The sequence below is a fragment of the Malania oleifera genome, chromosome 7, assembly GCF_029873635.1.
Source record: "Malania oleifera isolate guangnan ecotype guangnan chromosome 7, ASM2987363v1, whole genome shotgun sequence".
Classification (NCBI taxonomy): Eukaryota; Viridiplantae; Streptophyta; class Magnoliopsida; order Santalales; family Ximeniaceae; genus Malania; species Malania oleifera.
Genome location: NC_080423.1, coordinates 5,617,373 through 5,689,461, shown reverse-complemented (window position 1 = coordinate 5,689,461; position 72,089 = coordinate 5,617,373). Strand labels below are relative to the sequence as shown.

General features: G+C 35.2%; 2 protein-coding genes across 2 annotated transcripts; one reads left to right on the top strand and one right to left on the bottom strand.

Moving 5' to 3' along the window:
- Window positions 1–16,839: 16,839 nt before the first annotated feature.
- LOC131159571 (uncharacterized) lies at window positions 16,840–49,666 on the top strand. The gene is made up of 14 exons (XM_058114589.1): window positions 16,840–17,237; window positions 19,101–19,186; window positions 21,596–21,760; window positions 25,660–25,873; window positions 26,916–27,002; window positions 27,094–27,233; window positions 36,215–36,295; window positions 38,672–38,736; window positions 39,290–39,468; window positions 42,682–42,812; window positions 42,901–42,988; window positions 46,171–46,384; window positions 46,805–46,911; window positions 48,723–49,666. Exons 1-14 carry the CDS (start codon window positions 17,070–17,072, stop codon window positions 49,224–49,226), a joined length of 2,229 nt encoding a protein of 742 aa, XP_057970572.1. The 5' UTR covers window positions 16,840–17,069; the 3' UTR covers window positions 49,227–49,666.
- Window positions 49,667–52,940: 3,274 nt separating this feature from the next.
- On the bottom strand, window positions 52,941–53,396 carry LOC131160079 (uncharacterized). The gene has a single exon (XM_058115400.1). The coding sequence runs from the start codon at window positions 53,394–53,396 to the stop codon at window positions 52,941–52,943; it is 456 nt and encodes a 151-aa protein (XP_057971383.1).
- Between the last annotated feature and the right edge of the window lie 18,693 nt (window positions 53,397–72,089).

The window sequence follows — 72,089 nt, the reverse complement described above, 5'->3', positions numbered from 1 at the left end:
ATTTTTGTATCATAAGATATGTTCAATATAATAGTTCATACAAAGATACTAGCCAGACAATATGTATATTTCAATGAGCAGGTTTCCTCAATCATATGATGCTCCAGTAATATATATGTTTGGTTTGTAAAAGATATTCAATCTTTGTATTCAGCAAAGGATATGTGAGTTGAATATTGCACAAAAATTTTATCACACAAACAAATATCTCTTCAAATGTTTTTCAAGATAAAAACACAATAGATATTTGAAAATAATTTTGAAAAGATTTTGCAAACAAAATACTATACGATCTTCTCAGGATATTGCAATGAAGGTGCAAGTTTAGAAGATCTAACAAAGTCTTCTTAGGATAGACTTATCAACAAAGTCCCCTAAGAATCCTTGGGTTTTGCTCTCAAATAAAGTCGTGTCAAACAAATAAAACAAGGAGAGCAAACTCTTCCAAACACACACTCAATCTACTTACAAATGATGTAGGCACTAATAGAATGTAAGCATGAGTGAATGAAGCTAAAAAATGAGTAGTATAGGCTTTTGGATTTTCAGAGAATTCTCCCTTAATCAAAGTAGCAAAAAATCATTTTTAATTTTCTCAAATATATATAGGCATGGGAGAAAATATGACCGTTGGGAACCAATTGGGTATTATTAGGAAAGTTTAATGATGTTTAAAGCATTTTAACCCTGTTTAAAAAATATTTAATTGCGGTTAAAATCAGGGCAATCTGAAGGTCCGGTCGACCAGAATAGGTTCGGTCGACCAAGTCTCATATGGTTCGGTCGACCAGGAGACTTTTGAACTGAGGGCTTGGTCGACCAGGAGAGGGCGATTTCTTAATTTTTTGAGGTTCGGTCGACCAGACCATTTTGAACTAGCTGGTTCGGTCGACCAGACCGTTGAGATTTCTCCGGAGGACCCTTGGTCGACCAGGTAGTTGTAGTAAAAAAGAGTTGGTTGACCAGATGGTCAAACTTTTGATCCAGGGAGGTTTCGGTTGACCAGGGCTTTTTGAACTACCTGATTCGGTCGACCAGGTGGTCAAAATGTTGACCATAGAGGGTTTCAGTCAATCGAGGCTTTTTGAACTATTCTAGTTCAATTGACCAGGGCCTTGGTCAATCAGTTGACTCAGGGAGGTTTCGGTCGACCAGGCCAAAATGAACTGACTATGCTGGTCGACCAAAAGTGCACCATGTGTGCATTTCGGTCAAATCTTGAAGCATACAAACCCTAATGAAGTGTCTAACAAACATATGTGTAAATGTGTGTGTCTTAGGGTCACTTAAGGTCCAATTTAAAGACACCGAAAAAGTCTGGTGTCGGTCGACCTTGGAAAATCCTAAAGTCTTTCTAAGGTCATTTCTCATTTACGTTTTGTTTGAGCTTACGTAATAAATCATACATGTGATGTGTGTGAGCTTAATACAAAGCAGAATCCTACTTACTATTACAGAAAAATTGCACTACAAAAATATTACAATCAAGAGCATGGATTTGTCTCCAAACTTTGAGCTTTCATGTGCCATTAATGATCTACTAAAATGGACCTACACATGAACTAGATATTCATCAAATACAAGAGTATTTGTCATTATCAAAATCAGGCGTGACCTATAAGGTCAACAATAGGTTTTTGAGTAATCCAGGCATGTAGCATTAGAAGGCGGAAAAACGCGTGATGTGTTATTTGAGAAGAACAAAAGACTATATACTCACGTATCGGAGATCAGACAGTTTAGAAGTCATAAGGTTCTTTAACTCAGATTTTGTGGGATGCCAGGATAGCAAACGCTCCACCTCAGGCAACATATTTATGTTGGCTAGAGGAGCTGTTTCATGGAAGTCTGCTAAGCAAACTCTCATAGCTCCTTCAACCATGGTTGCGGAGTTCATTGCTTGTTATAAGGCGTCCAACCACGGGATATGGTTACAAAACTTTGTCACAGGACTGTGTGTGATAGATAACATTGACAGACCATTAAAGACTTACTGTGATAATAACTCGGTCATGCTTTAATCCAATAACAAAGGGAGCTCAACGAAATCAAAGTTTATCAACATCAAGTTTTTAGTTGTTAAGGAGAAAGCTTAGAATAGACAAATTTCTATATAACATATAGGAATAGAATCTATGTTGGCTGACCATACCACGGGCTTAACGCCTAAGGCCTTTCATGAGCACACTGCTCATATGGCTCTTATCTTTGATAATATCTTGGTTTAGTGGGAGTCATTTTTCATGTTCTATATGTCTTACTTTGGGCATTCGATTATTTAGTTTTTTTTTTCTGCACAATAAAGTTTGATGGTTTATTGTTGACCTTATAGGTCACTCTCGGTTTTGATTATGACAAATACTCATTGTATCTAATGGGTGTTTGAGGTTTTGTGCAGGAACTAAGATCAAGATGGGCACAAAGCAAGTAAAACCTGAAGGCCAATTTATATTCAGTGTTGTAATACGTATTTCATTTACATATTGGTTTGTAATTGTAATTAGGGCTCTGGTTTGTAATAAGCTCACACACATCACACGCACGATAATATGTAAGCCTAAACAAACCATAAATGACAAATGACCTTAAAAAGACCTTAGGGTTTTCCCTTTGGTCGACCTCGGTCAATCGAAATCGGACTTTTTTGGTGTCTTTAATTGGACCCCAAGTGACCTTAGGACACTCACCTTTACACTTGCATGTATTAGGCACTTGAATAGGGTTTATGTGATGCATAACAGGACTGAAATGCACATATTGTGCACTTTCGGTCTATCGGCCAAGGCAGTTCATTTTTCCCTGGTCGACCGAAACAAGCCTGGGTCAACAGTTGACGAAGGCCCTAGTCAACTGAATCAGGTAGTTCAAAAAGTCCCAGTCAACTAAAACCCCCTAGGGTCAAATGTTTTACCATTTGGTCGACCGAGACAAAAATTAACTCCAACTACCTAGTCGACCGAGGGTCCTCGGGAAAAATCCCAATGGTCTAGTCAACCGAACTAGCCAGTTCAAAATGGCCTGGTCGACTGAACCTCAGAGAAATGGGAAATCTCCCACCTTCGGTCGAACGAGCCCTTAGTTCAAAATCCTCCTAGTCGACCGAACCATATGAGATATGGTCGACCGAAACCTTTCTGGTCGACTGGACCTCTCTGGTTGCCCTGATTTTTACTGCAGTTAAATATTTTTAAACAGGGTTAAAATATTTGAAAGGTCATTAAACTTTCCCGATAATTCCTAATAGGTCCCTAACAGTCATATTTCTTCCCATGTCTATATATATGTGATCATTTGTGAAAATTACATAGTAATGAGCTACCTTGATTAGGGAGAATTCTCTGATAATCCAAAAACATATACTACTCATTTTTTAGCCTCATTCACTCATGCTTACCTTCTATCAGTGCCTACATCATTTGTAAGTGGATTGAGTGTTTGTTTCCATAGGTTTGCTCTCCTTGCCTTGATTGATTGACTTGATTTTCTTGAGAGCTAAACCCAAGCATTTTTAGTGGACTTTATTAATAAGTCTCTCCTAAAAAGACTTTTATTTGATCTTCTGAGGTTGTATATTCATTGCAATATCTTAAGAAGATCGTATAGTATTTTGGTTGCAAATCTTTTCATAATCACTTTCAAATATTTATTGTGCTTTTATCTTGAAAAATATTTGAAGAGATATTTGTTTATGTGATAGTGATCTTTATTGCAATATTCACTCACTCATATATTATTTGCTGAATACAAAGATTACATATCTTTTGCAAACCAAACATTTACATCATTTGATACTTACATACTTAAGACATCCTACTGATTGAAATACTTGAGACTCAACATCTCTGTGTGAACTTATTTGGTAAACATCTTGTGATACAAAGATTGCTTAAGTGATACTCTCACGCACTTATTACACACATAGTAAACACATATATCTGAGAGTTAAGATACTAGATCACATTGAGCTTACATATTAAATCATTTTGTGGTGTATGTAATTGCGCATATTCGGGTACATATCTGCTTACACGAAAGCACAATCACTGTACCATTTGATTGTAATACACATCTGTTGTATTTTCAGGCATGGGCTTGAAGAGGGAGACTAGCATTGGAATAGTCCCGGATTGGGTTAAACCCGGTTAGGAAAGTTAGGTGCGCCATCCTGTTAAGGCGTGTAGGTTGTAGTCAGCCCCGCTAAGGTCAACCTGTGCTAATTGATCTGGTTGTAATCAGTGTCGTTCCACCCTTAAGTGTGCTATTAGTGGAATCCTCCGGCTTGCGAGCTAGAGGCGAGGACGTAGGCATAGTTGGTCGAACTCTGATAACATATCGTGTGTTTATTTATATTTCTGCACTTTATATTTACCACACGTGTATGTTATTATGTGGATGATGCGCTTGATTTAAATTTCTGTATATTATATTTATCGCCATATTTGGAACTTCATAGAAAGACCCTAAATTGTAATATTCTGCTAACATCTAGTTCAACCTAGGAGAAAAGTTTAAAATTCCAATTCACCCCCCCTTTTGGGAATACACCAATTCTAACAATTGGTATCAGAGTCTCGTTGCACTTGACTTAAATGTTTTTTGCAAAAAGATTGCAATGACTCACATTGGTGTATCCTCATTCAATTAAGGACAGTCACTTTCCAGTCCTCCAGTATTTTCTGGTGTCGACTACACCACGTGGATAGTTAGAATGACCATTTTTTTAAAATCTATGGATTTGAGGGTCTGGCTTGTGACTGCTAAAGGAAGATGTGCACAAATAAATGAGAATGATTTTAATATGATTAGTTCTAATGCCATGGACATATTATATCTTGCGTTAGATTCTGATATCTTTGTTGAGTTTGTGGCATGTCAGACTACACCGGAAATCTGGGATGAACTAGAAAAGAAGTATGGAGAATCCCAGGAAAAAGAGATAGTAACCCCTCCAAATGCTCCAAGCTTAAATGATCATGAGGAGGTAAATCATGAGCTAGAGATCATCGAAGAGGTATATGATTCTCACTCCAGCTAGTTTAATGGCAATTGTGATGAATGTTGTGATGGGTCATATACTGAATCATCTGTTGATAATACTGTAAATGGTTCATATGATGTTTACTATGAAAAATCTTGTGATGAATCATCTGTTTGCTCATGTGATATTTACTGTGATGATTCTCATGCAAAATCATGTGCTATTTCAAATGCTAAATCATCTGAGAATATTTGTGATAATCCTGTTGAACATGCATACAATGATTCGTATGAAAACTATTGTGTTAATTCTTTTGATGAATCATGTGTTGATTTGAATATTAAAAGCATGTTATCACATGAGAAACTAGAAAAGACTTTATTTAAAATGCACAAGTTTCTAGTTAGAATTTCCAAGCATAAAATACTTTTGAAGAGTGAGAACAAAAGAATAGCAAAACAATTTAAGGGGTTGGAAAGTTTTCATGCTATTCTTGAAAAGAAAAATATTGAGAAGATATTAAAAATTGCATGCTTGGATGAAGAAATAGACGATTATTCTAGACTTATACCCAAAGCTAAAAATGATAAGAATAATCATAATAAACCCTCTAGAACTAAAAGGAAAACTCATTTCAACAAGGGTTCATATTATAAGTCCCACAGTCATACGTCATCAAATCAAAATAAAACAAGTAAGCAAAATCCGTCACATGCTTATAAATTTTGCTTAACTTGTAAAATGAAAGAGCGTATCCAACTTAGAAATGCTAGAAGTATGGACAAAGAAATGATGTGGGTTATTATGAAAGCAAACCCCGTAGGAATTAAGGAAAAATGGATTCAAATAGAAAATGTACTCTTGTTATTTTTCCTTTGTTCCTAGGCTTAGGTTTATGGGGTTGTGATGACTGTAGGTTTGGGAAGTGATTTTTTTTTTAAATGAAAATCTCAAAGGTTAAGCAGTAGTTGTCCATTGCACAAAATTGAGTTTTAAGGTTCCATCTTATATCTTATATTACCATACCGTAAACTCACTTTTGAACATGAAAAGCCTAAATCGAAATCAAGTCATCACTCTAGGCTTAAAGCACCATTAATCATAAATGACTAATGTACATTGTGTGCTTCTCATAGTTATAACCAGATTAGAAGTATTCTCCAGGGAGTTGATCATTTTGAGTTTAAATTGCAAATCCTTTAATTATGATTCATCTCATCATAGGGAGTCCTTACCAAACCACGATCATACTTGGTGAGGTTTCACTCATTTCTTGGTTCGAATCCTTGCTCTTCTATGTCATCATCTCTGAAGGATACTCTCCAATCACCAAAGAGCATAGTTTAAGAAAAGTCTCATACTCCTTAGTGCTCGGTGCCAAAATAGGTCAATAAGTCAAATTCTTGGGACACACCTCATTTGAGCAATATCTCTTCACCTAGAATTCCTAAGAATCATATTTATGTTGCAATATATCAAATCTGGACCTTAGGGAGAACTTTGGATCAAAATTAGGTAAAATCAGGAAAAGCCACTATGCTCGTTCGATCAAGCATTGCTGGTGTAAAGTCCCCCGGTCGACCGAACCATTTTGAATTTGACCCTCGTGGTCGATCAAAACTCAGTGGCCACATTTCCACGGTCAACCAAAACTTTCGGTTTACCCCTGATTGACCAAACATGGTTACAATACACCCCTTCGGTCGACCGACCATCCTAGTTCATCTTCTCCTCTGTCGACCGAACAGGGTCGGTGCCTTGGGAAGTTCAAGCATCGGTTGACCATATCTACTTCTGGTTGACCGAACTGCGGTATATATATATGATTTCTTCATTTGCAGCTCACTTGCACGAATTTCTTGAGAGATCTTTCACCCCTTCCTTGTATTTCCAAGCATCAAGCCTCACATCCTTACCGCTATGGCACATATTGAAGCCCACGACATTGCACACGCCGAGGATGAGTTTTTTCTTTCAGAGAGGTGCAAAGTTAGATACACACGGGAGTTTCGTTCTAAGGAGGCGATATTAGGTAAGATCCTTGATTTGGACTTCATGAATCAATACTTTAGCAACGTATTAGATATGTTCGAGTATCAGGGGTGGAAAACATTAATTTCCTACCAGCTTAGGGGTCATTACCCAACCTATGTTAGGATGTTTTACACCAATTTGGGTAACGATGAAAACGGGTACTTCTCCCGTGTATTAAGGACAGATGTGCGTTTTGACACCCAGTATATCTCAGATGTCCTCGATATTGACTGTCGAGACTTCGAGTGCCCCGATGTGGTAAATTCCTAGATCATCGAACATAAATTCACAATCGCCACATTTGCAAACCTGACCCTAGCTAACCTTGGCACTGCTATCCAGAACCATCCTCCACAGTCCACAGTACAGACAGTTTACTTTAGAGGCTAAGGTTGTGCACCACTTGATCACGTATAACGTCCTGCCCAAGGCAAGGTCTAGAGTGCACGTGTCGTTCTTGGATTGTTTTATCATGTGGTGCCTGTTTGCTTGAAAGAAATTTGATCTGCCCAATCTGATAATCAGATGGATGATGGCCAAAACAATTGGCCACTGTATTATTATGCCATATGGGAGTATCCTAAACAAGCTATTTAGGAATATTGGAGTCACGCGCTCAAATGTGGCTTCATTGAAGAGGAGACGACCTACGGATATCTTCTCTAGCGTGACCCTGAGACTGATGGGGTACGAGCTTGTTGGGAACATCTGGCCACCATCTAAGGGAGCTACAACACAGGTAGAGGCCCCACAGGAGCCACCACAGCCTCCGCAACCATCAAATTTGGATCTTATGGTTGAAATCACTAGTTTGTCTGACTCATTTGGACAGTTTCGAGGATCAGTCCAGTCAGACTTGCAGAACCTGACATCATCATCCAGTGCACTTCGGGAGGAGTTCCAGCAGTTCTCCATTTCTACTGCCAGTCGCTTTACAGATTTGGAGCGGTTTATGACTATCAGCTTCGGTGAGCTGAATGACCGTATTTAGGAGATGCAGGATGAGAGGGACAGGATGACCATGGACTTAGATTTTGATGCCGCCGACAATGGTGATGGAGGAGAGTTCTAGACTCCGGAGTTGTCTGCAAATCAGATCGCGTGGCTTTGATTCTTTCTATTTTATCTTATTTCATCTTATATGTACTAAATAAAAACAGCTTCTTTTATTTTGTATTCTCATGATACTATGATTTACTATCCTATTTAATTATGATATATATCAGTAGTACCTTGATGTGCATGTGCTTGTAGTTAAATATTTATCTTATTGAAATGCATGAGCAGTATAGAATGCCTACTGCATGGCGGATGCAGTTGTTGAGTATTGCCTGTTGGTAAATGATAGGTTTTCGCATGCCTTACTCTTGTGATACTGGTTGTTTGAGAATCATTTTTGTGCAGGTAAAATTTGGGAAATGTCCTGTTTACAGCCGGCATGCTGCCGAATTTTTTGCAAACATTTGCCCAAATAATTAAAACATTACTTTTTGTGTGTGCATATCTATATACATTTAAAAGTAATTTGGACCAAAATGCTTGTTCTTAGGGGGAGCCACGTAGTACTCAAATCATTAGGCCTTGAGAAACATAGTTTTATTCTTAACTGTTATTTATAACACTTGATACTAGGTCATCATGCACTCATTGCTATATCTTTCTTGAAAATATGGATTTATTCTGGCCATCAAGCATGATTTTGATGAAATTAAGGTTAAAATCCTTTTGAAAGGATGAGTGAAAATCTTAAGAAAATTTAAATCTCATCTTCACGTAATCATCAAATATTTAAGGAGTCTTGAATGAAATTTACAAGTCTAACTAAGTTTTAATTGTTGGTATTTCTTATTGGTTTAGATTTTGTAATAGTGACTCTTGTCTATGTGTACATTTCATATATCTATTGCATAACTATATTGATTATCGTCTGTGATGCACAACTTGTCCAATTCATGATCATCTGGGACTTTTATTTGCTTGATTGGACCACACTGAATTGTTTGAGTAGTTGTAGATAAATTGTTAGGAAATTTCAACTCAAATAGGTTACATCTTATACAGGTTTTCTTTTGGAAAGTTCGATTTACAAACGGCACTCTGCCGAAATTTTCAAAATTCTTTCCAACATTATTCTTGTATAAAAGTAATAATTACCTATGCCTAGGATTTTAAATTCAAATGACCCTTTTTACTGTTGCCAAAAGGGGGAGATGGAAAGAGGCAAAAATTGTAACACCCCAACCCTGAAGGCCCTGGGATATTAACGTTTTACTACTGATTTACAGCGGAAGCAAATAAACTCAATTTTTATTAAATCAGAGCGCTAATTATCCATATTACAATCATTTATTTCAAAAAAAGAAAAATTACATAAGCATAAATATCTGGCATCATACTAATATTTCTAATCAACCTTTATTTTTCTAATCCCCACCCGCATGCTTACTAAGCCTGATTTCCGACATGCCCTTCAGAGTTATCTGAAATAAAAATATGATTGGAGTGAGACGACACTCAGTAAGTAAATAAGATTATTATTAGTGTGTGGTCAAAATGAGCTTTAAAAAAAATTTCGTAAAACAATATTTAATACTATAACTTCAAGATTTCTTTTAGAATAAATATAAATTTAAAAATTTCTACATAAAACTTTTACCATCAATTACAACAGTAAAATTTTATAATCATATACTATAACTGTTAAATTAAACTTTTAATTTTAAAACTGTAAAAATATTTAATAATAAACATACATATACTTTTCCTTATACGTTTTCCTTAGATCGTTATTTAAGCACCAGAATGATCCTTTTCATGTAAACTTACACTTTTCCTTCAAATCATCACTAACTTTATACACGTAATTAAATATGTATAAACATATATTGTAAAAAACCACCCTTAGGCCTGTTTGTCGTAAGTCATGTTTACCCCGATGATTGGGTTGTGCGGTCCGAAGACTGGACTTAGCTGGCTGGCAGACCAAACTAAATCAATGTACATAAACTTTAAGTGAGATTTTCCTTATTAAGTCCTGGTCCGGAACCAAGTGTGCACTTAGGAGAAATCCACTAACATAAATAACTACTCTGTAAACAGTGTGGGTGCACTCTGATCCGTATAAACTTTAAGCTGTGGTACCGAACATCTGTAACTTTGAACTTTCGTTGTCATAAGGGGTTTTAAAATCATCTTATTATAATTTATGCAATTTAAAATAATATCGTGAAAATCTCATTTTTACTCATATTTTCATAAAAAAATGCAACGTAAAAATAAACTCATGCCACACAATTTTTATGTTAAAAATATATATAATTTTATTTTGAATAGAAAGAAATGCTGAAAGTTTACCCAAGGGGATTAGAACATTTCTTAATCCAAAAATAGATGCATGTATATTAAAGATAGAATTGGTATAATTAAATATGCGTAAAAATAAACTCATGCAAATTTTGTGGAACTAATTAACATAATTGAAATTTACTTATAAAATAAACTCGGGTATGAATTTTAAATAAAAAAAAACTAACATAATCAAAATTTATTTACCTTCTTCTTTTACTTTGTGCTATGAACACAATAACTATCTTTAAGAAATGAGATCGAAAATAGTGGGTGAATGAAAACTTACTCAAAAATTCTCTCCCCACCACAAATTCTTTCACTCACTAATCATTCTCTTCCTTGGAAAAATTGTTGTGAAAAATGAAGGTTGAAAGTTTCCTATTTATAGGAAAATTTTGGGGAAGAAATGGAATTTATAAAAGTGTGGGGAGATGGGTGAAATTATAATTTTTTTAAAATTAAAGAATGGGTAAGGGCTGAGCAAGATATGTGTTGAGTATAGGATGGGGATGGAGGCCATGTGGGAGTGCTTGCCACCATTCCCATTAAATAAATTTTTAATTAATTACTTACCTAATTAATTAATCAATTAGTTAATTAATTATTTTATTATTTTTCTTAATTATTATTATCATTATTATTATCATTGTTATTACTTTTAAACTATTTTAATATTTATTTATTTTTGAACAATAATTAAATTTAAATTTTGAAAACTCATATGAGCCCCACATGGTCTTGTGGGCCCCACATATTTCGGGACCTAAATGGATCCTACGTAATTCCAATCATCTTCATACAATTTTATAAGCCCTACACAGCTTCGAGACTCATGTAAACCTCCACACGGCTTCGAGACTCATGTGGGCTACACACAGTCTTATGGGCCCCTCATAGGATACTTATATTATTATTATTTTATCATATATTTCTATAAATTATGTCAGCTAAAACATTATTTTATGTACTTATTTATTTATATAAACAGTGTCTATCCTGTTTATCCTCTGAAATTCCATTTTGACTAGGCCGACCTCCAGGGAGCGACTAAGCCGCAATGGTCTCTAAGCACTCGCTAAGATAAGATCTTTCTTAGGCATCAAACATGTAATCAAGGATCCTATAGAAAAACACTTCTGTATTGATATTAACTTAATGACCATTTTTATTATTTTATTATTATTTTGCTTTAATCGTATATATATTTTTGGGTCTTCACAAAAATAATGGGTATGACTTTTTTAAAAATACATTGGATACATATTGTGAGGGGGAGCCTTCTTATACTTAACCTTATATTTTTGTCAATCGTATTTGTCATTATAAAAAAGGGGGAGAATATTGACCTTATAGGTCACACCCGATTTTGATTATGATAAATACTCATTGTATCTAATGGGTGTTTGAAGTTTTGTGCAGGAACTAAGATTGTTAAGATCAAGATGGACACAAAGCAACTAAAGCCTGAAGACCAATTAATATTCAGTGTTTTAATATGTATTTCATTTACATAATTGGTCTATAATACTAATTAGGGTTCTGGTTTGTAATAAGCTCACATACATCACATGCATGATAATACATATCCTTAAACAAACCATAAATGAAAAATGACCTTAGAAAGACCTTAGGGTTTTCCTTTCGGTCGACCAACACTGAACTTTTTCGGTGTCTTTAATTGGACCCCAAGTGACTTTAGGACACTCACCTTTACACTTGTATGTATTAGACACTTGAATAGGGTTTATGTGATGCATAATAGGACCGAAATGCACACATTGTGCACTTTTAATCGATCGGCTAAGGCGATTCATTTTGCCTTAGTCAACCGAAATTGGCCTGGGTCAACAGTTGACCAAGGCCCTGGTCAATCAAATCAGGTAGTTCAAAAAGCCCCAGTCGACTGAAACCCCCTGGGGTCAAATGTTTTACCATCTGGTCGACCGAGAAAAAAATGAACTTTAACTACCTAGTCGATCGAGGGTCCTTGGGAAAAATTCCAATGGTCTGGTCGACCAAACCAGCCAGTTCAAAATGGCCTGGTCAACCGAACCTCGGAGAAATGGGAAATCGCCCACTTTCGATCGACCGAGCCCTTAGTTCAAAATCCTCCTAGTCGACCGAACCATATGAGATATGATCGACCGGATCTCTTAGGTTGCCCTGATTTTTACCGCAGTTAAATATTTTTAAAAAGGGTTAAAATATTTGAAAGGTCATTAAACTTTCCCGATAATTCCTAATAGGTCCCTAACGGTCATATTTCTTCCCATGTCTATATATATGTGATCATTTGTGAAAATTACATAGTAATGAGCTACCTTGATTAGGGAGAATTCTCTTATAGTCCAAAAATATATACTACTCATTTTTTAACTTCATTCACTCATGCTTACCTTCTATCAGTGCCTACATCATTTGAAAGTGGATTGAGTGTTTGTTTCCATAGGTTTGCTTTCCTTGCCTTGATTGATTGACTTGATTTTCTTGAGAACTAAACCCAAGTATTTTTAGGGAACTTTGTTAGTAGGTCTCTTCTAAAAAGACTTTTGTTTGATCTTCCGAGGTTGTATATTCATTACAATATCTTAAGAAGATTGTATAGTATTTTGGTTGCAAATCTTTTCATAATCACTTTCAAATATCTATTGTACTTTTATCTTGGAAAATATTTGAAGAGATATTTGTTTGTGTGATAGTGATCTTTGTTGCAATATTCACTCACTCATATATTATTTGTTGAATACAAAGATTACACATCTTTTGCAAACCAAACATTTACATCATTTGATACTTACATGCTTGAGACATCCTGCTGATTGAAATACTTGAGACTCGATATCTTTGTGTGAACTTATTTGCTAAACATCTTGTGATACAAAGACTGCTTAAGTGATACTCTCACGCACTTATTACACTGATAGTAAACACATATATCTGAGAGTTAAGATACTGGATCACATTGAGCTTACATATTAAATCATTTTATGATGTATGTAATTGTGCTTATTCGGGTACATATCTGCTTTACACAAAAGCACAATCACTGTACCATTTGATTGTAATATACATCTCTTGTATTTCCAGGCACGAGCCTAAAGTGGGAGACTAGCACTTGAATAGTCCCGGATTGGCTTAGACCTAGTTAGGAAAGTTAGGTGTGCCATCCTGTTAAGGCGTGTAGGTTGAGGTCAGCCCCGCTAATTGACCTGGTTAAGGTTGAGGTCAACCCTGTGCTAATTGACCTGGTTGTAATCGGTGTCGCTCCACCCTTAAGTGAGCTATTAGTGGAATCCTCCGACTTGCGAGCTAGAGGCGGGAATGTAGGTACAGTTGGCCGAACCCTGATAACGTATCGTGTGTTTGTTTATATATCTGCACTTTATATTTACCGCACGTGTATGTTATTATATGAATGATGCGCTTGATTTAAATTTTCGTATATTATATTTTTCGGCGTATTTGGAACTGTATAGAAAGACCCTAGATTGTAATATTCTGCTAACATCTAGTTCAACCTAGGAGAAAAGCTTAAAATTCTAATTCACCCCCCTTTTGGGAATACACAAATTCTAACATTTATGATTCTATTTATGAGCTTACTCATGTTTTTCTATGTGCAATGTTCACATTGCATCAAGGATTTTGGATTGACCTCACTAAAGAACTGAAGAAGGACTGTTTGGAAATAGGCATGCGTGACATCACATTGCATGTAATTTCCATGCTACTCATCCATATTTGATCTATGTCATTGAATGTATTAGTATGGTAATGATTGTGGTTTAGTCATGGCTATATTAAGACAAAAGCTGCGGTGGTTCCATTACTAATATATGAAATGGATGTGATTGTTTGAGGAGAAGTTTAAGGATAAATAGCTAACAAATGTAGGGGTGAGCATAATTCAGTGAAAACCGAATTAATCAGCCGAAATTGATCGGTTCGGTTCGGGTAAAAAACTTGGTTCGGTTGGTTCGGTTTGGATTTTACAAAAATTCGGTTAATCGGTTTCGGTTCGGTTAACAACAAAAAATAATTCAGTTAACCGATTAACCGAATTATTAATTAATTAAATTTTAAGTATAAATTATGAATATAATTGTTTTTTATTATGAACATGGATATACCTTATAGAAATTAATGTTGTCGTCGAAGGGGATGACGACGCCGACAATAAATTTTTTCAGCGAAATTTTTTTCATTTTTTTATTTTCAATGTTTCAATAATAACAAAAACATCGCCTTTTTTTTTTTATTTCCACTTGATTTGCAAAGACCTAGAATAAATAAATAAATAAAATTTATTGCACCTCAAAATAAATAAGCCTATGTCATAGAGTAAATGCATTAATACAATTATTAAATAAATTAGTTATGAAATTTTTATTTAATGTATAATTGAATAAATTCGGTTAAAATCGGTTAATCGAATTACCTGAATTGGTAATTCGGTCGGGTTTGGTTCGGTGTGATTCAGTAATTAGGTCGGTTCGGTTAACAGCATTATTTAGCCGAATTTTTCGGTTAATTCGGTTAATTACCCGAATTTGGCCGAACCGACCGTTTGCTCACCCCTAAACAGATGCGCACCTAAAGAATTTTGTGATATAATTGTTTCAGAAATAATATGTAGCCCAAGTAGGAGATTGTTATGAAATCTTTCCTATATTGGGCAACATATATTTCTTAATCAATCATATATTGACTATTTAATATGGGCAAAGATTATGTGATCTATTTTATTTGGAATGCCCATAAATTACTTAAATTGATATGGATTAAAATGGGTAGATACCATTTTTAGGGGATTATGGGAGCCCTATATAAAAACTTTTTTGGTTATGGTCCCCAATATACCAAATCACACAGTCTCTCTTCTCCCCATTTGGAAGAGAAATGACAATCCCATAAAGGAACAAAGGCGATTTGGTTGAGGAAGATCACAAATCACCTCCTCGCGCTAGTGTTCATCCGATCTTGATTGGTTGTCGTCGTTGGATTTCTACAACAACAGACAACAATTTTCAATGGATCAAGGTACTTTATCCAAATTCATAAACCTTAATAATCTAGCATGATGTAGATCCTAGGATTTTCGGGATACTATTCTAAGATGTTTGCATCTAAAATAGTTTATTTTTTAGTATGATTTTATTTTTAACAACAACAATATTAAATACCATCTAAAATAGAAAATTGTTTTAATATGATTAAAAATTAAGAAAAATCAAATGTTAAGGATGTGTAAAATTAAAATTTTGTTCATTAATTTGATATACTTTTTATTTTCTTTCTGACTTTCCTTGATAACGAGCCATGAAAAAAGTGGAATCCTTCTTATTTTCCTTTTATTTTCTTAATATTTTATAAGTTCTAAACAAACCATTTAAGCAGATGAAAAAAAAAAATTATTTATTCGGTGGAAAGTCAAAAAAAGAAGAGGAGATAACTAAAACATTGATAATCACAACTAAAACAATCATTCAAAAAGAAAAAGTGTAGCGGTTACTTCAAACATCGATAATATTATTATTTTATTTTATTTTTATTTTGTCAAAGGTTTATACTTTTTTATACTCAATATTTATTTTTTAAAATTTTTAATATTTTATAAATAATCATATATTTGTGTAAAACATAATCAGATGATGACAAGTCAAAGAACCACAATCATTTGATTTAAAAATCATATCAAATTAGTAAATACATCATACCATTTCAAATAAAGACACTGTATTTGGTTTAACTATAGTTAACGATCGTTATTGAATTTCATAAACTAAAAAATTTAAAAGATTTATTAATTTAAAATTTAAATTTAGGTTACAAATAAACTCAAAAAGCATTCACAAAGCGTAGGATAATTACACTTTGAATAGGGCATGATTACTTAAAAACAGGGCTATAATTGTTTATCACGGAAATATATAATATATAATATGATACAATATATATTATATATAGGAGGTTGTGAATTTAATGATTTTTTCATGCTTAAATGGGAGGCTAATAGCTTGGGTCTTTCTATTAGTAGGGACAAGAATTGAAGGGCCTCAATTATAGCATGACGTGTCACTTTTGGTATTTATTCTCGAGTTTTAAAGCAGAAACCTTTTGAAAGTTTCAAATTCGAATAATTGAAATATTTTTGTTTGGAGCTCATTTACTTTATGTTTGAAAAAGATATTATATTTAAATTTGAGTAAAATGTAATATACAATTATATTAAAAAATTTACCTAAATTAAATTTAGGGTCGTGAATTTGTACTTCCAAACATAACTTTATAATATATATAGGTAAGTTCAATATAAATGTAAAAAAAAAAAAGGGGTGGGCCCCACTGGGCCTGGGCCTGGGCCAGGCCATGGTATGTTTTCGGAGGCAATTGCGGCCCAAATTAGGCTAGCACATTTTTGTAACGGGCCAGGGCCCCACGGACCCAAATAAGAAGGGCCGCGCGCTACGCGTCCCGGCATTGTAAGAGGGCGCAGCGGGGCAGCGCATGTTAGCAGGCGGGGGGCGCATTCTAGCAGAAGTTGCAGCCATAGGCGTGGTTCGCTTCTGCAATTCGGATCCGGACTTGACTGGGTCTTTTCTCCTCCTCCCTTTAATTCTTCTGCCAGTCCCCTTCCCCCCTTTCTCTCCTCCCGAAGTAGAGAGAGAAACCCCCAAGCAGAGAGATCGGGAGAAAGAGAGAGAAAGAGATGTGGATGTTCTATCTGATCTCGCTGCCTTTGACGGTGGGCATGGTGATTCTCACGCTGAGGTACTTCGGAGGTCCAGGCGTTCCTCGCTACGTCTTCTTCACCGTAGGCTACACCTGGTTCTGCTCTCTATCCATGATCATACTCGTCCCCGCCGACATCTGGATCGTAATTCATCGTTCCATCTTCATTTCCGTTTATTTATGTATATGATGTTCGTTCAGTTATAGAACTGGCTTTGATTTACTCTTGCTTTGTTTTTTTGTTGTGTTTCTCCGATTCTGAATACCGTATCTGTTTCGTTACTTTTTTGATTGAATTGTTTTGCTCTGCGAATGAATTTGGGGGTTTATTTATGTGATTTGAGAAAGTGAGCTGTTGTGCATGATGGTCCGTCATATATCGGATTGTTGGGCAGTGCATTTTGCCGCGGAAAGATCCTATTGAGTCGCAATTGTTGATGGCATTTCGCTTGTCAGTTGTGGAGTTTATAATGGTCTTTAAAATACTTGAAACTGCTCGGTGAAATTCTTAATCATCCGAAATGGGATTCTTTTTGCTGGTTGTTGATGTAATATGGACTGCAAGATTGTTACCACCATTGTGGAAACACTCATTCATGCATGTACATTCAGTATCATCAGTTGCCCTGTTTGGGCACGTGCTTTTCAATTTATTGCTATAGTACGCGTATTTTTGAGCTATGCTTACCTGAAGAACATTTAGATTATTTTTTATCAATATATTTTTCTTTTGAACTCAAAATAATGGTTATTTGGGGGCCTAGGGAATGAGAAACCTCTGAATATATCTTGGTGCCAACGCAGAATGAGCATGTTAATTGCCTCATAATTGGTGAATTTATTAGTTGATATCTTACCTATTTTTTATCAATAGACTAACGTGTAGCTTCATTAAGAGAGTGATGTAAATCTTAGATGCTTAAAGTTTTAACCCTCTAGAGGGCCTGAGAAATTGTAATTATATTTCACTCCCTGGAATGTACTGCATTGATGTGCGTCAAAGCATCAACAATGAGAAAAAGATGGGTTGTTGCATAGGTAATGGTGGTGTGCAAGACTTATTGGATAACATGGGATGTCATTTACTTGCTCATGGATGTGAGGAAATTAGAATTGACAATGAGTTGATGGCAGAATTTTCTTAATAAGTTAGGTGCTTTTGTTGTATTTTTCTTCTATTTTTTTTTTTTCTGAAGGACTTTTTGTTTTTAAAAGTCTTCAACGTTTGTTCTCATCTGTTTTTTTGTTAAGTTTCTTTTTCTGTAAAAAGTAAAAAAAAGAATTAAAGAAGCAACTGCTTTTTCCTAAAGTTAATAGAATACTAGCAAAGGACAAATCAGTTGGCCATCTTATTCATATATATAAGAAAATTTATGCTGAAAGTATTATGGATGGTTCTTTATTTAAGGAGGAATTTGGGGGTGTATGCTTGGGAGTTTTCAAAGGTAAAGGCAAAATATATTTTTTTGTTGATTGACATCACAGATTTGCGCGTTTTGAAAGAAAAGAGAAAATGTTTGTATCTACTAAGACAATCCCTAATATAATATGAAACGTGAAGGAGTCTTTGAATTTCTAAATATGAATGATACAAGTATTTGAAATGATGAGGAAAAAGGGCAGTTAGATTGCTGTATGGGCCCAAATTCACTCATAAATACTGATTTTATTTTTATATTCTCTCTTGAAGGTGTAGTTGGATTTATATGAATTGAAACTTGAGTTTTCAGCTGAAGAGAGGTGGGAGAGCCTGCAAATATTGTATTTTATTTCTTATGCTCTGCACATGTAGGTACAATTCTGAATATGTAGATATGCTTTACTATTAACTTATGCCATACCTTTTCTTACTTTCCCTTGTTAATACACGTCATTGTTTCACCAAATATGTGGATATGGATTATCTTTATTTGTTTATGATTTTGTTGAATGGTAGTTATGATTTGTGAAAGCATTTTTCATGCATCAATTGTGTTGGTATGCTGACACATTTTTCTTATTTGTGCAGAGTATACAGGAAAAAAATGGTCATGAGAATGGAGGCATTTCTTTCTTTTGGAGCTGGTCATATTGGAGTACATTTTTACTTACTTGGTATGTGGCACAGATATGAACCTTTCTTTCTACTCACGTTCATTTATTTACCTTATTGAGTCATCATCTTGAACTTGGTGTCTAGTGCACTTCCACCATAAGATGTTCTACCACCCTGCTATTTCATTATAGTATGTCCATCATCTACTTCTTTAAGAGTTTTGTTTCTTGTATAATAGGTCTGATAGTGTCTTTGATGTTGCTGCTGAAAGTACACTTGGAATCCTCTTTTGAGACATTTGTAATTGTTTGCTAAACATGTTTGAAGTTAAGGGAATATTGTTAATTTAATTAAATGTATGTTCTGATAGATTGGGCTTTTTCCTTTTTTTAAATTCACATTTCATTATTAATATTCTATTTTGTGTTTGCCCTTTGAGTAGCATTTGCCTCATGTTGTATGCAGATTTGAGCACATTTGGCATACTAACAAATCTTAAAATGGGTGTCGGTGTAATTAGCTGAATTACATGCCATTACATGTTTGATGTTGCTTGGTAAAAGAATGTTGCGATCTTCACGCATACATGGTGCGGATGATTTTATTTTTTTAGTTGGTGTGAGCATATTGTGCATGTTATCGTTATTTATTACATATATTTCAAATGCTCTTTTGATTTTGAACTCATTTACTAAAACGCATTTAAATTTAAGGAAATATTGTTAATTAATTAAATATATATCCTAAGAAGTTAGGCTTTTCAAAATAACTAAGTGGGCTCTTTTATCAAACCTAACCACGTAGTAGCAAAGAGGTTTTTAAATACAGGAACTTTTTTATTTCTCAAAAAAAAAAAAAAGTTCAACTATTTGTGTGTGAAATGGTGAAACCATACAATCAATTATGAGTTACTCAAATTCTGCATCTCCTTAGTTTTTTGAACATTTCACATATGCCTTAAACTTACAAAATACAAATGTAGTTTCATATAATTCATGACTAACATCCACCCACAAAGATGCAATACGCAATCTTCAATTCCATATTTCTCAAAACAGTAATGCTAAGCATTTGCCTAATCATTAGCTGTACAAGTTTACAGGTATGGCTTACAAGATGTTGCAAGCCCAACATATTTACCATTTAATATATCATAATCCACAAAATGAACATTTTTCTTAATTTATAACTAACAAAGACAATTGAATATATATTTTTCATGAGAAAAATAGCATATATGTATAATTATAGATGCATAATATTGTTATGTAGTCATTTTTTTTTTACAAAAATTAAAGATGTACAAATTTGAAATGAAAATAAATAATTGGTGAAAATTTGCAGGCCTCATCTCTTGTAAATTATAACAAAAACATGTTTCCACTTTTTTTTTTTTAACAAATTCTTGCCAAATCAAAATAATAATGTGTTGAAATGTGTTGCCCATTTACACCCTGAAGAAAATCGTTTTCAAAACAAAGTGGGATATTTGATTGATATGGGTTTATGTAGTTATTTTTCAATTTAAAATTGCTAGAAATTAGAATTGAGGTTTTGGAGGCCAAACGAAGCCTTTTGCCTATACTCATGCAGACACACACACACACACACAAACACACACAGATAATCTTATGTTCTAGCTGTTGTGATCATTCACTCTTCTCTATATGACAAAAACTCCACTTGAGTTGTGTTAATCTCTTGTTGGATTCAGATTTGAGCTCTTTTGGCACATTTGCGTATATTAAAATCTATGTTGGAGTGATTAGCCGAATAACACATCATTAAGTGATTGAAATTGTGTGTTAAAAAGAATGCTGCCATTTCATGCTTATGCCGCATTGATTTATTTATTTATACTGGTTGTGAGTGTATTTATCATTACATCTATTTGAAATACACTTCTGAGTTATTGGACTTGGTTACTAAAACATGTTTAAGTGTAAGGGAATACTGTTAATTAGTTAAACACATGTCCCTATAAATTGAGCCTTTCTCCCAAAAAAGAAAAAAAGATACATAGATGTCAGTAACTGCCGTGATCATTCACTGGTATTCTATATGAGAAAAATTCCCCCCGTTTTGTTATTAATATTCTATTTTATATGTGCCTATTGAGTTACATCTGTCTCCTAGTGGATGCATATCTGAGCTCTTTTTGCACTTCAAAATATATATACATGTGTGTGTTTGTGTGTGTGTATTACAATCCGTGTTGGAGTAATTGGCAGAATAACGTGTCATTACATGTTTGGTGTTGCCTGTTAAAAATGTTGCAATCTTCATGTATATGTGGTGCAGATGATTTTATTTTTGTGGTTGGTGTGGATGCCTATATTATGACCTATCCTGTTACTTTGCCTACCCAGTGAAGCATAAGTAACTTAGCTTAGGGAAATTATTAACAGTACACAGTTCAGAAATGTGCATTTCCTCATATATTTAAATTATCTTATTTCTCTAAGCAGGGCTGTGGTGCCCCTTATTCAGGGTTTTGAAGATGCTGGAGACTTCACTGTGACGGAAAGATTGAAGACTAGCGTACATGTAAATCTAGTCTTCTATTTAATTGTGGGATCAATTGGCCTTTTTGGACTTGTTCTCCTCATTATTATGCACAAGAATTGGTTTGGGTGAGTTCGTCCAGCTAAATTTATTTTTCATTGCTGTGAATTATTTCTTCTAATAGAATTTTTGATTTTCCTTTTAAGTTCCTAGAGATTTGAATTAAGTTTTAAATTTATGCCAAGAGAACTGAATTATGTTTTAAATTTACCTTCTCATTTTTATTTCCAACACAGAGACATTTTTTTGTCTTAAATTTGTCGAACTATTTCTGTGGAGGCAGTCATGTGGGCATGGAAAATTCTAAAGACAAAACAGCAACATTTTTTGATTTAAGGATTGGGGTGCAAAATGGAGAGGACAAAATAAATAAATAAGTAAATGTTGACGAAGTAATGGCCAGTTGTTTTGCCAGTTTACATTCCCAAAAAAAGAGATTGGACAGACTTAAGTGTAAAATGAAGAGCAGCTGTAAATTAACTGTTTAATCATTGAACGTAAAACAGGACATGCTTCACAGTGCCTTAAGTTAAAGAACAATGAGAGCCTGAGGGTATGCCCATGCTGGCAAATGTTGTGGATGAAGAAGCCAAGGTGCAAATCTTACATTTAAGGTCATCCTATCCCATGTTCAGTCCTATTCAATTTCTAAATCTGAAATCCTATATTGGAGCATTACATGAGATACTATAATTGTGATCAGCAAGCTGACCAGAAGAAAATAAGCGCAACACCCAGTGCACAAAGCTCCCATGCCATATTAAGGGTCTGAGGAAGGCTTGATACATGCAGCCTTACCTCCCTCCACAACTAGAGAGGATTGTGAATTCAGATGTAATACCAAGAAAAAGGGGGGGGGGGGGGTTGAATTGGGTATTTTAAAAATTATGTCCTTTAATTTCTAATTTTGAAAACTTTCACTTACCCAACTACAAGCAGCTTGACTATTACCTCATTGTTTCACAATTTATTAATTTAATGTGTCACTTTATCAAGCATACAATTTTATCCAATTACTCACAAAACGAAACTTCTTTTTAACTCATATACAATAAACAAATAATTTAAGTGTAATGTGGAAATTAAAAGAGTTAAGGGTAAGAGAGATGCAAACACGATTTTACGAGGTTTAGCCAACCCGCCTTACGTCCTTGCCTTGAGCAACCTACTCAAGAATTCCACTAATCCCTGCTCCTTTAACTGGGACGGAGCTTCCCTTATAGTCTGTTGCTTACAAGAGGCGTAGCTTTCTTCTCAACCCCGGTTCACTACCCGAACTATGAATACAAAATAATGATTCTAATTTCTGCAAAACTCAAAATGCTTCTAACCAAGCTAGTGAGTACAATAGAAATCCTAGTACATACTCATATGATAGAACATGAAGCTCAATATGTATGTAAAGATTAATGAGACTTTTTGCAATAACGATGAATGATCATTGTATAAAGTATGTAAAACAAATATGCTGCACCGATCTATTCAACTATATTATCTTTATAAATAAAGAATATATATATATATATATATATATATATATTGCTCCAAAGATAAAAAAACTTTATTCAATATTTTTCAGAAAATATCCCTCAAGAATATGTATTTAGGAGCTTTTAGAATTTGTAATCAAATAGTTTTTGCAATAACAAAAGATCAAATCTTTGAATGAAAAATATATCTTTAAATATCTCAAAGATTTTAGCTTTAGAAAACTTTTCTCAAGTGTCTTATTCAACCAATGAATATAAAATACAAGATTATGATTTTTGCTCCCAAGAAATATATTAAATATAATGAATATGGGAAACAAAAAATTGGATTTGAATGCTCAAAATATTTTAATTACCAAACCTCAATACCCATGACGATTGCAAAATATGTGCATGAACGCCTCATGATGAACGTAACAAATGCCCGAAATTGATGTGAATGCTTTGGAGTGCAGGCAACTAACTAGCAATATGTTCAAAACTCTCAAAAGTATGCAAAAAGTTATGCTCTAGGGTTTAGAAATTAGGTTTATAAGTGTTCTCGGCAGTTGATCAAATCTTGGCCGTTGGATCATTTAGAAATAAAGGTTTTCGTCTGTATTTGAGCTGAGACATTCATCAACGAGTTGGTACATTTGTCGACAAGGGTACAACACTCGTTCGTCAACGGGAACATGAATTCGTCGACGAGTGACCTATCTGAACATTTTGGGCTCTCGTTATTTTCTTGTCGACGAGAACAAACCGTTTGTTGCCGAGTGGCCTTATGAATTCGTCGATGAGGCCACGGGGTTCGTCGACGAGGCCTCTATATTTTAGAACAATTTGCCTCTAAAAATATCATAGAACCTAGAACTAATGTAAATGAATCTTTCATGAAATGCATGAGTCCTAAGGTCAGTCTAGGATATATTTGAGTTTCGATATATCATATGAAATATTTAAATACAATCAACTCTAAATACCCATTACAATTGAAGATCTTGAAGCTTGCTTCTTCATCCTTTTACTCCTCTAGTTCCATGGAATATGCCAAGTGGTATGTATTTCGTATTCCTCGTGGCTTCCATATCATGCTTACCATTCGTGCATTCTAAATCATGATCCTGTTCAAAATCTCAATGCACATGTCAAATACCAAGTGATTTGTCACTATCAAAATAGGATTGGACTCATAGAGTCAACAAGGATGTTTTGGTGACTTTAATCCGCAACCTTCTCATTTGAGTGTCACACTTTTACCATTGACCATAAGAAAACAAATAATAGGAAATTTAAGGACTTGGTGTAAGAGTTACCTTGCCCATAAAAGCAAACTGTGCCAACTGATGAATAAGAAGGCGTCAACACCCCCAAAACTACAGATTTGTTTGCGTGAACATTATTGATGGATGTACCTTGGCATGATCAATGCAGCTCAAGGTCCTGCTGTATAGCTATTCAATGGTTGAGGCCTTAGCGTGATGATTTGTAGAAATTATAACTAATTATGGACATCACGAACTCAGATTTTGAGGTGACAGCAATGGAAATGTATGAGGCAGTGGGGAGCACTGTATAGTTCATTTTTTGTATTAGGTTGCTGCTCCAAAACTTTTTTTTTTTTTTCCTGGAAATTGTAGCATATCATGCGTCTATGCACTTATTTCTAACAACTTGAAAATCAATGTAGAAGTCAGAAAACTAATAGATGTCTGGTGCTCTGCCATGAAGATCACTAATAAGCACAGCTTGCTCACCTATTCGTTCATCTTTTGACTAAATTGATAAATTGTTTTGTTTGGCAAGAATAATGATCTGAATTTGTTAGGTCACCACGTGATCTAAATGCTTAAGCTATTTGGTTGTGGGCTAGCAATGCATATCAAGCCTTATCACCCGAGGCCCACTTACATGTGTCTTGGACACAGATGGAGAGGTAAACCGTAAAAAAGAACCAACTTATAATCTTTAGGGGTAACAATAACATCCAACTTTAGAAAATTTTACGAAGAGAAGATAAGCACAGGCAACAAGAATCGAAGTACTGAACACGATACCTTCCATCAACCATGCCTTAGATATCATGTTAAGTCATGATTTGGCTTAAATGCTTATTAACTATGTAAATCAAGCCCTAATAAAGTTCATCAAGTCAGTAGTGCGCAACATTATCACATGGATTGTAACGAGAGACAAATTTATGGTATTATTGTCAATTGCAATTGGCACACAATCCACAAAAGTTTGTACCAATGCAAGAAAATGTTACTGATTCCTCAGTTGTGCACCTAAATGCTCAATTGAGGGAATGGAGTCATGTCTGTGAACAATAATCGTTAGACCAAGTATCCCCACATTGTCTAGTAAGCAAGATAACTTAGGACACAAAGCTTAACATTCTCTCATGTGGTCATCAACATTGTTCTGATTTCCCTTCTTTTTCATTTACTCCTGATTTTTTCTGTATAATAGTTGCTTAAAATCTTTTTTGACAGGAATGGAGGTGTTATGGGTTTAGCCATGGCCTGCTCGAATACTTTTGGACTTGTTACAGGTGCATTTCTTCTTGGTTTTGGTTTGAGTGAGATTCCAAAGAGCATTTGGAAAAACGCAGATTGGACCACTCGCCAGAAAGTTCTTTCTCATAAAATTGCTAAAATGGCTGTAAAACTTGATGATGCTCACCAGGAATTTTCAAATGCTATTGTTGTAAGTGTTATTTCCTACAGCAATTTGACATTTTCTGTTTAATAGATTAGTGCGAAAAGGTGTTTCAAATCTTCTGTTATTATTTGCTGTTATTAATATGATTGTACTATTCTACTTTTGTCAGGAATGGTTCATTTTGTTTTGCTTCGTTGTGTTTAGCATATTGTCCTCAGTCAGTCTTATTATCATTGCTAGGCCTTGTTTAACTTGCAGTTTTTTCTTTCTAGGATTTCAGCTGTATTAGCAGATGATGGTTACATTGTACAGAAGCAGTGGCTATCATTTTACTCTAGTGTCATCTTGATGCAGAATAATGCTTTGCAAATGCCACTACGCACTTCTAATTTTTTTTTTTTGGTTTACTGTAATATTAGAAGTTGGACTGTAGGATGCCTTTACAGTTGTTAGGCTTGTGAATTGATTTTTGGATGGCTTTACAGTAGTCAGCTTTATGTATTGATTCTGTAGGGTTTGATAAAACAAACGTATTGCCTAGTGGATGAGTGTCCCGCCTCTGGGAGGCATGACGTGCACAGCACATGCTGGAGACACTTTTTCATGATTTGAACTTGTAGCCTTGACATTTGCATATGGCATCCTTACCATTAGGCAAAGGTTCAGCCTCATACAGATAAAACAAGGAAAACAATTACATAGAGCTTGTTTGCAAAAAAGTATATCAAAGAGAAAAACAAGATGAATTGCAAGAGGTTACTCGTGGCATTTATGTGCCTAAGGTGTGGCATATGTCAGTGTAGGGATGCATACAAAATTCGCAACATGGAGGCATGTTTGGTTTGAAAATATGTGAAAAATGGCTGAGCACACTCATCTGTGCTCATACCTATTGAAAAGTAGGTGGTGAGCGAAAATTGCCTTGCTTGTCTTCCTTTACCCCCTTTGTAGTTTTTCAATGCATTTTGGTTTTCTTAAGGTTTTTTTTTTTTTTTTCAATAATCAAGTTGGAAAAGGTTTTGGTAGAAGCATAGTTTTAAGATCCTTCATCTGCTTAGTAATCTTTGATTATGCTATGCTTCATTAGGTTGCTCAAGCAACATCTAATCAAATGTCCAAACGCGATCCATTGAGGCCTTACATGGATGTTATTGATAACATGTTAATTCAAATGGTAATGTTGGTTTTTTTGCATTCTTTTAAAGAAACTTTGTTCCATGCAGGCTCCTTCTTATATATTAAAAGCTTAATCTTTTATTTTCCAGTTTAAGGAAGATCCATCCTTCAAACCACAAGGGGGCCGATTAGGGGAAAATGATATGGATTATGATACAGATGAGAAATCAATGGCAACACTCAGGCGTCATCTGAGGATTGCTCGAGAGGAGTACTATAGATACAAAAGGTAAATGAAATGCAAAGTTTAAAGTTTAAAGTGCTTTCATGAGTGAGAACATTGTGCCAATTCTTTTATGGTTACTCCATCACCACTTTGATGCTTATTTCTGAGATGTCTAAGCATCTATCCTTCTTTTCAGTAATAATATTGATGTATTGTCCAGATTTTCTATTAGAGTTTTGCAATTGACGTCTATTGGCTTGTCAGTGTCCAGCATGATTATTATTCTTTATTTTTATTGTATTTTTTTTTTTCAATAACAAGCATGTGCATATTTAAGAGAACTCTAAGGGGGAGTCACCCAAGTACAAGAACACCATATAGAGAATAAAACAACAAAACAATCTGGCAGCAAAAGCTGCAAAGTACCAAGGTTCCTACAAGCTATTTACCTAAAAATAAAAACTAGATAGCCATTTTTATTTCAGCCTTTCCAAAGAATTCTTCTTTTCTTTGATGGTCTTTGACATTCCTTTCTCCAAATTATCCAAATTGGTGAAAGAGGGATGGTGTGGGAGCACCAACTCAACATGAACAACTTCAACAAGCAGCAAAATAAATAAGTGGCACGAGTATGGTGCATCATCAATCACTAGGGGAAGGTAGAAAGCAGATCCTCCACCTGAAGGATCATCGAAAAGATGACATTATCCACATTCTGACATATTGGAGAGAAGAAGGATGCCAACATTACAAGAGCTCTTATTGGAGAACTAGTTACTGAACTAGTGACATTGCCTGCAGCAGAACGTAGAAGGCCCTGACATTCTCCAATAAAGTAACTAGTCCTCTAAACAAGAAAATTGAGGATGTGATAAGCATTTCATTTCTAGTTGTTATCAACTCAGCATGTGTGGTCTCAACTATTAAAGCTGGATGACAAGCTGAGTGATGCAGAGCAGCATCTAGGTCAATGCAGAACTGCAGTAAACAGACAGCCCAGAGGGAAATGAGGAGAAGGCAGAGAGATGGGAAGAAGAATAAGAAGAAAAAGGAAGAAGAGGAAGAATCTCATGTTAACTTCAACTTTCAAATTCACAAAAAAATTGCTGTTACATGGCTTTTCAATTACAAGTAAATGCACAAAGACTCAATATATTACAAATAAACCCCAAAAATAGACACATAAACCCCCAAATACACATAAGCCTAGTACTAATTAAACGAAACACACACAACAAATACTATAAGCCCACAACATGGTTAGCTTGAACTTCTTGGACCAGGTGTTGCATAAAAAGGGTTTCGGAGGGGTGTGGAGAAAGTGGATGAAAGGATGGTTGACCATGGTGACGATGTCAATTTTAGCGAATGGCCAACTGAGGGAGTGGTTCAAGACCTCATGGGGATTGAGGCAAGGGGATCATCTTTCCTCTTTTCTATTTACATTCATGTGAATGTACTGAGTAGGATGATCAACCGCGCAGGGTCTTAATATTGTCCAGGGCTTCAAGGTAGGCAAAGATGAGGTTGTAGTCTCCCATCTTTAGTTTGCTGATGACTCTCTGCTCTTTCTTGAAGACAGTGCTGAGAAATTTTGGAAGATTCTTATCTTGTTGAAAATCTTTGAGATTTTGGGCCTCGAGATCTACATGTATAAATGTGGCTTTGATAAATAGGAGCTTGAGGGTTTGGGTGACTTAGTAGGGTGTTCCATTCTGGAGTGGCCTATGATATACCTGGTTTCCATCTTGGTAGTATGCCAAATTCATCCTCTTTCTGGGACCCAATGGAGGAGAACAGTGTTTTAAAACCTGGGCTGGACTGGCTGGCTGGAACTGGTCACCAAGCTGGTCCTGTCACACACAAGAAACCGGATTTGAATAGAACTGGTGTTGACCCAGTTGACCTGGTATGAACTGGCATGAATCGGTCTGAACCGGAGCGCTGGCGGGTCAACCGGGCTGTTCCAATGACTTCCCGTTACAAAAAAATATGGCATAAATGCATAGATAAGCTGCAGCAAGAAGACATGAACCTGGGTCTTTAGACTAACATTGAGCATCTCCCACATCTACCACCTGGACAAACGCTGCTGTGTTATGTTTATACTGTGATAGAATATAAATGATATATAAAAAGTAATTCGTCTTTATTTTCTTTTATTCTGTTTGACACTTCAAAAATTTAATTAATAACGAGCTCTTGATGAGTAAATGGGTTAGCATGTTCTTTTCCAAAAAAAAATTATTTGAATACTTTTTTCTTTGTCTTTTAATTTCTTTGATTAATATCGTAGAAGTATGTTTCAAGGATATTTTAAGAAAACAGGAAAGGTACAAATTTTATTTAAATTATTTATAGTTTTCTTGTAATTAACTCATATATTATTAAGACCAACACTTTTATAGCATTATCTCTAATGAAATTAGTATCAAGGTCTTAAATTTCAATTTCAATCGAAATTTTGAAGCTCCAAAAGTATGGAAATTTTGATGGAGAATTCGATTTTGATATCTTGTTCAATTTCGATTAGAAAGAACAATGGAAATTAGTAGTAAAGCATGGAATTCTTTCATAAAACTTTAGAAATGGTTAATAGACATAATAATGTAACTTTTAGGACTTATGTATTGCAAATTAAATATATCTTTGTTGTATATGAGGTATAGTAATTGTAATATAATGTGTATTAAACATATTAAGTCAATATAAATGAAATTCATAAATCAATTAAATATGATTTATTATAAAGAATGTTAAGATATGAATGTCTAAATAAAATGTTGTCATAAGTTAAGTTTTTCGTGTAATCTTAAAAGTCCTTGTGTTTCAATAAAAAACATAAGATAAATTAAGAGAGAAATATCACTCTGCAACTAAATTTCACATTTGAATTCTTAGGGAAATTTATTATATGGTTAAAATTTCGATAAGGTTCGCTAAAATTTCAAGCTTACAAAAAATTTTGGATGATTTGTTGAAATTTTGATAGAAATTATGCAAAATGGAAATCGACTACCATTTCGATTTTGAGGGTGTTGAAAGCGGAAATTTCGATGGAAATTTTGATAATTTCGTGAAAATTTAAGACCGTGCTTAATATTACCGTTGTAAAATTACTAAATTATATAGTTAGATACATGCTATATATATATATATATATATATATATATATATATATATTAAAATTACTGGTTTGACCACCAGTTTGACCCACCGGTTCGACCGACCTAGTGCCCTCATCGGGTCGATCACCGGTCCAGGTTTTAAAACCGTGGTGGAGAGAGTGGGCTATAGGTTGAGGGTGGCAAAAGGGCTTACTTATGTGTAGGAGGGTGCATCAACCTTATCAATGCTGCTCTTTCCAACATTCCACTTTATTATCTCTCTTTTTTTAAAATTCCAACTGGTTTGGTGGAGGCTATGTAAAGGATTGTGAGAGATTTATTGTGGTTGGGAGCTGAGGAGGGTAGGGGAAACTGTCTTGTCACTTGGTTAGGGTGAAGACCTAGATCTGAAGGGGGCTTGGGCCTCGGGAATGTGGTGTCTGAAAACATCTCTTTGTTGGAAAATCGCTTTGGAGATTCCCCACTCCCTTTGGCACATGGTAATTAGAAGCAAATATGGTTTGCATCAGAATGGGTGGGATGTTGGTGGAAGTGGCAATACTTCTCATGCTAGCTGTTGGAAGTTCATTTCTCGAGTAGCCCATCTATTCTATCCTCTCACTCGTTTCCAGGTTGGTAATGATAACCTCATTCAGTTTTTGGAAGATATTTGGGTGGGAGAGGTTTTTTTGGAGTCTTTGGTTTCCAATCTCTTCAGAATTTCCTGTTTACTCAATTTTATGATTGATGCTCTCTACTCTTTGGAGGGGGACTCTCGCTCACTTGGGATTTCCATTTCTTCAGAAATGTCAACAAGAGAGAGGTAGATGGACTGATTACTTGTTGATAGTGCTGGATTCTTTTTCTCACTGTATGAGAGGCGACTCAGGGTTTTGGACGGGGAATACCTCTGGCTCTTTTTTTTAGGAAATCTTCTCTCTTTCAGCTCATGAAACCCTCAAGTCCTTACTCAGGAGGCGTGGATTTAAAGTCCCTCTGCTTCTTCAATAAAGCCCTTCTTGGAAAATGGCTTTGGATATTCATGACTGAGAAGGATCACTTTTGGCAGAAAATTGTTGCTATCAAATATGGGCCTGAGCACAATGGGTGGACTTCCCGGGATGGCAGAGGACCGTATGGTGCAAGGATGTGGAAATACATTAGGAAATGTAGGAATGACTTCTTCTCTTTTTATTAGATTTCAGGTGGGGGATGGAGAAAACATTTATTTTTGGCATGATGTGTGGATTTATCCAGAGGCTCTCAGTATCTGTTTTCCAGCCATGTACAAGTAATACAACATTGCTTGTGATAGAAATGCTTGCATTAGTCAGCACCTGCAAGCATCATCACAGGGGTTTTTCTGGAATATCTCTTTTCATAGAAATGTGGAAGATTGGGAACTTCACCAGCTCATTGATTTCTACAGTCATCTTTATAAAATCCAGCCTCAGAACACTCATGACCTTCTTGTTTGGTCCTTGGACAAGAAGGAGCTATTCACTGTCAGATCCTTTTATAATAAATTTTCATCCGGGAATCAATCAGAGCATCCACTCCCCTTGGTCTCAATTATGGAAGAAAGCTGTCCCAAACAAGGTTGCTTTTTCACCTGGGAAGCAGCTTATGGTAAGATCTTGACCTGTGTCAACTTGCGGAGAAGGGGGTTCTCCATTGCCAACAGATGCGCCTTTTGCATGCTTTGAGGCTGAATCAGTTGATCATACCCTTCTCCACTGCCCCTGGACTAGAAATCTTTGGAATGTGGCTTTGTCTTTTATCGGTCAAACGTGGGTTACTGCTAGATCAGTGGGGGAACAATTACAAAAGACAAGAAAAAAGGATTTTCTTTTTCTTCCGGGCAACAAAGAAAAAGAGAGAGGCTTTGTCTCTCATTCTTCTCATAATTTCCTGGTGTGCTTGGGAAGAGAGGAACAAAGGGTTTTAAAAAATTCAATCTCGACGCTTTAGTTCAGCAAAAGAGCAGTGGTTTATTGTGGTTACTAGTTGGGATAGTGGTCTTGTTGCAAGGGTGATTGATTTCTTGTAATTTGGGTTGGCATCCCCTTGATGCCCTTCTAATGCATGCCTTTTTTATTGATAAAAAAAATATCAGAGCTTCATGTGGACAGTGGACTGTGAACCTTTATATGCTAAATACCAGTGACTTGTTACAGTTGAGGAGACCTTTTGAGACCATTAATCTGGATATCTGTTTTATTTGTTCTGAGTCGAACAAAACCGTTGACCACTTGTTTTTCCACTGTCAGGCAGTTGAGCAGCTCCGTATCCTTCTATTTTAAGTTTTTGATGAGCCTGTGGTGCTTACTCGGACTGGTGATACTTTCTTGATGGTGCACTTAAGAGGTTTCAGGAGGGGCAAGAAAGGAGTGGCCTTATGGACATGTGTTGTCTTTGTCTTCTTGGATTGTAGACCGAAGGAAACACTAGGATTTTTAAATGACAGAAAATCCCCGCTTGGCCTGTAATGGGATAGAGTTGTTGTCCTGACTTCTTTTTGGGCTCTCTAGGGAAATGTTGTTGTCAGATATTCAGATGGGTTGGAGGAAGGCTCTATTGTAATCCTTTTTAGTTTTGCTAAGAGAATTTCTTATCCTCCTCCTGTTGTAAATTCTTCTGTCTTTTATTGATAAATTTATTTTCTATATTAAGAAAACCCTTAACTCTAACTCTACTCTTGAAATTGGTTTCCAAATTGATTCATTTCATCCATCCAATTACCTGCTTCCAATCCCACATGCTGAGGTTCATCTCTGGTCTAGAGGAATCTGTAATGGGCCTAATGGCTTCTTGGTCCTCTAAAATCAATTGTAGAGTCTTATCCTGGAAATAACAATGGCTTACATCCTTGGAAGAAGATTCATGATTCATATTTGCTGGAGGGTGAGAAATTGTGGTATAATAATAGGCAAATCATTCGTGTAATTGCGTTGCTCACTTACACTAAGATTCACATGAGGACTAGCAGATACTTATCCTCAATAAATTGGGTTCTTTCTTGAACGTTTTGGACAAGATCAAGGCTGTCTCTTGACCACATCAAACTTGCTCTGTGCTCTAATGAAACTCCTTAACATCAAAGGTAGTGCTTTCATGGTTTGGTTGTTAGATGAGCTCTGAGCTCTGAAAGCTATGTAGTTAGCCTCAGGCAAAGTGGTAGGTCATCTGAAATTTTGTAAAATGTAACTTTCCAACTTCCTGTATCAACTATTTTATAAAAAATAACCACTCTATGTTCGGACTGCTCCTTACTAAGATCATGCATGAAGCATGAGGTTAAATTTAAGGTAATAATCACTGACACTAGAAGACAATTGCTTAAGGTTGCACAGTTGGTCCAGTTATTGTCCTTGTGATAGTTCAAGACATTTTTCCTCTTTAATTTTTTTTCATTTTGAGAGCAAGGGGTAATTGGTGGTCCCTAAAATCATTTAGGCTCCTTCCAGTATTTTTCCAATGACCAAAAATTTTTGATTTAGCAAAGAGAATGCACCCAAGGCCAGAAAAGTCATGCCAATCATAATAATCTCAATGTCAACTAACAATCAAAATTAAGATCTGATGCAAAGAAGCAAGACAATGATTTTTTTTTTTTCATTTTTTTTTTTTATAGTTTTTTTTGGAAGAGCAAGAGCAAAGAACATGCAAAAATATGGACCTTGTGCAAATTCAGAGGCTTAAAATTCGATAAGAAATATTAAATCAATTTCCAAGGGAGTTGTGCGTGCCGAGACCCATGTAACCTTACATAAAGTTTCTCATGCTATTTGTTTGTATTGCTAGGAAATCCTTCCTTAAATCCTGCTAGTTGGATATAATGTCAATATGTCGCAGCTGATGAAATTCACTGGCTGATGCAAATTTGAGCTATGGATTCAATTTTCCCATAGAAACTTGGAAAATCATGAAAGCCAGTTTAGTTTCTTGCAGTTGCAGCTAACTTCAATTTTTCCAAAAATTATTGAAATTATTACAGTTAAAAGTTAATTGACCACGAATCTGAGTCAATTTTTCTCCATGACCCCAAAAACTTCGCAATGAACTTCAATTTATCATGGAGAAAACAGAAAAATATTGCTGGCTGACCTGATATCTTGGAGGCAGTATCAAAATATTGGAAATCCAGTTAAACTTGCAACAGAGAGCCCATATCTCATCATTTGATTCAATCCTCAGTATTTGATTATCAATTCCTTGGTGTGTCAAGTGCCAGGCCACAACAAAAACAAAGGAACTACAACAGGATTGAGAGTGGGAACTTCTCAGATAAAACATGGCCGCAGTTTTTGAGAATGGAGCTTGGCAGGCTGGTCTAACAGCCACATCAGGTATAGGGCTGGTGGTATTGTAACACAGAAGTGGCTGGTGGAATGGAGCTGAAGTGGCTGTAGCAGCATGATTTTCCCAATGAATTTCTGGTGCTTCATGGCGATGCAGCAGTTAGCCTCTGGCAATGACTGTCTCTGCCTAAATCACCACCACGATGTTTTTTTTTTTCCTTCACAGCTAGTGCATGTGAATGCTCTGGAGTTGAGTTGCTGTTGCAGTTAGGGTGACTGTTCATGTGATGGGTCAGAGGTTCGCTTTGAAACTTATTTGGTGTAGCATGTTGAATGGTGAGGGAGAAAGGAGAAGAGAGAGAGAGAGATGCAAAATAGAAGTGAATATAGAATGGAAGTAGGGGAAAGAATAGAGAATGCAGTGATCAGAGAAGAAGAAAAGGAGAGAGAATCAGAGATTAAGGGGAAGAAGAGGAGGAGCAGACATGGAGGAGAGTTGGAAACCAATGATAAGTAACAGTAAAACTAACTATTACAAAATAACATGAAGTAACTTAAACACCCAAAATAACAGTATACTAAATTTCCCAAAATATCTAGATTTCCGAAATTACAACAAAATGTTTAATCTCTAAATCTCTGAGCCAAATATGATTTCCTAGAATCATCCATAGGTGGTCCTTAAACGTTATTACTTTTATTTTCTTAAAATAAACTTCCTCTGTAATTATTTTAATTTTCTTGATACATTTCTAAGACAGAATGAAATGAACTACAACACAGGTTTTGTTGCTCAGAACACAAACATTTGGTGCATTTGACTTAGAAATGGGGCCAATTGGGAATGCCTTTTCTGAGTTGCGTGATACACTCACAGGGACAATAATGCAGGATGTATTGAGATCTGAAAGTCTGTGTTGGTTTATTACAGCTTTGTTGTACCTCTGGTAGTTTTTTCTGGCTAAATCTGGTTGCAGTGCCACATGGCCCACATGTGCTGTTTAGATGTGTGGATGTGCTAGAAGGAAGATAAAATGAATTGTAAACCACCTCCATTACCCCCCCTTAAAAAAAAAAAGAAAGAAGAAAGTGAAGAGAGAGATGAGGGTATTTATTTCAGAAAATTTTAACTATGCTGTACTGGCTTTTTAATTATATGTATTTCCTTCACATATTACCGACCCTTTAATTTTCATTTTCTGATAGGCTGGTATTATTTAATTTAATTGCAGTTGCATGCTTGTTATCGATCATGTGTCTTGAGCTCTGATTTGAGCACGTCAATCATGACTCTTTTCTGGGCCAGACATTATGTTTTATGTCTGAATACTGATGCTTAATTGTGTCTGTGTGAAGTGGGATGGTTCAAGTCAGATTGGCTTAGGTTCTTGGATTCAAGTTGTGTCTTTTACACAGGTTTAAATTCTGTTTAATGTTTTTAGTGGTTTTGAGTCATGCTGTCAATGCATTTCAAGTTAAAACAATAACTTTAGATTACTTTGGAACAGTTACAATTTAATGGTCCTTATGTGTGCAAATACATCTCCAAAAGTGAAATTTTCTGAGAACTATTTTTTTGGCTGAATATTTGCATAGAAGTTAGCCTCATTGCATCTAACTTGGTGTTAATTTGCAGTGAGTATATGACCTATGTCATGGAGGCCCTTGAATTGGAAGACACTGTCAAGAATTATGAGCGCCGCAGTGCCACTGGATGGTTTGCTCCTAACTTATGAATTCGATCTTTTTTGTTTCACTGAACTAATTTTGAGCATATTGCTACAGAGTTTGAATTTAGCTGTTTATTATGCTGCATTTGGGAGCATGGATTTTGGGTCTTGGATTTGGATTTGAGTGGATTTGGACAAAGTTCAATATAATTTTTATTACATTTTTTTTTTTTCCTAATCTACACAAATCCAAACCAAAGGCCTCTCTCAAACATAGGGTTACATTGAATCCAAATCCTGCATACTAAACGTGAATATTTGCAAAAAAAAGAGAGTAAAAATGTTAATACAAATTTATTTCTAATAGATATAAAACAACATTGGTGCCTAATCTCACAACTTGCTGGGTTGAGTTGCCCAACTTAAAGAATTTTGATTGTTAATGCGAACTCAACAAATCAAGCGAATTTGAATTCATCAAGTAGTGTGGTTCATAGTTTGATAATTTTTGGTGGCTTAGTGATTAAATAATGTTGTTAACATAGTTATCTTAAATTGTTCCTAGATGAGGTTGTTCATGTTGACATGGATGAGTGGAAATACATGATGAAATGAGGTTGTTCGTTGTTGGTATAGGTGAGTGGTAATACAAGAAAGAAATGATAGAGCCAATCGAAGTTAAAGTGAAGACTAAGATAAAAGTATAAAACTGGCTAGGATGGTTTGAACATGTGAAGTGAGACCATAGATGCATATGTGAAAGGGCTACTATGCACAAACAAAGGTGCAGGCATGGGACATGGGTACGACAGGGGATGAAGAAAAATCCTAAAAATATCAAACATGATATAACACACATTAATCAATAATTATGTAGTACTATTTTTAAATATATCATGCATGATAAATATTGTTTTTTAACATTTATGCAACGCTATAACAAGCAACAAAAAACAACAAACCAAAACTTAAGTTTCATTAGGTGGGGTCGGTTACATGAATCCTTTTCCGCCAATTTACACAATCATGGGCAATTTCTTCTGACCAAGTTAGGGCTATTAAATCCTTATTCACCATTTCATTTCAAGTTATTTTAGGTCTACCTATACCCCTTTTACTGCCACTCGCAGTAACTAGCTCACTCTTCCTCATAAACACACTATTTGGCCAAATCATCTGACTTGTTCCTCCATCTGACTTGGCTAAACCATGTTTTAGATGCCCAAACCATCTTACTTGTCCCTCCTTTATCTTCTATAAGAGCTACGCCTAACTTACCGCGAATATGTTTATCCCTGAGTTTATCTTTTAATTTTATACCACTATCCACCTTAGCATTCTCATCTCGGTAACTTTTACTTTTTGGATATGTTTTTTCTTGGTCATGCAACATATTGATCTATATAGCATAGCTGGTCTTACAACTGTCTTATAGAAGGAAATTCAATATAAATACCTATGCATGTTCTTCTTCCTTTTTATTTTACAAAACAAGTTTATTGTAATTGTTTGAATTAGGGAAAAAAAAACAACACTCTGGTTGTTATTATTTATTGTTATGATTTTTCATGAGCAAAATAAAAGACAAGATTGTACTGTGTCTTAATATGTCTGAAGCATGGTTGAATTAGTGATACAAGAGTGACTAAAGGTTGTGTGAGGATTTCTGGATATATGTCTACTGCATGTCAAGAGGAGTGCCCTCTGAGAATTGTCAATGTTGTAAACATCCACAACTTATATAAGTGTGTGTGCTACGTAGAACAGCATTGCATAAATAAGAGATTTCTAGAAGAAAGAAAATTGAGGCACTAAAATAATATTTAGTAAAAAAAATGATTCAATAGGAGGGGTGGCCCTAACTTGGGTTGAATGGGGAGAATAATTCATGCAACTGATCTCAATAAATCGGGATAACGTTGCCTTAATTTGAGTTGAATGGAAGAAAAATTCATGTAGCTGATCTCAATTAATTGGGAAAGGCTGAGTTGTTTTAGATTGCTTCCATGAAGTGTCTTCTTTCTGGACTATGTTACAAGTCAATGCCCCTAAGCTATTGCAATTCTCTTGGAGATATGTGGAATCTGGCATCGGGCATGAAATGGGCTCAACTTCATCAAATTCTGCTTCCCTTCTTTTTACTGCGGACCTGGTAGCTTATAACATCATTCTTGTGGAAAAATGCTGGCCAAAATTTTGTTCTTGTTTCTGCTTCTGGTATCAATGGTCCTTTTATGTGAAAGCCTCTGTGTGGCAACTAACCATTTTGTTAAGTTAAATTTACATGTGCTTATTTACGGCCTGCAGTAGGTAAAGGGTTATTTCATCTAAATCTCCATTACTGTAATGACATACTTCAAAATTTATATTTGTTTTAAATTGTTTTCTTCTGATTATAATCATTTAATATGCTATCTCTGCAGGAAATACATTTCAACATTGAGACCTAGTCGAACTGGCACATTAGGGTCCTTCTTTGACACAGTAGGTAATTATGTGATCCAGTAACACATTTGGCTGTTTAAGGGTTTTTCCCTTTTATCCACCCTCCTTCCCTTCTCTTTTCCATTGAGGATTTTTATTTTTGTTTTTTACTTTTTTTTGGGTGGAGGGGAGGGGGTGATTGGTTGATGCGAATAACTCATATGATTTGCTGTTATTTTATTTTGTTTTAAATTTTCTCTTCGCAGAGGATTTATGTAGCCTGATCTTTTGATTTTCCTTTGGAAAATGTGAGTGCACTTCATAGATAAAAAGGCCTCTTGTTGGATGAGTTTTTGGCTAGGTACAACGATCAAAATGCCTCTGTTTTTTTGTCAACATAAGTGCCATCTCATTTTAAAGAAATCCACCTTTTTCCCTAATTTGTTAGGGCTTATTGGGCTAAATTTATTTGTTATTGCCTTAATTGTGCATTGCGCTGACTATTTGGGTTGCTGACGTGATTTCTTTATTCAGTTATTTTTTTCCCTTTCTGTTAAAAACAAAAGAAATTATTTACAGGCTTTTAAACTGTTGCTTAAAATTGGTGTTTCTTGCAGAATTAATCTGGCGATGCATCTTCACCAAGCAACTTGAGAAACTCTTAGCCATAATTCTTGGTTGCATGTCAGCTGCGATTCTTCTGGCTGAAGCAACTTTGTTACTGCCTAATAGAGTTAATTTATCCCTTTTTTCGAATTTGATAAAGTCTGTACGAGAGCAGGAGGTGTTTGTGCAGGTAAATAATGAAAAATTTAACGGATAGTGCACATTTTGCTGATTGTAGTGATTTTTCCCCCCTTTTGGAAGTGAACGGCTTTCACAGTTCTTCAGTGTTAGGACCACCATGTTCTATTTCCTTAAAAAACTTATTCAAATGAATTTATGTTTATAACATGTCACAGGTTTACAAAATATATGAAAAGTATCTTATGAATGTATTGATGTGTACCATTTTTTCCTCATTTATTTGTTTTTGTATGCCATAAGCAGTTTTATGCATATGCAATGTTGTCTGAGGGGATACACTTAGCAGACAAACTCTAAATGTTGGTGATCATGTACTAAGAGAGTTTTATTATTGTAAACTAATCCTATATCTAACAACCGAGTTTGAATATCTTTTTTCTGTGCAAGCATAATTATATGTAAGGAAAAATTGAGAGGTTTATGTGCCAAATCTAGAAGTCTTGTGACTGCTATAAGGTTCGGGTCTTCACAGGGTGGAGAAAAAGAGTGATTCATGGTTGTTAATGGGTTGGTGTATAGTGATGCTATGATGGTTATCAATATGTTGAAAATGGGAGGTTCACTTGCTCCTAGGGCTGGTGATTGATGATCTTGGATTTTTAGATGATTCTTTGTTTAGGTGTCTGTTCTCACTCTAGAAGATCCACAAATAGAGCTATGCAGGCACTTGCTATGTTGGAAACACTTTCAGTTGGGGCTTAGAGCTTGATTGGAGGATTACTCTCCAGCTATTTGTGTTGGTTGTTCTTCCTGATGTAGCTGGCCTTCAGAGCTCTTTTAAGTTTTCTGATTTTTCTTTTCCACACACACACACAGACAAAGTTGTATGTGACTTCTAGTAATTGGTACGTGTGCCTATATTGGTCAGGTTTTTCATATATTAGGTTGCTTATCTGTAATGATTGGATAGGTTATGCCTAGTGTCTCACCTAGGTTGTTTTTGGAAATTTCAGAGGCTGTGTTCCTTCAAACTTGTGCCCTTTTGTGAGCTTTGGATGGGAAGGAGAGAGCTTTGAGAGAAAGGAGCTACCTATGGAGAGTGTTCTTTAATGAATAGTAAAATACCTTTGTACATCAGAAATATACAAGAAGTGAGACTGCCTCTGAAGAAAAGGAGATAAAAAGGACACTAACGGTTTATGTTCTTTCAAACTTGTGCCCTTCTGGGAGCTTTGGATGTATGAAAGGGGAGACCTTTCCACATATTTGAGAGAAAGGAGCTACCTATGGAGTGTTCTTCTTTAATTAAAAAAAAGGGCAGCTCGGTGCACAAAACTCTCGCGTATGCGGGGTCCGGGGAAGGGGCGGACCACAATGGGTCTATAGTACGCAGCCTTACCTTGCATTTTTGCAAGAGGCTCTTTCCACGCCTCGAACCCATGACCTCCAGGTCACACGGCGACTACCTTACCGTTGCGCCTAAGCTCCTCTTCAGTATTCTTCTTTAATGAATAGTAAAAGACCTTTGTACATCAGAAATATACGGAAAGCGACACTGCCTCTGAAGAAAAGGAGGAGAAAAAAGACACTAAAAATTACAATATAAAATATCAAGCAGTGAATAAGAAGAGGAGAATGATCACACTTCCAACGGAAAAGCATCTAAAAAAAGTAATGCTTCAAAGCACCTAACTATCTTGAATCTTTGTTAAGGGTATTAGGGTATGTTATTTTTGAACTGATGTTGGGCTAGTGTTTGCTTTGTAGGTTGGATCCATCATCCTTGTTCCTGGATTCTAACCATGACTTTGCATAGAACCAGGCATGGAGGAGGCTGTTAAATTTAAAAACCTAGCATGTGTGCATGTCTTTTAAAGTTCGAATTTTTTTTTTAAAAATTTTGTGTGTGTTGATTGATAGGTTACAAATTTATATAGCTTCATCCTACTAATATGTTTTAGATGTTAAAAACTAATTGATTTACATTAGAAAATAGAAAAAAATAAAATAAATTAATGACTCCATGGGTTTAAAGAAAATATGAATGTGTTAGGCCAGTTTGCAGGTCCTCTTTCTCACAGAATAATAAGATAGAGCCAAACAATAGGCATGATAGATAACAAAGTGATAGAGAACCAACCAGATGGCTTGCTCATAGGCTTAGATGGCCTGAGATACGAGCCATACTACTGTCATAGAACTAACTGGAGATCATTTGGGCTTATGGAAATTAGCACCAATTGGAGGTTCAAGTGTTTAACTTGGTAAGGAGAAAATCAAAAAGGACAGGAAAAAAAGGGGGGGGGGGGTGGTTGAACATTTAGAAAAAGGGGAGAGGAAAACCAAACTATGTATATTGCTTTATAAATGGAAAACCAAACATGATTGAAGATGGTGTGGGCGTAGGGGCCTTAGTTTTTGTTTTTTGGCTAGGATGGGCATTGGATGATTATGATCAGGATGATGATGAAGCGGTAATAAGAGGATTACTTCTTAGTGAATCTCACCTTTATTGTATACCACGTTCAACTGGGGCACTGTAGATATTTTATTCTAGCCTTCTTATTGGCATCACATTTGCAATTTGTGGTGAAGAATTGATTGAAGAGCACTTGCTTTGCAGTTTTCGGTAAACAAAAAAAGACTGACCCTGAGTTGGGCGCATGGAAACCTTGAATTGTGAAAAAAAAGGGTAAAAGTATGACATTGTATTGAATTTCTTAAAATTCATGCAAATCCAAACCCATGCTCCCAAACAATAGAATTTATTTAAAGTAGGATGACTAACTGTTCATGCAAATCTCTCATCAAATGATGAATGGTTAACATTTCTGCTCTATAATGTTAAATGTGGTGTTGAAAAACCTGCGATCTGGCAGGCTTTTGCAATTTTCTCTGTTTAATGATTTTCAAGTACAAGCATACTCCCCCTCACATTTCCCCTGTCATGGAAACCATTTCTCAACATGTGGAGTTAAGCTTTTGAGGGTGGGAGTGTTGTGCAATCGGTGTTTCAATCTCTCTCTCTCTCTCTCTAGTTGATTAACTTTTGAATATCTCTTTCTGTTTGCGCCGATTATGTTTTATCGTTTTCTGCTATTGTAGATTAAATAGGATTATACAAATCTATCACCTAACCATTCTGCCCTGCACTGTGTGCCTGCTATAATCTGAATATTTGATTGCTAGTTAACTTGTCCAATAATTCATTGTTTTTGTGCTTTTATTGATGGATCTTTAATATATTTTCTAACTTTTCCAGGTCTTTGCATTCATTCCCCTGATGTATATGTGTGTCTGCACATATTATTCTTTGTTCAAAATAGGAATGCTGATGTTTTACTCATTAACACCGAGGCAAACAAGCTCAGTCAGCTTGCTTATGATATGCTCGTGAGTTTCTGTCGGCGTATTTTGCACCGTCTTATATATCATTTCTTTACAGAAGCTTAACAAAGATCACATTTCAAATTTCTCCCAGGATGGTTGCTCGGTATGCACCTCCAATTTCATACAACTTTCTCAATCTCATTCGTCTTCCTGATAAGAAGAAAACTGTATTTGAAACGGTGAGTTTATCTTCCATTTGTGCATGCAGTTTCATTGATTGCTCATTAACATATTTTTGAATTTCATTGAACATTCATGTCTGTTTCTTCTGCTTATCGCATATTTTGGTTGTCAGTTTCCTTGATTGTTCATATGTTCATGTCGGAAGCTGAAATAAATTAAAATAAACAGTTTATTAAATTCTATATTAATGTTGGCATTCTTTTATGTCACGTGAACACACATGTCTGTACATATTAAGGTAATGCATTAATAGAAATAAATCATGGCAGGGTTATAATTCTAAGGTTCTAACATCATGTTGTATTGTCTACCAATTGTGGTATGAAAAAGCCACTTCTAACTTTCCCTACTTGTACTATTTTGAGCCTTTCTATAGCCGGCCAATGGAGTAGCTGCATTTATTAATGTTCCCAATTAGTTCATAGCTTCCCAGTAGTTTTTGATTATTAAGACTGTCAATTATTGTTCTTGAATCCCCTTCAATATGAATCCTTACAATTACTTTATTTTGAGCATGAATCTGGCTGCCACACAGTGCTTTCACCTTGTCATTGAGAGTTTACCTTTGTCAGGATAATAGCTTTGTTGCCTCATCTTATGCAACCATCAGAATTTAGTTTACATTTCATGTGCTCTCACAGCCTTGACCTGATATTTGCTAGTTCCTTTTTTAAGAGTCCTTTTATCTCAATAGTCAATTCCGTTCATTCCAACAATAACTATCAGACTTAAATCTATTTATACACTCTGAAAAATGAGCAGTAGAGAACTGCAAGATACATAAGGTATAAAGTTTTACTTCCATTCCAGAGGACCATATGTAAGATGCTTCGATACTTCTACTTTAAGGTGTCCGTCCCTATTTTTCCTTTTTGCCGAGTTGATTTGGTGAATTGTTATGCCACTGGGAACACAGATTGGGAATACACCTTATCTTCATCTCTCTCTCTCCCCCTCGCTCTCCCTATTTCCCTCACTCTATATAAAAATACCAAGGAAAAAACATGCTGCAGATCTTGAATTTATGGCTTAATTGTGTATTGAGCCCCTACATAGCTGTGTCTTGGGGAGAGGAAATAGGAGAGCTACAATAGATGCTTGCCACAAGGTGCTGGTATTGATTTTCATTTCTGAGAGTTCAGCAATATTCGTTCCTCTAGTTTATCATTTCTTCCTCCCTTGCCGACTCAAGCCAAATTCTTCCTATGCTCCAAATTTTACCTTTATTCCCACTTAGATCTTATCATAACATAAAATTATATAATACATTTATACTTTGTTAAATGTCCCATACTCTGTTAGTTCATTGGTAAGACCCTGCATGAAAACAACTCCAAACTTTTCTAACCTTCCAATCCTTGTATTAAAGCAATTTTGGATCTTCTGTTGGACAACTACCCTCCCTTTCAATCTTATCCTATTCCTTCTGGGGACTCTTGGAGCCATCAACTCACCCAAAATTAAGTTTCCTCAATTCGCCTTTTTGGCAGTACATAATTTTGTTAGTTTGCATAGTGATATAGGACAAGAACCAAGACCTTGGGAAGATCCTTGTTTGGGAATAATTAAGAAGAATTGGGTTAAGGGATTGTTGGGTTTATGTAGTTAATTGTGCGTGTAGTTTAGGATTATGTGTATTTGGGGGCTTTTTTGTAATATTTTTTGTTTTTTAAGGGTATGTTTGTAATTTAATGTAGTTTTAAGGGTATATGTGTAATTTCATGTGTTAAGAGGCTTTCTTATAAATAGCATGTCAAATCCATGTAGAATGGTTGTTGAATTTGATGTGAAGTGAATGTGAGTTTTCCCCATTGTACCTTTTCTCTCCTCTCTTCCCGTTCTTCTCTTCAATTTCTTCTATTTTCTCCCTATGGTTGCAGATCCTTGATGCTGCCCCTGCATCACACAGCTTTTATATTTTTCTGCACAAGGTTATCTTTCAAATATATAGACTGCTTCTGAACAAAATCTTAGAATTTAGTAATACATAATTAGACTTATTCTAAATTAAATGTGTGAATCTAGTAATACATAATTAGTACTTCATTTACCTCTCTGATCCTTATTAACGTTAAGGTTGGGTTTCTGTTATTCCATCTAGCATCGAACTGGAAAAGAATAGGCATTCGGTGAAATTTGGGAGTAGTCATTACTTTCTATTTCTTGTTTTGGATTTATAAAAATGTTTGCATCATTATTTGCAATAACAACACATTGTTTGAGTAAACTATCAAATTCTTCTGTTATAACCACTATTTACATTTTGCGGACCATAGATAACCTAAGAGAAATTAAAGTTTTCACATGATATAACTTTCAGACTTAGATGTAGTTTATCACTTAAGAAATAAACACCCTCTCCCAACAAAATAAATAAATAAATAAACAAGCGAAGAAGAAAAAATAAAACCTTATAGAAAATACAATGTACAAAAAACTATATTCATGATTGCTGTGTAAAGCAATGTGCAAAGTGGATTACATATAGGCTGCACAAAAAAATTCAAGTAGGCTATCAACAAAATTTACCATGTTAATTACAATTAGATCTATAACCATCCAATAAATCTTTAAAACTTGTGTTGAGTGTTCCACCCTCTAAAAATCTCTAATTTTATTCTTTCTCCGAAGGATCTGAGAAATAGCAAGATGTGTTGGGGACCAATTCTTCTTTTTAGCATATTCCTCCAAAAAGCTGCCACGCAAATAGCTCACACGTTGACTAGGATCACACCCAACAAATCCCCACATTTGCATAAATGGATTCTCAATGATCTCTAGCAACTAGAGAATGAAAAAGTGTATGGTTAACCGAGTCTCCTTGATTTTGGCACACAAAGTTGCTAAGATCTCCACTCATCTTTGCAAGCAGTCAGTCCATACGCTCTCAAGGAGCTTCCCAAGGGAAGAAAGCTGTCTTTGGAGGGAGCAACGGGTCAAATGACCCCACACAGGGAGCTAATCCCTCTTTCACCCCAAAACAATGTGCATTGTATATGCTTGTAATTTTTTGCCAAACTTCCCTGCATTTTTTTAGTTTTCCTATTTCTAATGAATGTAAATTTATAAATTTTCTCTGGACTAACGAAGTACGTAGGCATTTGAAGTTTTGTAGTTGAACCCTTCTTCATGAAGTTTGGCTGTTTTGCTTTTGTGTGTAATGACATTCTGATTGCAGCGAATGGGGAACATTGATGCTGCTGTTCCCTTCTTTGGGACTGGATTTAACAAAATATATCCACTTATTATGGTTATATACACCGTGTTGGTTGCGAGCAATTTCTTTGATCGGGTAATTGATTTTTTTGGGAGCTGGAAGAGATTCAGATTTCAAACTGAAGCAAATGATACAGATGGATTTGATCCATCAGGTTTAATAATCTTGCAAAAAGGTTAGCATGACATGATTTTGTATTTAACTTTCCCAACTTCCTATGTTTTACTTGGTCTAGAGCAAGTGCAATTATCATGTCAATAATTTGTAGGTGTGTTACATGGAGCTTTGCCCCATCTAAATTTTCATATTTATAACCATCTTAGGGCATGTTTGGATCGGTTTGGAGTAAAAATAATTTCATGATTGAAAATATTTCTAAGCTATCCTACAACATTTCAGCATGAAAGTTGTCTTTGATGCAAAACTAGCTTTGGACTCCCTAGAATCAAATTCAATTTTCCAACTCCAATAATGTGATTAACCATCATGTAGAAAGCTATACCGAGTGAATACTTAGTTTTTCTCATGGTGGATGATAATGTGAATATTGTTGCTGCAATGTGAAATCAGTTCATATTTGTTCTCATGTTCTCAGAACGATCTTGGCTCGAACAAGGCCGTAGAGTTGGTGAGCATGTTATTCCACTGGCGAGGAATTTCAATAGCATTAGTATGGATGTTGAATCCAGCAGCAATAGCATGGTATGTGAATATTTATTGAATGGTTGGAGCCTAATTTTTCGTGAATTTATTATGTATGGCATGAAACATGCTTGGATTAATGTGTTGTGGTTTGAAATTTTCTAAATATGAAGGAGAAATTGGAAGTGTAATACATAGAGTTAAAGGAGGTTGGGTATAATTGAGAATGGCTTTGGGCATTGTTGTGTGAAAATAGAATACTGTTAAAATTAGAAAGGAAGTTCTATAGAACAGCTATATCCTATAAAACTAGCTATATGGTATGGTTCAAAATATTTGCAGCTAAGAAACAATATGCCCAAAAGTAAGTTGCATGCATGAGAAATATGTATGAATGGTATAAGGAGCACATATGGTAAGCTAGGTATTTCACATGTACATGATCAAGAAAGGGTGGCTAAGATGGTTTGAGCAGATGCATCATAGGCCAAGCAACACCAGTGGGGAGGGGTATTGTTAGTCTTAGTAGCAGGGGACAGTTTAGAATAATAACTTGGATTGAGAGTATAGGGAGTTGACATGATGGATTTGTCTGGACATACAATTTGCCTAGTTGAATTCACAGCTGTAGAACATGATTGCTTTGATTTAGTTAATTGACTAATTACCATTGGTCCTTTGGCCCAATGGTATCTATGCAGAGGAGGCCTAATGTCAAGCCTCCTAGGCCTCACATCAAGTCAAGTCACCTTGAACTGGGTGCAAGGGAAATTTTGGATATGGAAATAGGATTAGTGGGTTAGGATCATGGTTTTAAATAATGGCTGCGATCGTTATCATTACGTAACGGTTTTTTGGGGTTATCAATACCGTTACACACCGCGAAATTGGTGGAAAGAAAAATCACAGCTGTTGCGGCCGTTACGGGCCACGACCGTTATGTAAAGGCCGCTACAGCCATCATGTAACCGTTGCAGGACTTTTAAGCCAAAAAAATTATTTTATTTTTTACTTTTTCTTCTCACTTTTTCCCTCTTTCATAAATCATTCTCAATATACCATGTGGCGAGAGGGGGAAAAGATTATTTTGAGAATGACAATGATACAAAATTTACTTTTTCTTGAAATACTCATGAGATGCATTAATTAACAATTTGAAAATACTAACTTGTTAGGAAAATATTTTATTTTGATGATATTAGTATGATATTTATGTTCTATATTTTTCAACTTCGACCTTGTTCTTTTCTAGTTATTTTATATTTTTATTATTTGTAGGTCTTATGTGTCTAGTAGATTAATGGACTGTATAATGTATTTTGTTTTATTAATTAATTTAGCACACATAAGAATTTATCATAGATAAGAACAATGAGAAGTATAAATACGCGCACATGTAATTTTTCTATCAATGGTGGTTTAAAACAAATGTAAACTTGTTGCCCTTACCAAATAACTTAGTCGAACTAAAGGATCCAAAATATACTAAAACTCTTTCCAAGAAGGATTAAAAGCTTAAAACATGCAAGTATGCTAATATGCACAGGTTTTGTGTGTTTGAAAAAAATTCACAGCCGTTACACCCGTTACCGTTAGGTTATGCTACCCGCTACTGCGATTTAAAACTATAGTTAGCATGTATATCATATGTGACTGAAAAAGTGGGGGGGAATTTTGAGTGAGAATTTGGTGGCAATGTAGGAATAACTAGAAACATTTTATTAACCGTGATGTTCTTTTTTTTGGTTTAATTTTTTTTATTTATATTTTTAAAGTTTTCTGGAATCTTGTGTGCTTAAATTGTATTCGTAAATGTAATTTTTCTCCTGCAACACTATAACTTGAGCATAAACACTCCAAAAAATGCTCAGGATCGGACTGCTGTTGTAACGAAGGCAGCAACGAGTTCAAACAAAGAGGGTACAAGGGATGGTCCATCAAAACATTTGAAAGATGAGACTCGTAGATATGGTGGGAGCAAAGAAGTCATCAACAACAAATATGCTGCCATTCGAGAACAGAGCAGACATGCATCCAACACAAAGCCAGTTGAGAAAAACATAGCCTCTGCCAAGGTCTCCTTGCTCGACACAGACAACTCTCAGGCTGGTCCAACAGGAGGGGCTGGTTCTGGTTTGGCCTCGAAGTGGGAAACAATGAAGACAGGTTTTCAAAGTTTTAAGGCAAATATAGGGGCCAAAAAATTTCTTCCTTTACGACAAACCCAGGAAACTAAACTTGTCTCCCGTGTTTCTTCATCCGAATCCCTTGATGAAATATTTCAGAGATTGAAAAGGCAAACTGTAGACAATGGAAGTAATAGTGACGAGGATGAAGATGGGATGGAAATTAGGGTTTCAGAACACAACAGATGACATCCCGACTTCTTTTTCCCCAAGTTAGATTACTTGTCGGTGTTGTAAAAATTGAGAAAGCCCCCAGGATGCACTGGCTTTGAAGGAGGGTTGATATTGGGTTTTTGAATCACTTGTTCTAAAAGAAGCCCTGGAGACCGTTGTCCATACTGAAACCACATTCATTTAGCAACTGCTAATCAGAAGAGGAGGGGGGGATACAGAGGAAAATATATACATGCTCAGCCACCATGCTGAGCAGCAAAGTTGTATTGTAAAAGGGGGAATTGTTATATTTGTTTGTATTGAGTAGCACAACATCTTGGAATTCGGACATTTGTTAATCCTTTGAAAATATTGTTTTCTTTTACAGATAAAAAAAAGTTAACACACTACTTTGATAGGGCTAACAATTCATGCCCTTTACCTTCTATAGGAATGCAGAACATTTATTATTCAAATTCCGACTGCAGTTGTTTCTGGTTGATGGATGAGAAGAGCTCCCATCGAAACTGCCCTGTTTAACTATATAAAATATTAAATCTGCATAAGACACATATCACTTGTGTAAATATAACATTAATAGGATTGCAGAAGTTCAATTAAATTTGTTTAAACATGAATCATTTTGTAGATTTCAAAGTCGACATGTCAAGTTACCGAGTGATTTAAAACTCAGTGTAAGCTCTGAAGTGAGTTATAAAATGAGTTGGGTCGAGTTGAGTCAAGTTTGAATCTAATGCAAATGAGCTTGACCCACTGGAACCTAAACTAAACCCTTATCTTGGGTCATTAAGCTCCAGAATGTAAGATGATGATTGTGAGAGATTAAAATAAGAAAGTTGGTGGGTTGGGCCAGCAAGAGAGATAAGCTTAATTAAGGAGAGCGCGTACTACGCAGGACCTTCGAAAGCAGACAACCTAAAACAAGGTTCCTTGCTTGCTTGGGGGAGTTCAGGTAACGTAAAATGTGTTTGGATGGAGACGGTTTGTTTGGACGCATTCAAAAAGGAAACCATTTTCCACAAGCAAATTAGCTGTTCGTTGCATTCCCATTTCCATTTTCCCACGTCCATCCCGACTCACACACAACTTTGATCCAAACACGACTCTTCTTCCTCCTCAAATTTCCGATTAATAATATCATCATCCTGGATTGGAAGCTTGAGCACGCGTGGCGGGCGCAGTCAGCAGTACTTAATATTCAAAATTGTCGTGTAGGACATCAGCCACACGGATACATGGCTCTTGATACTATCTAATCTAGGCAGCAAAATGAATCACTATGGCGTGAGTTTTCATGCCACAATCAATAGGGCAATTTTGATAAAACTAAACATTCAGTATTGAGCATTGAATTAGCTTTGAATCTTTTAAACTTATTCAAAGCTTGATCGAATCCCCTGACACTAAAAAGTAAACTTTTTTGTTTTCAAAGTTGTCAAATTACTAAAAAAAAAAAGAAAAGGCTTTTGCACCTAATATAGTGCACTAACCGTTTCAAATCAATTTGAAGAAGTTCTATAGATGGGGAGATGGTGGTAGGGGCGATGGTAAGATGGTGGCCGTAGGCGTTCCTTTCCTATTGTGGGAGGTGATCATGGGAGGAGGCGGAGGAGGCAATGGGTGGCCAATGGTGGTGGGAGTTCCTCACCTGTTCTAGATCTAGGGATTTTGTCTATTTTGAGCGATTGTCATAGGAGGCAATAGGTGGTTGGTGGTGGTGGCAGTTCCTCTCGCATGCTCTAGGTTTGAGGAATTCATCTGCTTTGGGCTCATGGGAGGTGATGGGTGATTGGTAGTGAAGAGAGTTCCTTGTCTACTCCAACTTAGAGGAGCTCATCTATTGTGAGAAGATGGATGGCCTGTGGTGGTGGAAGCTTTTCACCTACTCATAGTTGGGGAGTTCATATGTTGTGGGATGGGAGACAATTGGGAAGGTCTAATTGTTGATGCTCTTTCATGCTTTTGATCGACTTTCAATAGAGGATTAATCTCTTAATTCAAAGCCCATTCAATGAATTAGATCTATTTAGAGTGTATTTAGTGCGAATAAACACCCCTTCACGCAAATTATAAATGACATAGATGAACTAATCAAATTCAAATGTTAAAAGAGATTTAAAAATTGATGGCAAAAGCACGCCCAAAGTTTTGTTAAGTTTAAAGTATGATTATTTTGTTTTTTTGGCCCAAGAAATCTATGCTTGCGCTTGGCCTCTCTACTCATAACGATCTCAACAATATTGTCTCTTCAAAATGGCAAATAAGGATGAAAATTTGTCATGAAATGAATGACAACAACAATTTTCTCTTGCATTTTTATTTGTTTGCTGAAAAATGAAACATAAGTTTAAAAGGCTCTACAACAAGGCTATAACAAAGACTAATTGTGTATTAAAAAGCTCATCACTATGTCCTATTCATAGCTAACTAGGCTATGAGTAGGATCTCGGATGCCTAATCTACTATTCATGCTATCAATGCATACCTCAAAGAGGAAAACATGGAGTAAGGGGAGTGACCATGCGGCAATGACTACTCGCCTAAAGGAGATTTGATTATTGCGGCCGAAGGCCAAACTCATATGATTGCACATCTAGAAAGTAATCGTGAGTAATTGTGTACTGGGCTTGACCACATCTTTGCCCATGCTATAGGATATCCGATACATCATCAAAGTCGTTGGCAAATGGACAACTCTAGTCAAACATGGTCAAAAGAGTAACCACTTCTTTAGAACTGGGTATGGGGCGCCATTATTTTTAAATTCAAATTCAAATAGGTTAGTTAAATATAAGCAAAAAATAACTGTCAAATTCAGAAAAAAATGTTGGACACTAGAGTTGGGGTGATGTTAAGATGATATCTAATTGCAATCTTTTTATTTAGGATTTTATTGAAAATGAAACCTAATGATTCTTGGATAGGATAATAGATGAAACCAGAGGTAAATCATTGATTTTGAGAGGTTATGAACTAACCTTACAATTGAAATAAATATTGAGGATTAAATATTTACTCGCAAAAGTTTTGGGATACAATCGGATGAATTTCATTGTCAATAAATGTGTATTCGCTCTCATTCAACCTATCTCTTATTTTGTCAAGAATATTTGGCTTTTTGACAGAGGCGACTTGAACTCTTATTTTCATAAAAAGAGTTTGTTTTGCCTTCCACAATAAACATATATAAAAACACTAAATTTCAAATATGAAATCATTAGATTATGCTTACAATAAATACTCGTTTACTACTTGTGTTCTTCAAATTCTAATGCAGAGCTTAGGAATTGTGGATTGCACTATATATAAAATGGCCCTAAATTTCATGATTAATGATGCATTAATTATGTTTAAATTATAAACATATTACAAGTTGAAATTAATAATTAAAATAATACCTGCTAGTGAATCATCTTGCAGTTCGACTTAATCCCCACTCTTGCTCACATCGAAACTAAAAATAATTTTTTTTTCTACTTAAACAAAAGCAATCATGCAACTTCCCTGCAGGAGATCATAGAGACAAACAGAAAAAGAAGCTTAAATCATCATTTGAAGAGAAAAACTTCATTTCCATCAGTACAAATCATTACAGAAAGCTATACAGCAGAAGCCTGTTTTTTTTTTTTTTTTCTTTCAATCTCTTCCCTACTCTGAGTCTTCTTCTTCCTTCTCTCGAATATTTCGTTTTATTTGCTGAAACATCTCACCATCATACATATAAATTCTCTACTTCTCAAACCCGTCCCTAATACTCGACCTCGAATGCGTAAAAACCTCCATCGTCCTTTTCCCGGACGATCGAAACAGCTTCCACCAAAACCCTGCTTTCTTCTTCCCTGCGGCCGCCGCGGCGTCCCGTGCTCTGCCCGCCGGCACGATCGCTATCGACCTGCTCTTCCGCAACCCATTATTAAACATAATAGAAATCGCACCGCTCGAGTCGGAAGCGTTCCGAATATGGCGGCGATTCGGAGATTGGTGATTCGAACTAGAAGCTGTGGAATAAGGAGGAGAAGAAGACACGGAGGAGGAACAGTAGTAAGAAGCCACTAAAGCTCTGTTCTGCGATGAAGAAACAGAGAGCAGAGCCAGCCTCTCTCGAAGACAAGTTGAACAAACTCCCGGGAGCTGGTTCAGATTTGGGTGCTTCTTGCAGATCCCATCGGATTCTGGGATACCCATTTCGATTTCGATTTCGATTTGATCTGATCTTCTCTTCGATTAAATGATTGATTCGTCCTCTGTTCTAGTTTCTACCTTCTACCTGTTCATCGTCCCTGTTTCTTCCCCTGCCATTAAACCCCTGCTTATATACGGAGTATTCCCGCTCCGCGATTGGCGTTGCGGGGCTTTTCCCGCAATGCTAGCGTGACAGCCGTCCTGCGCATTTACGCTCACAGCTGGCTTAATCTCCGTTGAATTCCAAACCAACGGCCAGTTGGGCGACGCAGGACCCACTTGGGCTGCTGTCATTTTGGGTCTGAGTGCACGTGCGGAGTGGGTCCCAGAATGAGAAAGCATTCGTGTGGTCTGACTTTTTGGGTTGATGGGTCAGGTGAACGGACGGGCGTGATGGGGTGTGGCGGAGTCGAGGACCCCAGTCGCGGGGGGGACTTGATCGGATAGTGACGTTCGAGATTTCGTTGGAAACGGGGAGGGAGGTGACTCGTTGGAGACGGGGAGGGAGGTGACTCGTGGAGCGGCGGTGCACGTGGGGCGCATGTAGTCTCGAGCCACGTGGAATTTAAAATTTGACAAAATTGTCTTCGCACGAGGATTTAGGTTCCGGTTCTATGGGCTCGTGCGCACGCCCGAGGAGAGCGAGGTAGAGAGAGATGATAGGGTACATTAGGTTGTATTATAATAAATTTATAAAAAGCGGACGAGGAGGAAGAAATCCAACCCACGTGATGGTGTCCCCTTGATGGACGACCATGATCGGATTCAGAGGTAGAGCATGTATGTTCCCTCCTCCGTCCACATTCTTCGAATGCCGCAATCCAAGCTTGGACTAAATCAAAATTATTTAAAACTAATTTTATGTAGTGTTTTGGTAACATAAATATTAATTTAAATTTAATATTTTATTTTATCTAAATTCCTACAATTTTTATGCTTACCCCTGAAATCTAAATTTTTACCTTTTTTTTTTTTTGTTTGAGTTTAAGTGCTAATATGGTATATTATAATTGATGAATTTTGAATTTTATGCTGAGGGGCTCAGACTTCTAACTGCTTCTTATGGATGTGATGCTATTTTATTATGTATTTATTATGTTAGACCATGAATAGAGCATTTTATTTGTTACAGTATAAATTGATTGATTTCGTCCCAAGTAGAATGAGAGGTTTCATCTGCTTTATTTCCTAAGAAATTATTAAGTTCGACTATTATTCACATCAAATTTTAGAAAAATGATCATATTTGTTTGCATTGTATAGCTTTCATGGCTCAATTTTAGAAGAAATTAAATTAAATTTTATATTATGTTTCACATAAATTTATTGAACTCCCAATTCGAGGTTTAAATATCATATTCTTAAGCATTGGGCGAGTGATTTAACAAAAATTTGACTGAAATATATATATTTTTTGAAAATTATTTTAATTTTGAAAATAATTTTGCGGGGTAGAAAATTAATCCTAAGAAAAAAAATCCTCTTCGAAAAAAATAATAATATTTTTCTTGTTTTTTTTGTTTTTTGTTTTTGAAATCAGCTAAAATGGAAAATATAAATAGTCATATGACAATTTAATGATATAACGCATAAACATTGCTAGTATTCAAATTTTAATTATGCTTTAACTCCATTATATATATATATATATATATATATATATATATATATATCCCAATTCTAATGATAATATTTAAAATTTTGAATTAAACCACAAATTACAAATTGAAATATTCATTAGAGTAAATCATTATATTCTAATGCCATCTATTCATAGTTTTTTTTTTTTTTTTAAAAGATATTAATTATTGACTTTTTGAGTCCGATCTCTGTTTTGATGCTGACAAAACACCAGTATCTAATGTGCGTGTCTAGTACTTGAACAGGTTAATAACTCAATACACACACATGGAAGCTAGGAGGAACTTGAAGTCTATACAATCTGGTGCATTCTATGCATGGAAGACGGAAGAGCAAAAGACAAGAAGACATTTGATTTAATTGTAATTGCATTTAGTTCTATATTTCAGTTTGTAATAATGCATTGCATGCATGATGTGTATGGAAAGTTCAAAACGACTGTAGACAAACCCTAGGACCAACATTTTTCATACAAAAACTTTTTTTTAATAACTAATTGGTTAGGGTCAAAAGTTAGGGTTAGAATGAACTTTACAAAAACTTAGAGCTTTTGGCTTAATTAAGAAGCTCAGTTGGCTGATCGAATTTAAACTAAGCCTCCACGGTTGATCGACCACACTGAAAGCTTGAAGTCAAAGTTTTACTATGGCTCGATCGACCAAACCTGTTTTGAACGTAGCTTCCTCGATCGACCGACATGTGAAAATTTGATTTTCCACCATCCTCGGCCGACCGTCCATTTAGGTCAAAATTACCTCAGTCAACCGAACGTGCCCACTTAGCAAACCGATTTTCGGCTACGCCTACCGAACCCACGAAGGGTTCAAAAATCGCCCATGCTTGGCCGACTGGCCTCTTACCTCGATCGATCGAACCTCTCGAGTTAGACAATTTTTTAGCACTGAAATGAGTTTAAAAATTAATTAATCTTTTCTAATAATACCCAGCATATCCCCAACGGTCAGATTTTCATCCAACTCTATATGCTTCATAATTCATAATTAGTATGATGATTAACTAGAAAAACCTCTAAAATTTTTATATCTTATTTTTACTCTTTCTAGCTAGTTTTTCATCATCTCTTTGTTATTTATTTGAAAAATCATTTTCAAGAGAGTATTCTTTATCTTGGGCATTTTATTTTTACAAATTATATTGCTTATACTCTCATATCTCATTCATTTTTAAAATCATTATCTTGAGAGTAAATCCTAAGTTTTCTCTATATATTTTTATTGATAAACATCTTTGGAGAAAAACTATTCCTTGCTTGTGAATCTTGCACATTCATTGCAAGATTCAAAGGCTCACTTGCTTGTGCTTGCAAAAATATTTTTGAGCCATAAACCCTAGATTATCCAGCACTTTATTTAGAAAAATATTTTTGGAGGGATTTTTTATTTGGATTTGTTGACCTTATAGGTCATATCCCGTTTTAATTATGACAAATACTTTGATATTTAATGGTTGATGAGTTTGTGTGTAGGATCAATTGGAAGTATTATATGGTGCACGCACATGAATTTGAAGAAGATAAAGACCTAGAACATTTATTTGTTATAATTTAATTGAGTTTTATTCGGGTCTATAATAGTAAATAGGAAATGGTCTGTAATAATCAATGCATTACATGCATGATAGGGTAGATAATCTCAAAGGATTATTGAATGACCTTAGGGATCTGGTCGATTGATGCCAAATTTTTGGGGTTAACTCACAAAGACCATATATTGTCTATAGGATCATAAATATTGCATAAAAATGTCCCCCATAGTCCTGAAAATAAACGTCATATAAATAGAGACAATTTAATAAAGGGAAAAAGATCGAAATGCCCAAGGATGGCATGTTCGGTCGACTGAACTCAGTTACACTGAGATCTTCGATCGATTGAACCCCCACAGGGTTAACATGTTGACCTTTTGGTTGACCGATCAGAAATATATAGGCAATGCCCTGGTCGACCTAACCCCCATGTGGGAAATTCCAACCGCTTGGTCGACCGAACCCCTAAGTCCAAAATATCTCGGTCAATCGAAGTTTGACCAGTTCGGTCAATCAAACTAAGCACGGTCGATTGAACCGTGCGGATTAGAAAATCGCCTTCGACTTGGTCGACCATTTTTTTAGTTCAAAATACTTTTGGTCGACCGAACTGAGACACTCGGTTAACCGAACCTTGAGTACGGTCGATCGGTGCTTTCGGGTTGGCTAATTTCACCGAGGTTAAAACAATGTTAAATTTTATTAACCTCACTTAAATTTTTTCTAAAATGACCAATATATCCTAAACGGTTATAATTCTAGGGAATTCTATATATATCCTCTTATTTGCAAAGATTAGCGCAAGATTAGCAAAAAAAATTAGCAAATTTTCTCTGATTTTCAAAAGCTCTATTTCTCACATTCAAGCTTCATTCCTTCATTCTTACTCATCCTTATTGCAAACCTTGCTAAGTAAAAGTGTTATTGTGAGTTTTTAGCTAAGCTTACACTCTCGTTAGTTCTAATTGATTGAGATATATTTTTATCTGAGAGTAAGCTTGAGTTTTTCTAGGAGACTTCATTAATAAGTCTTCCATAAGAAAATTTTGTAGAACTTGTGAGTTTTGCATCATCATTGCAATACTCAAGAGTTCATATTGTTTTTTGCTTGTGAAATTAATTTTTTTTTACACACCATTTTCAAATATCCCTTGTGCTTATTTTTGAGAAAAATACTTTTGCGATATTTGCTTGTGTTGTGAAGATCTTTGTTGCTGAATATTGTGTTTGATATTATTATCTTGATACAAAGATTCTAACACTTACACTTTCACGTACTGATTGCCATATTTGCATAAATCTTTGAGAGTAAACATTAAAACTACATTGAATTTATCATATCTTATCATTTTGTAGCGTGTTGATTGTATTAGTGCAAATTTGCTTGATTAAGAAGCATATAATTTGTACGCAAACTTTATTGTGAAATCTGTTACATTCCAGGCGTGGCCTCAGGGGGTATTGATCTAGTCCGTAAGGATCAGTTGTTAGGGCTTTCTTCGCCCCACAAGGAGAGTGTGTAAGGGTTGAGGTCAGCCCTGTGGATTTGACTTGGTTGTAACTGGTACCGCTCCACCCGTTAAGTGAGCTTTAGTGGAATCCTCGGGCTTGCGAGCTAGAGGCGGGGACATAGATAGTTGGCCGAACCCCAATAACATATCTTGTGTCATTCTCTTTCCTTGCACTATTTAATTTTTCGCAGTTATTTGTTTATATTTCAAATTCTGTGAATGCTTGGAAAATACTGAGATTGTGTTAATTATTTTAATATTTGCTCATTTATTTATCTGCGTTATTGAGGAATGTTTAGACGACCCTAGGTTGAGTTATACTGTTGTTGGATTAAATAATCTTAGGAAGAATTTTTAAATCTCCAATTCACTCTCCCTCTTGGGATTACACCAAAGCTATCGGGGTTAAAATCTTTGAGCACTTATCATAAACATCTGTATGCAAAGATTATTTTACGAGAAAATCACCATATTCACATTGAACTTATTTTCATATCATATTTGAGTGCATATTGTGCTTATTGGTGTACACATCAGCTTGTGTTAGAAGCAATTTATTTATACAAAAATATTTTATTGGTTGTATTCCCGGCGCGTTGGTTGGAAGAAGGAGACTCGCCCTGTGAAGAGTCCCGGATTGCTTAGACCCGGTTAAGAAAGTACCAGATAGGTTTAGACTCGGTTAAGAAAACTAGGTGCACCATCCTGTAAGGTGTTGTAAAGGTTGAGGTAAGCCCTGTGAATGTGACTTGGGGTATTCCTTTGCCTAGTAAGGAGAGGGAGTTTGTAATCGGTGCCGCTCCACGTAAGTAGGCATTAGTAGTGAATCCTCTTACTTGTTAGCTTGAGGCATGGACTGACCGAATCCCGATAACATATCTTGTGCATACTCGTTAATTTCTAAACTTTATTTACTACATATGTATGTTATTATTTATTACTTAGAAATATTGATATACTAAGATTGCTTCAATCGTCTACGTATCTACTTAGTAGAATATTTGAGATAATTAGGATTATTTAGAAAGACCTTAGGTTGCAGTATACTACTTGTGAATTTGAACTATACCTAGATAATAATTTTTAAATTTTCAATTCACCCCCTTCTTGGGAATACACCAATTCCAACACTAATGTTGAAATATTTGATTTTTTTTTTTTTGAAAATTTTGAAACATGTAATGATGTAAATCAAATACTTGAAGTTTTATTATCAAAAAATTTTAATTTATTCTAAGTACAAATATGGTTGAGATGGCCACTATGCTCAAATGTGGGACCTGTTGTGATCCTCTGTATGCTCGAGATACCCTCAAGGCACACGTTTTGAAAAGTATACTTTTATCGAAATTGAATTAAAGTATAATGGTAAATTGATGAAAACATTTAGTTTTCTACGGTTTAGTCTAGTATTTTTAACTCAATGTAATAAGATTGACTAATTTTTTACATTTTACAACCTCCCAACTTTTATTTGGTTAAACAAAAAATTGACAAATATCTAACGAGATATTTAATATCATTTATGCTTTTTTTTTTTTTTTTTCAAAAAAAATTTCTAAAGAAATTTTACAAAGCACAATATTACACCAATTCATTTGACTTGTTATATTGTTAAAAAAAGAGAATGATATTTTAATTGACAAACATTTAGTTTTCTACGGATTAGTCTTATATGAATTTAAAAATAAAAATTGTTTTTATCTCTAAACCAATTGATGCACATGGCATGTCACATCACGAAACTTTACTTGCCTCACATTAATTAACTAATTTAAAGTATACAATAATATAATGAGAAATTTTTTATTCTTTTAAATTAATTCATACATTGAACTTATAAAGAAAAGTAATTGGTTCATTGAATTTAAAGAAAACTAATTAATGCATAATTGGTTCATTGAATTTAAAGAAAACTAATTAATGCATTTAAAATCAGGTGATGTTGCCTTAGTGAATTCTAATATTTTATTTAACACGTTCAGAAAGCTTAGATTGGGTCCTTGAGCTTAATTATCATTATTTGAATAATCTAATCTTGCTTATAAATATTCCCACTTGAGAGAAAGTTATTCTTTTCTTGATGCTTAGTATGTTTTGTGTAACTTATGAAAACTATATAAAAATTAGGAATCTCTTAGTAACAAGTCCAATTAATGACAATATAATATGGAACTATATAACAATTACATGACCTACCTTGAATTGCATTGCCTCCAAGGACTTCCTCCCCCTCCCACCTACCTCTCTCTCTCTCTCTCTCTCTCTCTCTCTCTCTCTCTCTCTCTCTCTCTCTCTCTCACACACACACACACACACACACACACACACACACACACACACACTCACATACACACACACATACACACACACACGGATTCATGTTTTTATTCACTTCTATTGCCAATAGTAGAAGCAATATGCCTAGAGAATTAAGCCTCTAGATTCAAGGTCCTTACCCTTATTAAGAAAGGTTTCTCTCAGAGAAGTGAAGTTTGAAAAATAACAGTCAAACTTGAAGCTATGAAAGGAAAATAGAAGAATAAAGAAATGCAACTAAAAACTTGAAATTTTTTAGAAAAGAGACATTGGAAGAGGTTTAATCATCAAGAATAAGTTAGGGTCGAGGAAAAGCTTTTGTAGCTCTAGATGTTGTGAAGAAAGAGTAAAGAACGAAAGGATAAAGTTAAAAACCAGAACCCTTCAAATTTAGGAAGACTGCAATTTAATTGAAGTCAACAATCCAAATCACTGTGTACATAGAAACATATCTTAGCCTAACACATGCCTCATATGTAACCATCATGTATTGCAATCAAAGCGACACATTAATCACGATAGAAAATATATTTGTATATAGTGCCACCCCCCCCCCCCCCCCCAACAAAAAAAAAAGGGAGGTTACAAATGATTAATATTTTTGAAACCAAACCGTGAAGTCATTATTTTGAATTTTTTGTTATCATCACTAATAATAATTGATGTAATAATATTTTTGTCCTTAATAATAATTGAATTAATTTGTTAAATAATAAATACAAAATAATACTGAATTTATTTATGAAATAATAATTATTGAAATGCATTAAGATAATCCAACACTTCAAATGGGGGGAAGTATCCTAATTAGTGAGTAGTAATATCATTTTAATTAATATAGTCTTAAGATAGTTTAATTAAATTGACTCCTTAAGCATAATTGTTGCTTAGTGAATAATCATGTCTATTAAAAATATGTAGATAAATTGATCTTTTTGCTAGCCCTTAGTTCTGTTGTTATATATAGTAATGAGTCCAATTAATGTAATATATATATTTACTAAAAGAGGGCGGCACCTCCATTTATTTATTAATATACCCTCACTTTTGACGGAAGAATACCGTGGTTACAAGATAAACAAAAGGGAGAGTACAGAAAAATCCTCCCAAAAAAAACTAACACCAGCAACCAACTAAATTAGGATAACAAAACTAAACATAACTAACAAAGAAGATAAAAACATAAACACAACCAAAATCAAAACAAAATACATTAAATGAAACTCTAGAGTTGAACTAATGACGAACAGAAATGAGACCCCACCTATCCATCCGAAGAATACCTTTCAGATAACGTGGTAGAAGGTATTGTTTTTCGTAGATTATATTGTTTCCCATTTCTCCGTCTTTAGCAAAAAAATCAGTCGCACTATTGCCTTCCCTATATTGATGCATTACCATGACATTCACTCCTTCTAACTCCACCACGAGCTCCTCCCAAAATTTCCAAAGATACCACAAAGTATATCTACCTTTCCGGAGCTAATGAATTACAATTCGCGAGTCACTTTCAATAATTACATGAAAATAATGCAAACGTTTGCACAAAAAAATTCCTTCCCTGATTGCTTTTAATTCCACACTATTATTCGTACCATTGCCAAAATAACTTGAAAAAGTCACTTTTATCATACCATGGCAATCCCGAATAATTCCTCCACCTCCTAAAGTACATGGATTGCCCTTACAACTCCCATCACAATTAAGTTTTATCCACCGTACTGGAGGTTTAACCCACAAAATAATTTTTCCAGGCCTGTCGTAAACTCCCTGATGCTTAATTTGAAACTCATTCAAAATCTTAATGTCTGACTTTTTCAATTTTTGAAAAGAATTGGTGCTCTCAGCAATAAAACTAACCCAGAATCAAACACTTCTCCACATCTAATTTGCACTTTGATAAACTCCTTCCATTCTCGCTTTACATCTTCGATTCTAGAGGTACCACGTAATCAAACACAGAATCAATCCGATTAAAATACCTTTAATAGATGATTTTTGAGCATAGTGGAACCAATTTGCCATTTTGTTTTTCCAGAGAAGGGATCGTTGGAAAGGAATCCCCAATGCCACACTAGCCCGACGCTAAACCTCTGAAGCCACCTCACCTAAAGAAAGAATATGATCAATGTTTTCCTGACTTCTCTAAACACAGCAATCACAAACCGAAGCCATCAATATTCCTTTGGCCTGAATTCTATCATCTATAGTCAAGCATCTAAACCGGGCTCTCCATAAACACATTGAAATTCTTCTGGACAATAAAGAATGCCAAAACTAGTCATTCGACACAAAATTATCACTTCTACTCCTCACCGCCTCCCAAGCTATTTTTGTAGAAAAATTACCGTCAGGAGCAGGCTTCCAGATAAAAATATCTTACCCACTTTTACCCACTGATACTTGGTGCAGAATTTCCCTTGTTTTATCGGCACCAACCAATTCCAATACTAAATCATAGTTCCAATTATTATTTAGCCAGAAATCCTTAATACACAGTTTCTTGTTCAAAATATCCTTAGTGCTCACAGATAACGGGTCTGATGACAGCCACCTATAGAACCAAAAAGAAGAGTTCCCACCTCTCACTAGAATTTTAACATTATCCATAACTTCTGGAATGGTGGCCATAATTGATTTCTAGAACTGAGAGTCATTTGGTCTCCCATTCCTTATTAATAAGTGATCATTTCTGCAATGTTTAGCCCTGAAAAAACCTACTCATAGATTGTTAGAGGTGAACAATCTAAAAGCAAATTTCATGAGAAGAGAATTCTGAACTTCCTTAAGATCTCACAGGCCCAGACCCCCTTCCGAGGTAGGTTTACAAATTTTCCCCCAAGAGCTCTAATGAATCTTCCTTTTATTTTTCACCTCTCCCCATAAAAAATTAGAAAGAAGAGAGTTAATAAGAGAATATGTGACTTGCGAAACCTTAATAACAGACATCAAATGAATAGGCATGCTAGACAACATATGTCTTAATAAAATCAATCTTCCACCTTGCGAGAGCAACTTAGATTTCCACCCTACAATTTCCTTTCTAATTTTCTCCACAAGAGGCTCCAATGTCCTGGAAGATAATTTTCTAGACACCAAAGGCGCACCCAAATATGTAACTGGAAATTTACCTTCCATGAAACCCGTGATTCTTAATAAACCACGCTTCCGAGCAGGAGTAATGTATTTCGAAAGGAATAACGCTAACTTTATCTTATTGATTTTTTGACCTGACCACTTCTCATACATTTCCCAAGTGTAAACTAAATTTCTGATAGACCTCTTCCCACCAATCGCAAAAATAAGAATATCATCCGCATATAACAAATGCGAAACTAATCGGCCCCCAATCGGATGATTAAATTGACCAATTTGACTAGTCTCATAGTTTTTCCTAAGCAACCTTGTCAAAACCTCATCCATTATGATGAATAAATAAGGAGAGAGTGGATCCCCTTTCCGCAAGCCTCTCGTAGATTGAAAAAACCCTTTAAAGGTTCCGTTCATCAAAAGAGAAAACCATGGGGACTCCACACAATTTTTTATGAGCTTGCAAAACCTCTCAGAGAAACCAAAAGCCTTAAGAATATCTAGAAGAAAATTCCAACTCACTCTGTCATAAGCCTTAGCCATATCGAGTTTTACATCACATTGCTGTTAGCCATTTTTTTGTGCAAAGACTGAACCATTTCTTGAGCAAGTGTAATATTTTCAAAAATACTATGTCCAGAAATAAAAACCCCTTGTTCATGTGAGACCAACTTATCAACAACCTCGGTTAGTCTAAAAACAATAATCTTGGAAAGAATTTTATAAGCCACAGAGCATAAACTAATAGGCCATAGTTTATCAAAGTTAGAAGGATTATCCACTTTCGGAATTAAAACAATAAACAAAGAGGAAAAAAACTTGGAAAGAGTAGTGCCCTGGAAAAAATCCATTGCCGCATCCAAGAGATCTTTTTTTACAATGTCCCAACAAGATTTATAAAATTCAGAGCCAAATCCATCTGGTCCCGTAATGCTTTCTTTGGGAATAGAGAACACCGCTCTTTTAACTTCTTCTTCTGTCGGTTCGGCGTAGAGGAAATTATTATCAACATATGAAAATTTTAAGACATGTGTATGCATGAGTGAATGTCTTAGGGTCATTTCTAAGTCCTTCTTTAGGACACCGAAAAAATCTGGTGTCGGTCGACCAAAGGGTGTTCCCTAAGGTCCAACTACGGTCTTGAGCTTATCCTTTTTAGTTTGAGTTTGGTTTGAGCTTACTTATTAGATCATGCATGTGATGTGTGTGTGATTATTACAAACCAATCCATATTTACTATTACAGACTCTTTGCATAAAAATGAAATACAATACAACAGAAATTGGGTCTTCAACTTCAATCTCTCTTTGTGCATTATGATTTGTCAATTAGAATTCCTGCACATAACCTCAAACACCCATTAAATATAACAGGTATTTGTCATTATCAAAATCGGGCGTGACCTATAAAGTCAACATACATTATTTCAGAGATAAAATAAGAGGAAATCCCTTTATCGGCTCCATTGTTAGGTCAACTTCCATGCAAATACGTGCTCCCGATGCTCTGGTACGGTTGATTGTTGCATTATCAGTTCCAAGATAACGACCAAAACGATTCGTTATTATTTGAAGAAAATCTGTTCGGTAAAGATGCATTGGTAACCTTGGTAAAGAAATCCATTGAGGAGCCAATGAAGATTCTTTTTTGGTATCAAAATCTTTCATCCACTTGAACAACCGAAAAGAATTGCCTTCCATAGTTCTACCTTCCCTTGCCCAACCATGCAGAAAGTCACATTCTTTTTTCATGTGAATTAACACGTGATAATCATCCATAACACTGATCGTTGGACTTTCCGTCAAACCCCATGTTTTCACAATCGATGGCCAAATTTTATCAATAAATGGCCGATTCCTCAAAAATTTCATTACTAATGCAAAACGAAATTCTTCCTCAGCCTTAACCATCTCTACTTCTGAGAATATAAATCTTAATTCCCCATTAATATTAACGAGTAATCTCATAGGAATTTTGAACGCAGACATCTCCACTTTTTTACTCACAACTTGAGCATACGAATGCACCCCGGGCCTAGCCTGGACAGTATTTCCCCTCCGACGGTGCGGCCATCGGCCGGGGACAACACTGGATTGCAATATATTGAGATTAAAGATAAAGTTTTCTAAATGGAAAAGAGACTGACCTGCATTGTTTGGCGACTCCTTGAGCAGTGACGACATGTAGTTTACGAGATCTGTCCTTGATGGCGACGGCTCGCAGTTTTGTCACAAATCATTGTTCTGTGCTACCCCTCGTGCGTCTCTCTGAAAACATAAATCTTGAGTCTTGGCATTCGCTTCGCAGGGAAAAGCAGTGAGAATAATGCAAATGAAGAGGATATAATAAACGCTCTCTTTATCAAAGATGGTTTTGTAAAGAAGAATCAAAGAGAGTGCATAAAATTTTCTTGGAATGTTTAGTATATAGCAAAAGAGGTATAAAATATTTAAGAGAAATTTTCCTAATCACTTTTGCTAATCTAATCTAATTATTTCAAATGAGGGGGTATATATAGACATCCCCTTGATTAAAACCATCTAGGATATATAGGGAATTATTATAAATATTTTAAAACAATTTAACCAAATTAACCTCGTTTTATTATTTTAACGGCGGTAAAAATATTGGGACAACCCAAGAGCACCGGTCGACCAAGGGAGGTTCGGTTGACTGAGTGTTTCCAAGTTCGGTCAATCAGGTAAGAAATGAACTAGAAGTTTGGTCGACCGGTTATCTAGGTTCTAGAGGCGATTTTCCTTTTTAGTGTGGTTTGGTCGATCGAGAGCTTTTGAACTGAGTAGTTCGGTCGACCAGAGCGTTGAGTTCTCACACGTGGGAACTTGGTTGACTAGGGCGTTGGCTTACGTTTTGGGCTTGGTCAACCATATAGTCAAATGGTTGACTCCGGTGGGAGTTTGGTCGATCGGGAAAGAATGAATTGGCAAGTTTGGTCGACCGGACAGTGGTCAAACTATTGACCCAGTTTCGGTTCTGTCGATCGAGAGATATTGTACTTGTGCAGTACGGTCGACCAAACATGCAACTTAAGTGCATTTCAGTTCTTTTTCCTTATGTAATCACCTTATCCTTATAACCATATATAATTGTGCATGTATGAGTGCCTTAGGGTCATTCTAGGTCTTCTTTAGGACACTGAAAAAATTCGATATCAATCGACCAAAGGGTGATCCCTAAGGTCTTTCTAAGGTCAAGAATTTGTGTAGGGACCTAGAGTCGTTCTAAGGTCTTTAAGCTTGTAGTTCCTATATGCATGATATGCATTAAATATTACAGACATTTTTCCTATTTACTATTACAAACCCGAATTAAATAACAATGAAATACAATAAAAATGATCTTCACGGTTTTCAAGCTTTACTTCATGTGCCATTAATGTATCTGTTAATATAAACCTGTACAAATACTTGAACGTCATCAAATACCTAAGTATTTGTCATTGTTAAAATCGGGATATGACCTATAGGGTCAATAGTATACAACAAAGTAGGGTTATGCTACGTTGTGACAGTCAGAGCGCTATCTACTTGGTGAAGAATCAAGTGTACCATGCTAGAACCAAGCATATGGATGTAAGGTTCCACAAGGTCCGAGAATTGATTACTTCAGGTGAACTTGTATTGTAGATGATTCATACATCTGAAAACGTAACGAATATTTTGACAAAATCGATTACTACTGAAGTTCAAACATTGCTTGGACTTACTTCATGTCTTCAAGTGCTAAAGGGAGACAGACCCAACCCAACGTTCCAAGGTCAAGGTGGAGTGACAAGTTATGTTTTCAGGTTCTCTGAAGGGGCATATACTTGTCAAGGTGGAGATTGTTTTGTGTGTGTGTGTGTGTGTGTGTGCTTTTTTTTTTTTTTTTTTGTGACTCATATACTTGATGGAGTGCATAAACAAGAAAAAAAACGTAGTTGAAAGTCACTTGTGCTGAGGAGCAGTAGCAAACAGTTGACTATTTGGCTAAAACAGTTGACGGTTTGCTCTAAAATTTAGAAAATTAACATTTTGTTTGAAATAGTTGACTAATTGGCCTAATCAGGCGACTGTTTGGCTCGAGGTAATGAGGCTGATTTTAAAATTTGAATGTGAATGTTAATATGGTTGGGTGTTTGGAGGGAAACCTCCGAAGTGTTTATAAATATACCATTCTGCATATATTATGAGAGGGGAAGGTAATTGTGGATTGTATTGTATTGTGTACTTTGACATTTTCATAGTGAAAACCTTTGCCGATTGCTCCCGTGGATGTAGGCATTGTCGAACCATATAATTTTTTGTTGTTCTGAAAAATATGTGTTTTTTAGTGTTCTTTTGATTTTCAATAAGGCCGATGATAAAACCTTAGATTTTCAAAACTCATTCATCTCACTATACTTTTCAACTTCAACTCCCATTTTCAAAATCATTGTTTCATTCATCATTTCCAAATATTAGTAATACAAGCCCAATCCCCTATTCTAAACTTTTGGTTTTCAAGGTCGGTAATACCAGCCTAATGTTTTCAAAACTAACTTTTTTTTTCCTTCACTTATCATCTATCACCATTGCCATCATCATGGTTTTATCAAAATTTGGGATTTCGAGGCTAACCCCTTTTAGAGCAATACTTGTACGTGTATGTGTGTGTGTGTGTGTGTGTTTATAAATTTACATCACCTTTAAATGAGTTAAACCGCCAACTCGACTCAATCCACTTGCTAATTCAGTCGATCTAAATCAACTCAAACCGCATCTTCAACAGTTCCACTTAGGATTTATTTTTTAGTCAAATCAACAAGATAGGATAAGTTCAAAGTTTGGGATTGATTTAACCCATGCATATCCTTAGTTTTAGAGAATGCTTTTTTTTTTTTTCTATAATGTTACCTAATTTTGTCCAAGTGAGAAATAATTAATTAATTAATTAATTAAATAAATCAAAAGGAAGATAAAGGAGGTGAAGTCAATGCAGTAACGTAGCTTGTGGGAGTGCGCAGTTTGAAAGCGAAGGGGTGATGGGCAAGGTCCATGCTGAAAATTAAGAAGAAACGGAGTCAAGAGAAACAAACAGGGGCGATTTGACATCCAACTTTCTCATCAATCAAAACTTTTTACTTGAAAAGTATGAAGGAAAATAAAGAAAAGTATATAGGAATTTGATTTCTCATGTTGGTTGTTAAATAAAAGTAAAAAAATATATATATTAAATTATTGAACAAAAATTTAGTTTTATGCATAGCTATGTTGACATTTTATTTTTCTTAATTTTTAATCATATTAGAACAAATTTATTCTTAGTAGTATTTTATATAGAGAGAAAAATTCAGTGAAAAATAGGTTTCCTTCTCATTTTCCTTTCCTTTCCTTACCAAAATCTTTGATCCAACCAAGAGGTCATTGGTTTGATCATTCTCAATATTAGAAGGAAAATAAGATTTGACCTTTGAGATTAAGAGTTGTTAGGAATTTAAAACAAACATAATAATAAATTTAAATTTAAATAAAATACAAATACGATTCACAATTAGGTTAAGATACACATATCTCTTGTTTTTAAGGAGATTAAATCTCTTTACGATTTTTTCACTTTGTCCACGAACCTGTGTGGTAGAACTCTGCTTAATTTGCTCATTCATGATATAACAGTTTGATTTGAATCGTATGACTTTCTCCAATTCTACACAAATAGAAGAGTTCAAAACTTTACAAAAGACACATTTTTAAGTTGTCAAACTCTTTAGCCTCGTATTATAGGATAGTATGATCATAGTAATGCGAAGAGAATTGTGAGTAGAGATTATGTATAGAGCCAACACTACTGGGTCTATTTATAGGTACACTAGACTTTCATCATCTAAACACTTCATAAATAGGATGTATCTATAATAAATAGATACATACCTAAAATCAAATACAATCACGTTAATAATATGTGGACTTATGAAATACATGAATGAATGACTCAACTAAGAGAGTGTCTGACAAAATTAAGCATCAATCACTGAACTAATTTAGTCTATTTGTTTTTGATCTATTAAAACAGGTGAATATGCGTGTTATGAACATTTAACCCTTTTAACGTTATGAACTGATATTTATTTGCATGTATACAAAACAAATGCATCTTACAAATTGAAACAAAAAAGAGGTGAAGAAGACCTAAAACATTGTTCAAAGTTGTAGGTTGCTGAAAGAATTTTCCTGACCTATGTTTGGAGAAGTTTCGGATTTGGAGTTAGATTGGATTTTGAAAATGTGTAATATAAAATTATATTAAAATTTAACAAAACCTACTCAAATTTAAATCCAAAATTTGAAAATCATATTCCCAAACACTACCTAATTGTTTTTGAAGTTACATTTGAACCCCAAAAAAAAAAAAAAAAAATCAAGCCACAACGAGCTTTAATTGATGCTCCAATTGCCTCACAAAGAAGCTCTGCAGCTGGTTATGTTGGGAATAAAGAACAAATTTCCGAAACCTGTGAGAAACAAAATAGAAGAAAAATAATGTCAAAGAAAAATCAATCACACGCACAAGACAATATTTATGTGGTTCGGCAATTTTGCCTACGTCCACGGAGTTGCAGGGATTTCAATATTATCAGAAAGAAAACGCAGAGAGTGCGGAAATATAATGCTCTCCCTTTTGCTCTCTCGTAGGTACAACCATGCCAACCCTAATCACCCGAAAGCAATCCTTTTTATATGTTGCGCCTAGGGTTCCGTTCCGAATGGGCTCCAAAAATTTCTCGGGGGCAACACCCCACGAGTACGGCTTGTGCTGTAGCCCAAGCCTTCACTCCATGGACTAAACCTTAGGATAGAAATCTCTAATTAAGTAGAGTTTAGGTCGTCATCCAAATTAAAACACAATTAGGCTCCACAAAAGCCCAACAGGTTATGGAGAACTTGAGGAACAATTAAAAATTTTGAAGAAAGCTAGACCCAATGCATTCAGCACAGAAGCTCTTTCTTAATCAGTATTAGGCGAAAGGGTTGCCCAGAAAAGCATTGGGAACGACCAGTAATCACCTATGGATAAAACTCATGACGTGAAGGTTTGTTAACTATAGTAATTAAACCCCACAATATTTGGAAACTATTGTAGTATCTAATACAATTTTTAATTGTACATTTTACAAATTAACACAAGTTCAAATTTAAAATTTCACGTACTTGTAGCGAAAATAACATTGATATCATTAATAAATTTAACTTATTTGTTTTATTTTTTCTCAAAGAAATTTCCGCTTTAAGTTACTAGTTCAAATATGGGCGTGGAAGAAGTTCCAACTCTCCTTTCTCTTACGCTTGTTTGGAATTAAGAAAATATTACGGAAGGGAAAGGTAAATATCAAAGGATCCACATTTTCATGTTTGGTTATTGAGAAAAGTAAGGAAAAATCAAATGTTCCTTTAGCTTTCATGTCCATTATGCGAAGTGAATTTTTTATTTTTTATTTTTTATGCTATCTTGGTAGGTGGGATTTTTGAAATAAATCTTATATTTTCCTTTATACTCAAGGCTTCAAATGCATATTTTAGGAAAAGAAAAACCCCTCTAGTCACTTAAAAAAAAAATCACTACATACTACAAGGAATTAAGAACTTCTTGAAATATCAAGCCAATTAAAAGGGGGATTAGAAATACAGACTCGACAAGAAGCACTCCTATTATTCGTATTACATTAATAACAATGTCTAGATAGCTAAAATGATTAATTCAAAAGTTTTCTATTAGATAAGAAAGAGTCAAGAAATAACATTTAATTAATAGAGAAACCTAAAGTTCAAGTCTGATCATTTTGACTTTGAAGGAAAGTTTTTCTTCACAATTAGATGTCTAGATACTCTCAAAGTTATTTCACAATTCATGAGTTAGAAAGTTTGGTAATAATATCTCCTCTTTTTTCTTTTTTTTACCTCATCAAATGGAGGTGCTTTAGTAGCCAATGTCCCTGCCCATGCTGTTACTTAATGAAACTTACAAAATAAAAAAAAGAAGAAGTTAAAATAATAATTTTAAGTTGAAATAACATTTTTAAAAAATATAATATATAATTTATTTATTGTTAGTATACTATACAATAATAATAATAATAATAATAATAATAATAATAATAATAATAATAATAATACTTTTAAATTTGTCATAATTTTTTAAACATTACAACACTTGAGTAAATAAACTTGAAGTGTCAAACGAGCCTAAAAAATGTCATTGAAGCCAATTACTAATTCATGTGATGTAATGATCCCAAAAATAGTATGCATGGAAGTGTAAAAAAATAAAATAAATAAAAATAAAAAATTTATTATTATTAATTAATTATATAATTAAATATTATTAAACTGAATTAAATAAATAAATAATATAATAAGATATATATATATATATATATAATATTAGTATAATATAATAAAGTAAAGTTATAATTTTTTATATATATATATATATATATGAAATCAAGTTCCTAAAAGAACATCAATTGCAATTGCAAACTAGAGCTCATGCCCCCCCCTCTCATTTCACCCTCTCCTAGTCTCTCTCTCTCTCCTCCGTCCCTCCTCTCTCTTCA

Bases quoted from the DNA above. Each gene is read 5' to 3' on its own strand.
- LOC131159571 (XM_058114589.1), top strand. From the start codon at position 17,070: ATGTGGATGTTCTATCTGATCTCGCTGCCTTTGACGGTGGGCATGGTG. The intron at 19,187-21,595 runs GTATGTGGCACA...TTCTCTAAGCAG, and splicing joins AGTACATTTTTACTTACTTG to GGCTGTGGTGCCCCTTATTC. The intron at 38,737-39,289 runs GTAATTATGTGA...TGTTTCTTGCAG, and splicing joins GTCCTTCTTTGACACAGTAG to AATTAATCTGGCGATGCATC.
- LOC131160079 (XM_058115400.1), bottom strand. From the start codon at position 53,396: ATGGGTATCCCAGAATCCGATGGGATCTGCAAGAAGCACCCAAATCTG.